The sequence below is a fragment of the Nuphar pumila genome, chromosome 16 (assembly GCF_984573655.1).
Source record: "Nuphar pumila chromosome 16, dmNupPumi1.hap1.1, whole genome shotgun sequence".
In the NCBI taxonomy this organism is placed as follows: Eukaryota; Viridiplantae; Streptophyta; class Magnoliopsida; order Nymphaeales; family Nymphaeaceae; genus Nuphar; species Nuphar pumila.
The window spans coordinates 36,192,633-36,264,721 of NC_143264.1; the positions used below are offsets into that span (position 1 = coordinate 36,192,633).

The following is a 72,089-nucleotide window of genomic DNA, read 5'->3' on the forward strand; positions in this document are numbered from 1 at the left end:
GATTTCGGTTTGTTTTACCCAAAATCATCTTCCTTTGATTTAGTTTCATATAGTGATGCAGATTTTGCAGGAAGTAAATCTGATCGCAAGAGTACTAGTGGAACTTGTCATTTCTTGGGAAATTCCTTAGTCTCTTGGTTTAGTAAAAAGCAAAATTCAGTATCACTCTCAACAACTGAAGCTGAATATATAGCGGCTAGTTTAGCATGTTCACAAGTACTTTGGATGAAACAGACATTAAAAGATTTTGGTTTAAACTACTCCACAACAACTATTTATTGTGATAACACTAGTGCTATAAATCTTTCGAAAAATCCTATTCAGCACTCAAGAACTAAGCATATTGAAGTTAGACATCATTTTTTAAGAGATCATGTGTTAAAAGGAGATATTTCGTTAAATTTTATTTTCACTAAAGAACAACATGTCGATATCTTCACTAAACCTCTTAAAAATGAAGATTTTATGAGAATTAGGAGAGAACTAGGTATTTGCTCATTTTTGGATTTATAAAAATGTTGTTTTTTGAACAAAATCTCAAAATCGCACTATATTAGTCGACCGATAAAATTCTAGTCGACTGGTGTTTTTATATTTTGGAATGTATCGCATCATATTAGTCGACCGATATAGTTCTAGTCGACTGATGATATTTTTTAAATAAGTCACACTTTTTTAAGTCGACCGATAAAGCTTTAGTCGACTAAATTTTTTTTTTAAAAATTTAAGTGAAGGGACTCGACACCCCTTGGATTTGTTTTTTAAAACCCGTTTTTTTTTAAAAGAGGCATCGTTTCACTTCGTATTTTTTCATTTTTCTTAAAAACGAAACCCTTTAAACCAAAAACCCCTCTTTCTCTTTTGCCTCTCTCTCTCTCTCTCTCTCTCTCTCTCTCTCTCTCTCTCTCTCTCTCTCTCTCTCTCTTCCGAAAAACCCTCGGAGTACCGTTCGACTCCATCATCGTCGGGATTTTCTTACCGTAACAGGGAGACGCCGGAAACTTGTGGCCGTAATCTTCAAACGCCAGAATCCTCTTGTAGTGACTGGCGCATCTTCAAAAACACGCTGGAACTCTCTTGTCGTGACAGTGCTTTGCCGGAATCCCCTTTTGGCCGACCTCTCCTCGCCGTCAGCCACCGCATCGTCCTTTGTTTTTGAACGCCGGAAAGCTTTTTCCCCTTGCCGGACGTTATTTGGAAGCCGACATTTTGGTAACCATGCCTCGCACGAAGTCTGCATCTGCAAAAGGTTTAGGTTCTCCTCCTCCTACACCTACTTCAAGACATGGTTTTTCACTAAGATTACTTTGCAACCCTCTTCTCTATGACACCTTTGGATCAATTTCTGCACTACCTATTTTACCAGGCCGAACTGTTCTATTTCACTTGTTTTCTCATTACAAAATAAGAGAATTATTTCTTGGTATTTCACATCTTTTTGATGCTTGTGCAGATACCCTTCACTATCCTTTTCTTATTCACTTGTTTTACACAAATTTACAAATGAATCATGAAACTGGAGTTTTGTCTTCTCTTGTTCGTGATGTTGAAATCGAGTTTGATTCGAAATTGCTTGGAGAAATTCTTGAAATTCCACCTTCAGACACTCTTTTCAACACTATTGAATTGAATGATGAAAGAGTTTTTGAACAAATTCTTCTTCCAGAAGCATTTCACTGCCCTCCTTTCAAAAATACTAATCTTCAAACTCGTGCACGCATTGCTGGACGAATCCTTGCCCACAATGTTCTACCCAAAACTGGTTCTTTTGATTATTATTCCACAGATCTATCTACGGCTCTTTATGTTTTATTTGGGAATATTTCTGTCAACTGGGCCAATGTGTATTTTACAAACTTGTGGAAACAAAAACCATTTCTTCCTTATGGTTGTCTTTTAACCCGTATTTTTAGACATTTTAAAGTTCCTTTAACAAATGAAAAGTACATTAAGCAAAAAGAGTTCTTTGATCAAACAATTTTTAAAAGAATGAAAATTAAATATCTGCCTCCCATAAATGTTGATCAAACTGAACCATCTGATCCTAATGAACCATCTATTTCTGAACCTTCACCTTCTGCGATACCTTCATCTCATGCAAAAAGAAAAAAAAAATCGACAAATCAAGACCATGATGAAGTTATGCAGAGACTGGAAGCTTTGGAGCTGCATCAACACACCTTTCATGAAGATGTGACTCAACAACTTGCTTCAATTCAGAAGGATGTAACTGCCATTAAGGATTTGCTAAACTCTCTTTTATGGTCTTTGATCTTTGAAAAACTTACTTTATGGGTTGTAATATTTTAAACTTATCTCTATTTCTGCTTATGCTATTTGTGCCCTTACTCTTTTTTATTCTGACAAAGGGGGAGAAAAAGATAAAGATAGCATTACTTCGAAATTGCAAGGAGATCTTGAGAAAAAGATGATAGCAATTACATTACAGAAGATCTTGCATGAGAAATGCAAAATTAAGAGAAAAAAGAAAGCTTTGAATGAATGTATTTCTAAATACATGAATACATGATGAATGGAAATGCAAACCAATCAATATGTGATATATGTGCTTTAAATGTGCTAACTTTTAATGTTTTGCAGCATATTGATAGGGGGAGTAAAATCTCCATCTATGCATCTAAATGCTTCATCTTTGATTAAGTTTGTCATCATCAAAAAGAGGGAGATTGTTACGACAATGAAGCCATACATGATACTTCAAGTACAAGGTTTTGATGATGAGCAAGTGGAATCAACTGCATTTCAGCTAAGGCTATGAAGAAATTGAAGAATTCAGTGAAGAATCCTTGAAGACTAGTGTGCAAATGTTTAATTCATTAAAAGTCTTAGATTCTTGTAAGAGCCTTACTTAGAGTGCATATTTAGGTTGCATTTCACCTTAAAAGTCTTTAGAAAAACTTTTCTAAAAGAAACTCTTTTGAAAATCTTTTTAGAAAACTCTTTTCTTAAATTTTCATGTTTATTAGTCGACCAATAGACTTATCAGTCGACTAATCCTTTCGCGCCATATTTTCTAAAAAGTCATTCTTGTCAAATTAGTCGACCGAAGGTTTTATCAGTCGACTGGACAGAATGTCTGTTTTCTGGAAAATTAGCAGCAGTCAACTAATGGTTTTTCAGTCGACTGAACAGAACGTGTATTCTGAAAAATTTAGCAGCAGTCGACTAATGCTTTTTATCAGTCGACCGAACAGAATGTTTGTTTTTCAAAAGTTTTTAGCAGCAGTCGACTAAAAGGTTTTTCAGTCTACTGATGATATTATCAGTCGACTAACTTTTCTCCAGTCGACTAAGTTTCAAAAGTTCAGATTTTCAAATGGCTCGATTAACAGATCAGTCGACCGACGATAACTGTCAGTCTACTAATAACTAACTATTAGTCGACTAACTGATGTTTCAGTCGACTAATTTTGTCGTTTTCCTGAAACTTCAAAAAGGCGTGTCTTTTCATTTTTCAAACATTTTGATCGTTCGAAATGGACCGTTTTGATACCCTTTCATACTCTCAACGTATGGAATCTTTTAACTATAAATATGAGTGCATTTTACACTCAAAAACAACAATTCAATCAATTTGAATCTTGCTTTTCACTCTTATTCAGTCAAGTATTGATTTTCTCACTCATGTGATATTTTCACTTCAGTTTTTCACTCAAATCACTTTAAGAGATAGTGAATTCGTGAGTAGAGTGTTTCAACAACCTCAAAAGCCAATTGCATCTCATTTGTATTCAAAAGGAAGGCTCATAGGTTGTATTGTAAGTTGTTATTTCTTTTGTGTAAAAAGAAGGACTCCTTGATGTAAATGAGTTGTTTGCTTTCAGTGGGATTGTTACTGAAAGTGGGACCGGTTATGGTCTGTGTGATCTTGTAGTTTACAAGGTTGATAGTGGAAAATCTCAAGCGGGTTTTGCTTGGGGACTAGATGTAGATCGGGTTTGACCGAACCAGGATAAAATCTTGTGTTCTTTGTGTGTTTGCTTTGAGATTTGCAAAATCCTTCAATATTCCGCAGAAAGTTTTAAAAGCACTATTCACCCCCCCTCTAGTGCTCGTTGCCTTGATCCTAGTGCACTTTCAAAACCCACATTAAAACAGATCATACACAAGAATGGGGTCAGCAGCTCTTTCCAAGATCGGATATCAGGGAGGGACTTTCCCTTGCAACAAATCATGGCATATCACCTTTTCGGTTACCTTCAGAGAACTCCCCCAGGGAAACATCAGAACCTAAAGGTTGAGAAAAGGGTCGCATGACTCTAAACCTCAAAAAGCACTTGAATAGGATTTCGATTGTGGTCCATTTGAGAAGCTGGAGCAGCAAGGATACCTAGCTGACTCCATTTCCTCGTTTATAACCCACTCCCTAGAAACAGAATCTGATTCCCTATGACAAGTAGTCATTCCAATTGATAGACGAGTATATCTCAACAGATCAGTGAATGGTTTACCCTCTCAGATATCAACAATACGCTCCCTCTTTCCTTTCTGACCAGCCTCTCAAACAACTTGTAGAAGAGATTGATCTTATGGAATCATAATCCTGCAATTATCTTTAACTCTTGTAAATTCTTGGACGTCTGAAGGGTTTTTCCCCTTTAGCTCAGCTCTGTTTATACATGATTATCCCAGATTAACCATACAAAAAGACTTTTGAACAGAAATTCAATGCTATCAGGTATTGGAGATCTCGCAAATTTTCTAGAATGATTCCAGAGGGCCTGTTGGTGCCAAAGACCAAATACATCCGGCAATTTGATTGCCAAGAAATGCAGGTAAGGGGGGGGAGGATGCAAATTGACATCTTAATTATATAATGCAGAGAATACCATCTGATGCAAAAACGCTCCAACAAACTTAACAATATTGAATCTAATATCGATATGCAAGGATACCATGGATTTATAACGAAAAATTGGATGCAGAGTTATGATACTTCTAATAGTAAATATGGTGTTGTAACAAGGGAAAGGATGAACTGGACGCAGTACAATAGGATAAAAGAAAACACAGGAGAAGCATAATGGATCGATAAAACATGACAATGAAACAACAGAGAATTCAAGTCACAATGACAATTAGTAAATCAAAAGGATATCAGATTCCGTGAAATTTCAATAAAACTAAACACAGTAAAATGATTGAAATATCATAAAATGTTATCAGAAGAGTGATTAAAATTGAGAACATGGAATAAAGGGGAATGTCGTGAATGAGTTCCAAGATGCACTCACCTGACACCACTGATTATAAAAAAATGAGGGATCCGATGTGAATCAGGAACGAAAACACATTATGACAATCAAAATCAGCAGGCCATCAAAGTGAAAACAGAAATCTAAAAATCAACAGACAATCAAAATAAAATAGGAATTCGTCATGAATTGGAAATCAAAATAAACATGAGAGATCTAGAAGCGTAAATAAGAAATCAGATAATGAAAAGGAAAATAAGAAAATAGAGTATAAACAGATATTTGAACGAAAAAACAAAGAAAATTTAATAAACGTAAAAGGAAAATGTCAGAACGAATGTTCCGTTGTTGTTGCACATGGGTGGGTTGATGTTGCACAGGCAACTCAACACCACCAGAAGTGCGTTAATGGGGGCCAAAACAGGAAAAACTAAAAGAAAATTAAAGGAAAACACATGAGAGAAATGCTTACCAAATTGTTGATTGAAACAGGAGAGGACTTCAGCTACTGTGATGGAAGCTTCCTCAATCGGCCAAAAAGGGGAGAAGGGAGAAGGCAAATAGGAAGGAGAAGGGATCAAAGAGGGAGAAGCATCGAGAAGAGCACATGGAGGGGTGAGAAATGGATGCGAAAAATGGATGGATGAGAGGAGGCCTGCGGCTTATGTTTTATAACAGAAGGCCATTATGCCTTCTTCAAAATTTGTCCTTCTCATTTTAAAATTTTATAAAAAGGGGGCTCTTTAACAAGATTTTTTCAGAAAGGTTTTTTTTTAAATGCGAAAATGTTTTCAAAAAGAGCTTTTCTAAGCTATTTTTTTCCAAATTTTATTTTCTTTTCTATTTTTTTGTTCTTTTTTTTGTGTTTTCTATATCTTTTTGTGTTTTTGAAATAAAAACTCTAAAACCAAGGGATTTTTAATCTATTTTTGTAAAATTTAAAAATATTTACAAAAGATGGGTTTTTTGAGAATTCAGGGTTATTCTTTGAAAATTTCTTCAGAAAATGGGTTTGGATCCAAGGTTTTGAGGAAATAATCAAGTTTTGGACCTCGAATTTATAAATACAGAGCAGCGAATCCAAACGGATACCGGATGGACTGTCTGAGCCTTTCAGAAACTATTTATGGTATTTTTATCATTTCAATTTGAAAATTGGATAACAAGGCTCGAATTTGGATTTTGATACTGGATTCAGATCTGAAATTGAGTCAAATATAAAAAATGTATTTGATTCCAATAAAATCTGAGGAATAAATTGGAATTTTGATTAAAACTGACTCAATTATTCAGAAAATGGGGGCCAGGGGCAAAAAGGAAAATTTTTACAAATTTTGAAAAATTTGGAGTGTTCACACCTACCTAATGACATTAAATAAAACTAAATATCAGTAAATGAAACTAACTACGTTAAACATTAGATTAAACCTCATGAAAATAAAACTAAACTATCACACACAACTAATGCTAAAATAGGACCAAACTATTTGCTCACTTAAAACACCGCAACACAATCCTAATATTACCTAAATTATTTTACTACAATCAAGAACTGAGTATGATAACTTTGCTACATGCTTGAATGACATTGCCCTAGTGGCATGCAGAGATATAAGATTGCAATGTAGATGCACACTAAAAACAATAATATAGATGTGGGAGAAAGGATAGATATAACCTGATATGCCCGAGCCTCTGAAGTTGATGATTGACTTGACTTCGCACCACCACTATGCATATAATTTCTGCTGATCTGGCCAATGGTCTGCTCTTAAAGGCATGCTCTATGTCTGGTAACTTAGACTCATGCATTGAAGCATCATATGGTACAGTGTTCATGCATGACAACAATGAAATCCAAAACAAAATTCAAAACCAAACACAAAACAAATAACAATTTTATTTCTAATATCCATATGATACACCCTGAATAACAATTAACAAAATAAAAACACTAACACATAAAGCAACTAAACTATGTCAGAATTACTCTATGCAATTAAAATAACAAACATAAATCTATATCTAAATCAGGAAATTCAGCCAATACAGATAATCACAAGCTATGTTCTCTAAACTTACCTGTCTAATCGCTCATTGAATCATGAAATTCAGTGAATCCTAAGAAAAACAACATGTGAATCCTATATTTGCTAACTATGTTAAATCCTACTGACTAAAACAAATAAAAACAACTAACTAAACACATATTAATAAACTGAAATCTCAGAAATAACAAAATATAATCATCGTTCCCCGGCAACGGCGCCAAAATTTGGTTGAACTTTTACAGTATTAGTTTTAAAACATTATTTTCAATGAAATCTTTTGAAAAATCGTCAACCAAAAATAATGAAAATTGACTTTCCACGAATATGGCGAGTACGGGTTGAATCCTTAGAGAACTGGATACATTCAAATTGAATCTAAAACTTCAATTTAGTAATAACAAAGATGTTTACAACTAAGTTAACAGTACAATTCTAATTGAATTACAAGCTAAAAATGAAAATGAACTGAAATAGATTTCCAAGTCTTCTCTGGATCGCCAGGGGTAATTTCATTTTTTTGCCACACGTGCATTTGCACTCGCATTTTAAATACACTTGTTGATTTGTTTCTAACTTATCAACCTAACACAACAAAAATAAGTAGTCAATATGTAATCAACAATTACTTCTAAATTACATCTGCAACCACCTCTAAACTAATTACTGAATTAAACTATAATTAAAAACAAAGATAATTAAAACTATAATTTCTAACTAAGCTAACTAATTAAATAAACTCTAACTAGTCTAACTATTGTTAGTACATTAACTACATGCTAAAAAACATAAAAAACTACTAAAAAACAACTAAGTAAGTAAATGACTGTTTTACCCTTGTTGTAGTGCAAAACAGATTTTTGAGAGGTTTTCGCAAACAGGGAGTTTAAAGAAGCAGATGAAATCCAATTTTGAAGATTTTTCTTTTGTTCTATTTTTGACAAATTCAAGAGTCTATCAAACTTTACATAATTGAAAAACTCATCCCAAAACTCTGAATATAAGTGTTTCAAGTTCATAGAATATTTGGAAATCTTTTGTCCCGAAATTTTAAATTGTGAAAAAACTGATTTTGGAAAATACATAACAGGCAAATCAAATCCACTCAAAACTTGCTAAATTTTGGTTTGCAAACAGTTAACACACTAATGAATAGAACATAACAAAGATTTTGGAGAAACTCAAAAAATTATCACTTAGTATATCGAACGTAAGTCAATGTAAAATTTTTTGTTTTAAAGTCAATACACTATTCATTTGAACGAATGCAATGTTTGCACTTGTCTGATTAACACATATGAAAAAATAGACTTTTACCTACCTAATGACATTAAATAAAACTAAATATCAGTAAATGAAACTAACTATGTTAAACATTGCATTAAACCTCATGAAAATAAAACTAAACTATCACACACAACTAATGTTAAAACAGGACCAAACTAATTGCTCACTTAAAACACCGCAACACAATCCTAATATCACCTAAATTATTTTACTACAATCAAGAACTGAGTTTGATAACTATGCTAAAACAAAGATTAAAAAGAACTTAGCAAATTATATATTAATTTGAACTTACCTAAATCGAGTAAAGGGAACACACTTATAAAATCATGCTAAGCCTAACAGTATACTACCTTGTAATCCAGACGCAGCTAGGCATCAAAATAACGCAGAATTAATTATACTTTAACTAAGTTCAATGCTAAACACAGGGAATTCACAATTACATCTACTTACATTAATTGGCCTAAATCGGGTAGATGAAATCTATTCGATTTTCACTAATTGCATACATCTAAAGCATAATCAATGAATAACAAATTTTCTGCAGGATTAAACTAATTAGACACACTCAAAGCATCACTAATCAATATTATTTTATTGTACTAAAATTCACAACAATTAGCTTCAACCGGCTAGAGTTAATCTAGTCGGTTCAGGCGCTAGATGGAAAAACAGTTCAACGAAGAGTAAAAATGCTAAATCCAACGAGAACGGCTCTTACCCAAACACCTAAACAGTCTACAATGTTGGTTTAAGCACTAATGTATTAAGCTAAGGTTGTCAAACACACAGAAAACAGAGAGCACATAGGCGATAAAACAGAAAACAGGAAATCACATGCAAATAGGGGTTTTACACTAAAAGAGAGGAGATCGAAGACTTACCGTTTACTAATCCGGAGGTCCGACGATTGAAGGGGTCGAGGAAGAGGTGGACCCTGCTCAAGAGGTGCGTCTACAACCCTCAGTGATGCTGGCTAACCTTGCTTTGTTGCCAGTTGCTGAAAATCGCAGGTGGTGATGCTCTGAAGGTGGCGTGAAGAACCAATGGTGTGGATGATGCAGAGAGTCGGCGAGGGAAGGGCCAACTAGCCATGGAGAGGCAGACAACACCCCGTCCATGGCTGGCGCACTCCATGGCTGCTACTACCTGCAAATGACAACATGAAGGATTAGTTTCAGCAAGGGGTAAAGAAAGGGAGGTATGGAAGACAAAATGGAAGAACAAGAGGTGGCGACTCCATGGAGTTGCTTGAAGCTCCTTGCAAAACCAAGGAAGAAGGAGAGATGGGTCTAGGAGCGGTTGAGGAATAAGATGTTGGAGGAAGAATCGGGCTGAGTGGCGCAGTTTCCCAAGCAAGAGACACCCTCTTAGGGTTTCTCTATGCGTTTTATGCAAAAATCCCTTGTTTTGGGTATTTCTAAAACAAGGATTAAAAACAAAGTTTTGACTATGCGCCTATTTTGAGGGGGTATTTAGCAAATATTTTCAAAAATCAAGTTTGGGGTTTGAGTGGGTTGGATTGTGGTATTTTGGCCTCGATTCATAGCCAAAATGGGCCATTTGGATCTAAAATGTCTAAGTTTGCCCCGAGGTCTGACTCGCTATTCTGTAAATGTGATATCTCTCTCGTTTTAAGTTCGATTTGAACGAAATTTGAATTGTAACTTAATGACATCTAAATGCATCTAAGTGTGGGTTCTAAACCTATAAAGGATGCATTTATGCAATAAAAATATATTATATTTATGAATAATTAATGCATCATCAATGTGCATGAATGACAAGCATAACAGTTATATATCAAAGTTTAAACTATATGCAATGCAAACCCTAATTTTAAGCAGAAATTAAAATTCTTATTCCAAATTTATTTATAATTTACATCATTAATTAAATTTAAATAAAAGAAAATAAAGGAGAATGCAGCCTTAAACATTGCTACAAAACTAAAAAACTTTTTAGTGAAGATATGTTGGCTTTTCCAGATTTATCCAGTAATATCTGGAAATTACTGGATTTATCTAGATATAAGCCTTTTTTTATGTTTTCTCTGATATAAACATAATAAAGAATAATATATAATTGAAGAAAGAATAAAGATAAATAACTTTGAAATTTGGAATTTGGGAAAATTTGATAAAAATACCCCTGAAAACAAAACTATGGCCTTCAAATCAGGGTTTTCAAAAAATATTTTGGTAAAACTTTGGATTTAAGGTTTTAAAAAGACTCAAATCAAAGCCAAATCGAATATGCAATGTCCTAGCTTGATTCTAAGTATGAACAAACCCTAAAAACATGAAATTTTATGAAGAAAATAAAAAATATCATGAAAAACCTGATTTTGCCAGTGTTTCGGGATCCTACGGGCACCCTGTTTCGCAATATAATCGATTTAAGCATCAAATGAATTCCAAAATTAATAACAATCAACAAATGCACTTTTGATAACTCTAAAATTAAATTGGAATCATTAAAATCTATTTTGACATTATTTCAATATGAGAATTACATAAAAACCCTAAAATATACTATTTTTACCTACAAGCACGTACTTGTCCCAGTGTCAGACTCAAATCAGGGGTCAAATCACCATGGAAATCCTTAAAATTTTACATAAAACTAATAGACATAAAAATAGAGATTATCCTATTTGCAGATCAGAAAAATCATCTCCGGTTAGGGAGATATTGTTCAGGAATCTGTACTTGAATTTAACAAATATAAAATCTATCAAAATAGATACTTCCGGTTTCAAATATAGGGAAAAATAACAAACCACATCAGAAAATTCTAAAATTTTAGCAGTAAATAGAAGATATACATATTAAGAGTTTTCCTTTTTACAGATTATTGATCGGATCTCCGGTTAGGGAGATACGATCAACAAAATCCAGCTTAAGGTTTAAATAAAACATAATGAGTTCTGAGAAGTTGATCCTACTTTATGACAGAGGGAAAATAGCAGATTGTGACAGAAAAATATAAAAAAAAATTACAAAAAATACTAGGCATTAACATGAAGCTACTGCAATTTATGGATCATAAATCAGATCTTGAATGACAAAAATATCACATCTGCAACTTATACCTAAATATCAATAGTGATTTTAAATAACAGGAATCACAATTCGACTTTATATTTTTCTGACAGAGTTCCCAAACCTCAAAACCTCTAATTTTTTTACATGGATTTACTGACAAATCCATAGACTAAACATAAAAAAATCAGAATTTTCCATCAAATATTTAAACACAAAATAACATGATTTATATAGACCTAGAATCAAAACATACAAAAATCTAATAAAACACTAAAAAAATTGATTTAAACATGAAAACTAATAAAAAATACATGAACAGCCTAACAAAACTTAATTTAATGCAGAGATATATGAAATAAATACTAATATAATAAGAAAATTAAAAAATACAGAGAATCCATGGATGGAATTGATTTACCCTTTGAAAATATGGATTTAGCCCATTTAACGGGTAAATCTCATATTTCATTGGTTAAGAATATAAAAAACAGCAATCTAAACGATTCTAATGGATTAAAATTCTAAAAAATAGCATAAAACAGAGTTAGATCATCTTTTTAGACCAAACTTGAGGTTCTTGGATGAGATCCATGGTTAAAAATCATGAACAAAGGGGGCGCCCATGGTGAAATAAATTGAAAAATCATAAAAAAATAATAAAAAGCATGAAATAAAGTATAGAAAATTACCTTGGGGGCTGCAACTGCAATGGAGGAAGGAGGAGGTGCTGAAGAGGAGAGAGAAGCTCCAAGATTTCAAGAGAGAGAGGAATAGGGGTTGACTCCCCTCCTTGTTTCTATATATAGAAATAAATTAGGTTTTGGTTAAAGAGTTTGGAAAATAACTCTTTCTTAATTGGACTCCTTATAAGGGGCGATTTTCATGAAAGATTACTATCCTACCCTTAGCCCTAACTACCTAATTAACACCTAACTAAACCTCTAATTGACCTAAACGACTTTCAAATGTGGCGCCACCTAGTGTGGGCCCACATTGGTTTTTTAAAACTTTAATTTAAAACTTTTAAAAACCACTAGTTAAAAACCTAAAAGAAATAGATTTTTTAAATTGGTTTGGACTCTTCTAAACCTCTAATCTAACTTGGACATCGACTAACCCTAGTCTAACCCTAACTTCTTCAAATGTGGCGCCACCTCGAGTGGGCCCCACTTGAATTTTCAGAAATGATTTTAAAACTTGAAAATGAGGGCTTTTTCAAAAGAGGTTTAAAAGTGTACTTGAAATTGAGATGTTTGAAATGACACAGAGTCCGGACTAGGTCAGAACTCCTCCAGATATAGTGCCAATTGAGTGGGTCTCACATTGAAGTTTTGAAAAAGTCAAAATAAAGATTGAAAATGGCTTTGAAAATGGGTTAAAATCAACAGATGGAATTCAAAGGTTTTGAAAATAGAGTTCCAAGTGAACTGAAACTCTAGACCAGAGTCCTAAACCAATTAGGACTCTGAGATTTTAGATTTTTGAAAGCCAAATGAAGAAGTTTTTGAAAGATTTTATCATAACTGGTAAAATAAGTTAGAAAATACAGTCGGGGTTAAAATCCTAACTCAATCAGAACTCTGAAATAGAGTCCTGGATCAACTAGAACTTCGCAAAATGACCTAATTCTTTTAAAAAACAAGTTAAGAAGGTGAAGATGGAGGCAAAACAAGATTCAGAATAGAATTCTGATCAGATTAGGACTATGAGACATAGTCTTGATCGGACTGAAACTCTAGATTTTGAGTCTTTTCTGAAAAACAGATGAAAGATTTTGCAAAACCAATTAAAATAGCAACAAACAGTGAAATCAAGATAGAGTCCCAATCCAACTGAGACTCTGGGGATAGAGTCCTAATTTTCCTAGGACTCTTAGAATTTTGGATTTTCTGAGAAAACAGATGGGAGGATTTTAGAAAATAGGTGAAAATGAGGTAAATATTGAAGTAAGGTTAGAGTCCTGGTTCGATCAGGACTCTAATAAAGAGTCCTAATTTGATTAGAACTCTGAGAATTTTGGTTTTCTGCAAAGCAAATGATGAGATTTTAAAAAGGACTTTTGAAAACCAGTGAAAATGAAGTGAGAAAATGAACTCAAGATAGAGTCACGATTCGATCAGGACCCTGGGATAGAGTCCTGATTCGATCAGGACTCTGAAATAAAATCCCAGAATTTTGGAACCCTATGATAGAAGTGCAATAATTTTGAAATTTGAAAAGATAAACGAAGAGATTTTGGAAAGATTCTCTCAAAATTGAAATCAGGGTCAGAGTCCTGATCCAACTGGGACTCTTTGAACAGAGTCCTGGTTCAACTAAAACTCTGAGTTTTTAACTTCTCTTTGAAAGATTTGGTTAAAAACAAGCAGAATAGCGATGAAAGATAGAGTTCTAATCCAACTGAAACTCTAAAAAAAGAGTCTTGATCCAGTTAGAACTCTAGAATTTTGGCTAAAATGGACGATTTTGAAAATCAGATGAGAAGGTTTTGAAAATAAGTGAAGAACAGGAGTAAAGGGTGAAATCGGGATAGAGTCCTGATTCAATTAAGATTATAGAAAAGACTCCTAATTCGATTGAGACTCTAGGATTTTGGCCAAAACAAAAGATTTTGAAAGGTTTTCTCAAAAACAGGTAAAATGGTAGTAAAAGGTAGAGTTCTGATCCAATTGGGACTCTGAAAAAAGAGTCCTGATCTAACTGAGACTCTGAGATTTTGGCCAAAAATGAAGGAAATGGACAAGGGATATGACTATATCTGGTTTAAAATCAAAATGGAGTCTTGCAAAAGTTTAAAAAGATAAAAAGACAGAATCATGATCTAACTAGGACTCTGAAATTTTTGAAAAATTTTGATAAATGAAGGAATCCAGAAGCAACACTACCTAAATGGGTCTCATCTGAGGATTGAAATCAGTTGAAATTAAGTTTAAAATGAATCCATATTGTTTTTCTGAAAAAAATATCTTTGAAATAAGAAATACAAAGCCTTGGGGGTTGGCAAATGGTAGAATGTTGAATCAAAACCCATGTTTTTGAAATTAATTCTAAAAGAAAAGTTTAAAAACTCGAATCTGGATTAAAAGATTTTGAAAACAGGAGTGTTGGATCTCGAAAATGAGATACAATGACATGCAATGCTATGCAATGCAGTGAGGTGATATGTCAAATGCATGCAATGATATGCAATGACATATGAAATATAAACACTGGATGAAGGTGGAAATTTGGGGTGTTTACATGGATTTTTCTTATCTGGTTTTGCTTGTTTATTTTGATTTAGTTAATTGTAGATTGCCCAATAAGTAATAGAATTACAGTGTTTGAGGAACTTGTATAATGTTAGTAATCTTCGTTGTAGATTTTACGGATGCTCGCAGTTTAGGAGTCATTTGTTCCATTGAAATGGTCACATCTGAGATGATTCAATTGTAGGTATGGTGGTCAGTTCAAGCTTTATTTCTATTTTCTTTTTCATGAATGTTCTGCAACTAATAAACCATTTCTATTTCCAAAGCCATTACATTTTGCTACAAGTGTGTGTGGATGCATGTGACTGACAACATGGGCTGAAGTTTAAACTTTGAACATCCTTGTCTTTTATTTTTCTAGGACTCATAACTTCTATGATATCCCTTGTTCTTCTATTGTAAATTGTAATACATGTGCTTTTTCGTGTCTTTTTTGTTTTTAGAATGTTTTAAATTGAAAGTTTTATACACTATGCCAATATGTTGTGATCGACCTTTCAGCATGCCCTTGCACATATGGAAAGATAGAAACTGAAGAAGGAAGTGTTAATTATAAGACAATTCCTAGGTTACGAAATTTGATTTTTCCAAGGGATCAACTTGTGAGTGTTAGTTCTACTCAAGATGTCTTTGTTGGACAGTTGTCTGCTCTGGTTTCAACCACCATTGAGCATGTTATGGCACCAGATGTTCGGTATTTTTCTTTGGGCTTTCTTTTTCTGCAGCTGTCTTCATACTGTAGCTTTTGTAGACGTTATTTTAGTTTATAGATTCCTCTTAAGCACTATTCTTTGGGTGGTTTAATCTATCAAAGGATGATCATCCTTGATAATGCACTACTTCCAAATGCATGTACATAATATACATGCAGTATTCTATATTGGTTTCTTGTTAGTTTTCCTTAGTTTGAAGTATGGTAGTTTAGCTGACAAAGTTCCAATATACATTCTGCACAACACAGGGAATGTATATTATAGCTTGTTTTCATCTTGTCTTCAATTTTTATGTTATAGCTTGTTTCATTAATACTAACACTCTTATTATCAAAATATTTCACCACCATTCACCACATTCGAAGAGTATCCTGAGTTCCGAAATGCTCCACCTACCATTAAAGTGGAAAAAATGTTTGATCAGATAAAATCAAAACTACCTGGACCTCCACAGTTCCTTCTTTGTGTTTTATCTGAGAGGAAAAACTCGTATGTCTATGGTATCATTTCTTAATGCAATTCTTGAGAATCTTATCCTTGCCAATTTTATAAATATGTACCTGTCGATAAGTGTGGATATTTTCTTTGATTTAGGGCCGTGGAAGAGGAAAAATCTCTCTAAATTGGGTATTGTGACCCAGTGTATGGCACCTTCCCATAAAATCAATGATCAGTATTTCACTAATATATTACTAAAGATCAATTCTAAGGTACTTTAGTGTTTGCAATTTTTTTGTTTTATTATTTGATTATCTCTAGCATTTTGCTAAAATGCCTTTTGAATTTTGTGTGCTTCAAAATCAACTTGGTGGGATTAATTCCTTGCTTGCTATCGAGAAATCACCATTTGTTACAATAATCTCTTCAACACCGACCATATAATGTTGCAAATTTTTCCCAAAGTGTGCAGCCAAATGGCTGCCAATACTTTATGTCTTGGTTATGTTGCTTGGAGGTTACTATCGTGTATTCCTGAATTCAGTTTCATTGCTTGTTTGTTTGCTGAGAATTGTTGATTGACTTCTATCAGAGTGCCAAGCAAAGGAAGCCTCAGAAGATGATTATTTTTCGGTGCAGTTGTGCTACTTTTTTAATCATTAGGCAAAATGTAATGGTTAATAGTTATACTTCTAACTTCATTCCATTTCATTTTGTTGACAATCAGGGAATGTGTGAGTGAATCTCAGTTCAATGAAGTCCTGAATATTGAATTGGAGCAGATAATCAAGGTCAGTTTTATGTGTTTTTTTATTGTTGTAAAAGTTGTACATGAGATTGGCCCATCTATGGCGCCAAGTTGTTTCAAGAGTGATGCTCTCACTGAAAAAACTTTGAAGCTGTGACTTTCGACTTTACAAAAAACATTATTGATCAATGCATATACCTTAAGAAAAGTGAGAGTAAGTTCATTATATTGATGGTGTATGTGAATGACATTTTGCTGACAACCAATGATATAAAGTTATTTTAAGAGAAAACAGTTTCTTGCATTACATTTTGATATGAAAGATATGGGTGAGGCTGCTTATGTACTTGACATTGAGATCCGTCGAGACAGAGCAAAAAGTTTTCTAGGCCTCTCCCAAAGATCCTACATAAATAAGGTATTAAAGAGATATGGGACGAAGAATTATTTTCCTGGTACAACACCCATATCAAAAGGTGACAAATTGAGCCTAAAGGATTGTCCACTGAACGAAATTAACAAAACACATATGAATGCTTATCCATATGCATCAATTGTTGGCAGCTTGCAATACGCCCAGACTTGTTCACGTCCAAATATTTTCTTCGCAGTAGGGATGCTTGGTAGATTTCAGTCTAACCCAGGCATATCCCATTGGAAGGCTGCTAAGAAAGTCTTACGGTATTTGCAAGAGATAAAAGACTATATATTGACGTATCATAAAGTTGATCACCTCAAGGTCACTGGCTACTTAGATGTAGAGGTGGCAAAACCTGACCTGACCCGCCAACCCGCCTCTTAGGCGGGTTCAGGTTGGGCTTAAACTAACCCGTTTAATAAACGGGTCGACCCGCCTAACCCGTTTATTAAACGGGTTGGGTTCGTGTTAGGGGTATGCCAACCCGCCAACCCGCCAACCCGCCTGACCCGTTTAATAAATGGGTTAGGCGGGTGGGTCAACCCGCCAACCCACCTATCAACCCGTTTACTCGACCCAACCCGTTTATAAACGGGTTGGCGGGTCGTGTCGGGTTACCTGTTTAATAAACGGGTAGGGTTCGTGTTTGCCACAACGGACCCGTTTAATAAACAGGTCGGGTTCGGGTTGAGGTATGCTGACCCGCCAATCTACCGAGTCGACCCGCCAACCCAACCCGATTGCCACCCCTACTTAGATGTGGACTTAAGAGGATGCCTTGATAGTAGAAAGTCTATTGCTGGGTATGTCTTCTTACTTGCTGGGGGCACGATCTCTTGAAGAATTGGGAAGCAGACGACCATTGTTGCTTACACCATGGAGGCAGAATTCATAGCATTGTACGAAACTACTTCACATGCCATATGGTTGAAGAACTTCATATCACAGTTAAAAGTGGTCGATTCCATCGAGAAACCACTAAAGGTCTACTGTGATAATAAAGCTGTGGTGTCTTTTTCGAATAACAATAAAAGTACTACATCATGTAAGCATATGAAGCTAAAGTACTTTGTTGTTAAAGAAATGATAGAGAATCACGTAGTGCATATTGTTAATATTGGTACCAAATAGATGATTGTTGATTCTTTTACTAGAGGGCTAGCCCCAAGTTTATATTTCGAACATGTATTGAGGATGAGTTTGTTAAACTCTTTTTGACATATGCATATGAATAAAGTGATCACATTCAGCTTATTGATTATCTTTATGGTTGTTTGTCGTTAATCTCATAAGGATTAGAGATTCAACCAAGGATCTGTAGAATAGATTTGTAAAGGTCAATCTATTCATCAAGTCATTCTCATAAAGTTTTATGGTTAAGGGTTTATCGTCAGAACAAGTAGGAGAATGTTGGGATAAGCCACGATATGTGGCAGTTACCCACTTTTTTTGGTAATTTTTTCTTTTAGTGTTTCTTTCGATAAACATATAGGGATAAAATGATTACGCTAACCGTTTCTCTGCTGCAGCTATAAAGAGGGTATTCATGAGCGACCCTGCATAAGCGAGCATGCAGAGAAAAACATAGAAAAGGGTTAAGGGAGCAATTTACCTTTTCTGAGTTTTTCGACTAAAGAGAGAAGATGAATCCTACTCACTGATTACTGAAGGAGCTTGTGCTCATTGGAGGGTTGCAGTCCGACAAAAGAGTGAAGCTCATCCCGTTTCAGCCACCCGCGCCGATCATCAGTCGTCATCCGGTTCTTCGATGGCTGCTTCATGTATGCCTTCTCTGTTTTATTGTGCATTGGTGAAGATCCTCAAAACATCTTCTACCCAAGTGGATGAATCTTTTTCTATAAAGAAAAGGCCTTTTTTAAAAAAACTCTATGAGGGAATTTTTCTGAAAAACTGTACCCACTTTCAGAAAAGCGCAATCTTACGACATAAAGCATGAAAAAGGATCGTGATGTATAAAAAAATATCATGATTTTATGATTTTAAAAACGTTTTCGGTTTGCTCAACGCTTTTTCACAACATTATATAAATGAGGCCCTCTCTGTTTTTCCTCTTCACAGGCTCTTCAGCAAGGGAGTCTTACCGATCACTCTTGCTCGCTTGCTCCTGAAGAAGGAAAACAAGTTTTATTATTTGCATGGCTCACTCACTCGCTGCTTCAGAGACTCACCGTCTTCTGAAATCATCCTTTCTACCTCCCCTTCTTGCGAAACCCTCGCTGTTAGCCACCAGAGCGAACCTTCGGATGTCCACGCGTTCCACTCTCGTCCTTAACTCCTCCAATCGCAAAGAAGACATTCTGGGGGCCGTTCGCCTCTCCTTATCCAACACCCTCTCTGAAACCCACCTTCATGAAGCCATCCCTTCTCTCAGATCCAAGTCGAAAGGGAAGGTATGCCAATGTTTACCTGGTCCCAGCTTCTCTCTGTTCGAATAAAGAATTGGGTGTTACTTTATTTTGCAGGTTAGAGATGTCTATGATTGTGGGGATTATCTTGTTATCGTCACCACCGACAGGTTGAGTGCTTTCGATAGAGTCCTTGCTTCAGTTCCCTTCAAAGGCCAGGTTTTTTTTCTTCCCACTTTTTCATAGTTTTATCGCTTTTCTTTTTCTTTTCAGGTTTAGCATTCTATTTGTAACTAATGAAGGAACCATGGTGTTGTGGTTGATGCTATCGTAGTTCTATTATGATGGTTTTTGTTCTTTTTATTTGTGTTGGGTCTGCACATTTAATATGTGATTTTCTGAGGCTTGTTCTTCCTGCGTGCCTTCTGCTTTAGAAGCTATCTGTTGTTTGCTGTGTCTGTTAAACTTACTATTGTAAGTCTTGCCTTCAATCAAACTCCTTTTCCGTGTGTTTTTTTTAGGTTCTAAACGAGACAAGCTTATGGTGGTTTGATCAGACGCAGCACATTACTGAAAATGCTGTGATTTCTTCACCAGATAAAAATGTGACAATTGCAAAGAAATGTTCAGTTTTCCCAGTTGAGTTTGTCGGTGAGGAATGCCTATTCTGGTTTTGCTCTTCATTTCTTTTCCTTTCAGCTATTATTGCGTGAGTGGGTGTTACTATCATTGCATGAAAAATTGTGACTAACGTGAACCTACTACAGAAGATCTTTCTTAGGAGCCATTTGTAGATTTTATTTCTTTCACTTTGCTCTTTTTCTTTTTCCTTTATTTTAGTTCTTCAAATTGCTTTTTTTTTTTTCATCTTCAGTATCCCATGAAGCCTCATTTTATGAGGAAGTGATTCACAACTGTAGCTACATCCACAATTTGTTAGCAAGATGTAACGGTGAGGAAATCTTATTTAAAAGCCCTTTTAGCAAACCATAGTATAAGTCCACAGCGAAGTTAGTTCAAGTACCAGACACAACATTGTGGAATAAAACAGGAATTAACTTGGCCTGTAAATGTCCTAATTCCCTTTTACAAGCAAATCCTATTTACTCTGTGGCTAGGTATACTCCTCTGTAGTTACATATTTCTCTTTTACCGAAATGTCTAGCAAGATGTCCTCTCATCAGGAACACTTGCCAGTACAAAATCTAGTTAAAGAGTCAATAAAGATCTCCTGAAGTAGGCTTAAATGGTAATTTCCTAGTTTGTTCCATGAGAATTAGCAGCAAAGGGCACTCAGAATAAGATATTGGTATAACTTCAAAGCTGTAACATGTATACATGTGGTGCTTGGTGACTCCTCCGTATGAATCAGTTATTTGGTTCCTCATGGTCTAATTCAAGATCTTAACCCTTTCTTTGGCAATGCATTCAGTTTCTGCTAGCCTGACTGTGTTAAAAGGTTATGTCATAAATTGGTAAATTGAGTAAACTTCACTTGGATTCCTGGGTGACCGCAAGCCTGCAGTTCACCAGTTCTGATGTGGCTGTGTTATCATATGGGAGATGAAAATGTAGCATTGATTCTCCATATCTCTTTTTCAGTTGGAGCAATACTTGCACTGTATTTCCCCTTTGAACTGTGTTGTGAAAATTGTTAAGAATAATGTATCACTTTGTTATATAAGTATATATACAATAATATATTATATATATTATAATAATATATATAATATATATGTTGGGGGTCAAGTCAAACTAGTTTTGACTTGCTCCCAGCTCTCTCATTCTTTAATGAGCGATGGCTTCCTCTCTCTCAGTCACTTCTTCTCTCCTCTTCTCCTTTTGTTTTGCACTATTTTTTCTCTCTTTTTCTATAAATTGGTGTGTGTGTAAGGGTTGAGAGAGTGATGGGTAGTATTAGACTTGTGTGTTGAGTGTATTTGTAGTGAGATTTAAATGTAATTTTCTTTTTTTATTTTTAGTGTCCAGTATGAATAGAGTTATTCATTCACCAATGTATTTTTCCTTTTTGTATTTCTTAATGTCCATTATGAATAGAGTTATTCATTCACATTTTCATGTGTGTCCTTTTAGCTCTTAAGTTTGTGTTCAAATGTATAATGTTTTGATTCTTGAAATTCATCATGGAGTGCATTGGAATCTGAACCATTTCGTGACATGGTATCAGAGCCAAGCATCGGGGTCTTGGAAAAGATTTGTATTAATGAGTGAAAAAGATTCAAGGATTTTACATTCCGTTTTGTATCTATGGCTTCTTGTTTTTCATATGTATGATAAGTTTTAAAATGAATTATGTTAAAAAGAATAATAAATATTTTTTTGAAGTATATAAAAATTGTTGTGTTTTGATATATATATATATATATATATATATTGGATTATGGATATGTGTAGTGAAAATCTATATTTTGCAAAGATATATATGCTTTTGCACACTCACTTCATTTGAATAAAAATATATTTTTATATTGTGCCTTGTTGTGTATCCCCTTTGTGAGATTTGTAATTGTGTTTTTTTAGAACACCTCTTTTTGGTTTCCGTTGTGGGTATTGTGAGTGTGTTCCTTAGAGAACACCTTTGTAGTTATCCACTCAAGTTGAATATGTGGATTCTTAAAATATTATGTGTTTTGCAATGTACTAAAAATTCACATTTCTTAACGTATGTATGAACTATCTTTGTGAGATTTGTAATTGTGTTTTTTTAGACCACCTCTTTTTGGTTTCCGTTGTGGGTATTGTGAGTGTGTTCCTTAGAGAACACCTTTGTAGTTATCCACTCAAGTTGAATATGTGGATTCTTAAAATATTATGTGTTTTGCAAAGTACTAAAAATTCACATTTCTTAACGTATGTATGAACTATCTTTGGAATATTATGATGTGATCAAGCATGAACTTTTATCATGATCGATTTCTAATGAGGCCTTTTTGAATATGTTATTTCATATATATTTGTGCAATATTGCTCTATTAAGTAAACTTATTTTCAAATGACACGTGTTGAATTAAGATTTTCTTTTTGGCATATGCCTTAAAATGGCATAAGCATGACTTGTTATTATATAATAAATGTGTTTATATTTTGTGATTTCTCTCTTACGTATTGATATTCTATATCATGCTTATTGAAGAATGTTACATTATGAGAAAAGTCTCGTTTCTCTTTGTGAAGATTGTATATAGCCCTTAGTTGACTCTTTGTATCTCGCCCACTAGTGACTTTATATCTTAGTGGTTGTGCACTAGTGCACTTATGTTTTTTTATAACCCTTTGGGATTTTTCATATGATTGTCTTTAATTGCCTCATAGTAGACTTATGATTTAGCTCTAACCACTTATCATATGTGTTCTTGTCTCTTTAACGAGACTTATTGATCTTATGTATGTGATAATGCACTTGTTTCTTGTTGGTGGATTTATGATCTTTTAAAGGATTCTCAGACCTCATAATCCCATCACCTTTATGTAAGAGTGTTTATATTGGGTATGACTCATTATTTTCTTATTCAAGTTTGAGAAAATTGTTATAAGGCATCATGCATTGCATATAATTGCATCAATTGATATATTGTTGTGCATATGATTGCACTAATTTTATGCTAAGCCTTTTACCTAACTTTATTGTATTTGATTTGAAACTTATTTTTTCAAATAAGATATTTGATATGAACTCACTTATTTAAAAATTGAATTATGTAACTATGTATTGCCTTTTTATGATATTTGGATTGTCCATCACAGAATTTTATATGATGCATCATTCCTCTTGACCTTATTATTTTGAATTAGAGATGTTTGTTGGGGTGAGTTGTGTGCACCTCTTTTTATGTCATTTTAGATTGCCAACTTATAGTTTGACTCTAACTGATGGTTGGTTGATCTTGGGATTTATAAGTGTATTGTATCACTCATTTGTTGTTTGGCCATTGTTATTATTATGAATACTTATAACTCTGCTTATCGGTGACGACAATCTATTGTTTTGTACTATGGTGTTTCGAAAGATTGTTAAAATTGATATTTTTTTGGTGACATTAGTGTGTTTCTATTACAAGCTTTCTTACTTCGAGTATCTTATTCTTTTTATGCCTCTTATGTGAGTGTCATTATATGTAGACAAGAGATGTTTATATAGACCTTCTTGTGTGTTTTTGGCCCTTTAGTGGTGTAGAAGAAAGCAACCACCTGTGTAGAGAGAGAGAGAGAGTCGGCTGCACAGAAACTAATTTTCGTTTTCTTAGAGTAGGGCTTCTCTCTATATTAAATAGAGAGAGGCTAAAAGGAAAAATTACAACTAAGTCCTTATGAAAACAAAAATTCAAAACACCTCTAATATAAAAGAACTTTAACCTAAAAACCACCTATTCTCAACACTCCCCCTCAAGCTGGAGCATAGATATCAATCATGCTCAGCTTGTCACAACATTTTGAGAAATTTGGCCTAGCAAGAGGCTTTGTAAACATATCTGCAACTTGGTCTTCCGACTTTAGGTATTTGGTAGTGATATGACCAGCTTGAATCATATCTCTTACATAGTGGCAATCAACCTCAATGTGCTTTGTTCTCTCATGAAAGACAAGATTGTTTGCTATATATGTCGCCGCTTTGTTATCGCACATCATGGACATTGGAGAGGAAAACTTCACCTGGAGATCATGAAGAACAGTGCAAACCCACATCAATTCAGCAGCTGTTTGGGTCATAGCCCGATATTCTGATTCTGCACTCGACCTGGAAACCACATTTTGTTTTTTACTTCTCCACGAAATCAAGTTGTCTCCCAAAAACACACAGAATCCTGTGGTAGATTTTCTATCTACTACAGATCCAGCATAGTCAGCATCAGAATAGGCTACTATCTCCAGAGTTCCACCTTTCCTGAACAATAACCCCTTTCCAGGAGAGGATTTTAGATATCTAAAAATCATTATGGCTGCATTCCAGTGTACTTCAGTTGGTTTGTCCAAAAACTGACTAACTTTGCTTACTGCTAAAGCAATATCTGGCCTGGTCACACTTACATATAATAGCTTCCCTACTAGGGAGCGATAGCTTTTGCTATCAACTGGTTTTGACCCTTCTTCAAACAACTGAACTTTATGATCCATGGGGATATTTGCTGGTTTAGCTCCCAACATGTCCGTTTCCTTTAATAAGTCAAGAACATACTTCCGTTGAGACAAAACCATCCCTTCACAGCTCCTAGCAACTTCTATACCCAGAAAATACCTGAGTGAACCAAGGTCTTTTGTAACAACGTGTTTTTGAAGATGAGCCTTTGTGGCTTCAATAACTTTCACATCATCTCCTGTAAGAATGATATCATCCACATATACCACCATAACAACTATGCCAGAGTTAGTTTTCTTTATAAATAGTGTATGATCTGCTGCTGATCTATTAAAGCCAAAGCTTGACATCACTTCAAACAACTTTTGAAACCATGCACGCGGACTTTGTTTCAAGCCATAAATCGCCTTTCTCAATCTACACACTTTCTGACACTCCCCCTCAAGCTCGAATCCTGGAGGTTGTTGCATGTAAACGGTTTCAGATAGATCACCATATAGAAATGCATTTTTCACATCTAATTGGCACAGACTCCAACCATGCTGAACAACAACTGAGAGAACAAGACGGATGGTACCCATCCGTGCAACCGGAGAAAAAGTTTCAAAGAAGTCAATACCATATGTCTGAGTATATCCTTTCGCTACTAATCTGACCTTGTACCTTTCAATAGAACCATCAGATTTGTACTTTATTGTATACACCCATTTACATCCAAAAATGTCAGCATTTGCTGGGGAATCAACCAGATCCCATGTATGCTGAGATACTAAAGCATTTATTTCTTCTTGCATAGCCAACTTCCAGCGATTATCAAGTTCTGCCTGTTGATAGAGGAATGGTTTCAGCAGATAAGGCTGAAATAAAAGACTTCATCTGATTTCCAATTCTGGCATCGGAGACAAAATGAGATATGGGATATACGGTACATTGTCGTGTCCCCTTTCGTAGAGCAATAGGCCTGTTATCATCATCCTGAAGATCACTATTGTCAGTAGAACTTACCTCAGGAGAAGAAGAAGATGAAGGCTCTTGCGTAAGTGGAGCTCTACGCACATATACCAATGGAGGATTATTAAATCTGGAAGAGGATGAAGTTTGGTTCGGTAATGAGGGCACAAATTTCAAAGGAAAAGGAGGTATAGGTAATGGAAAAGACTCAGCTGGATCAACCTGCAGCGGGGAACCGGAAATAGAGTAATATGGAGAGGATTCCAAGAAAGATACATCCGCACTGATATACTCTCGGCGAGAAATATGATCATAACATCGATAGCCCTTTTGATTTTTTGGATAACCTATAAATATGCATTTTGTAGCTTGAACGGTTAATTTATCACGGTCAGGGCCAAGTTTGTGTACAAAACAAACACATCCAAATATTTTTGGTGAGAAAGAAAAAAGTGAGGCATTAGGTTTTAGAATTGTAATGGAATTTGATCACCCACAAAAGATGAAGGCATGCGGTTGATCAGATAGCAAGCAGTGGTAATCGCATCACCCCAGTATAACGCAGGAACATTGGATTGAATTATAATGGTTCTGGCAACATCAAGCAGCTGCCGATGTTTTCGCTCAGCCACCTCATTTTGTTGAGATGAATAGGCACATGAAGTTTGGGGTTGGATGCCATGATCTTGGTAAAATTGTAACAAACCTTTTGATTTAAACTCGAGAGCATTATCAGTGCGAACAATCTTGACAATAGATTCAAACTGAGTTTTTATTTCAAGAATTAAGGATTTGATAATACTTGGAACTTCAGATCGTTCCTTTATTAAAAATACCCATGACAACTTAGAGAAATCATCAACAATAACAAGATAATAACGACACTGAGTCCTAGTAGGAATCTTACTAGGACCCTATACATCTACATGAAGAAGTTCAAAAACTTTATTACTAGACTGACTCTGACTCGAAGGGAACGAACTTCGGTGATGTTTGCCCAATTGACATGCTTCACACTGAAATGATGTGGTGGAAGGAATCTGAGGAAAGACCGACCGAAACTTTGACAATGAAGGATGACCAAGACGACGATGCCACTGAACAAGACTGAATGAATGTTCCACTGCAGCATGAACAGTACCCATTGGATGATGTAGGTAGTAAATTCCATTTTCTTCATAGCCTCCACCAATCTTCTTCCCCGTTAGCAAATCCTGAAAATGACAACCCATTGGATCAAATATTACTCTACAGTTTTGTTCTTTTATAAGGCAACTAACAGAGAGTAAACTTTGAGGAAAGTTTGGAGCATGAAGAGCATTTTTCAACTGTATTGAGGAGGATATAAAAATATTTCCCTGACCAACAACCGGGGAGGAGCTCCCATCGGCTAATAAGACTCCAAGTTGAGCCTTAATATCCTTTAGATCTGAAAAAACACGTGAATTTCCACACAAATGTCTGGATGCATCAGAGTCAATAACCCACTTACTATTAGTCGAATGAAGATGATTTCCGGTTGAATAGGCAACACCAACTACTGGAGGGGTGGAACTCAAAGGTCGAAGAGCTATCAGCTCATCATATTCCGCACGACTAAGGGTGATACTACTTTCATTTGTAGAGATATTCTCTTGTACATTTGTTGCCTCGATAGTAGTAACATTTGCTTTAGGAGTATATGACTTTGATGAAGAAGAGGTTGGCCGACCATGCTTATCCTAGCAACGATCTTCTAAATGTCCAGATTTTCCACAGAATGTACATTGAAGCTTTCCTCTGCCTCCCATACCACGTCCACGTCCACGTCCTCGTCCTCTGATATTTTGAATATTTTCACGCCCATAACCAGATGAGACAACAAGAGCAGATGACTGAGTCACAGGCTGAGATTGTGGCAGAGAGATCGCAAGTCTACTCAGATGATTGTAGGCATCAGCAAGAGTGAGAACATCTGATCCAGTCAACATTTGAACTTTTGCAATAGAAAAATCTGAAAAAAGACCTGTAAGAAAACGAGCAACCATGGTTTGTTCTTGATGAACCTTTTGCTTCGAGCAACAAAGAGGCCTGTGAGCATTAAGTCTTTCAAACGCAGCTTTGACAGAGGCATAGTACTGAGCCAAGGTCTGATCTCCCTGTTGCAAATTATATATTTCTTGTTCGACTTGCAGGATACGACTCACATTCGTTTCTTGTGAGTATGTATCACGAAGATTGTCCCACATCAGTTTGGCAGTATTATAGTAGATCAATCCATCTGCAATATGGGGTTCGACACTATTCATGATCCATGACATAACTATGTCATTATCTTCATCCCAAGTAACATATTTTTCCAATTTCTCAGTGGGTTCGCCTTCCAACAAAATATGTTTTCGACGATGTCCAGATACCGACATCATAAAAGTTCTGGACCATCTGGCATAGTTGGTTTTATTCAACCATACGGAAGAGCCATACGAGAATGGGTTGGCAAAAGCCTTATACTCCCCAATATGTTCCATTTTAGAATCACATTTTGAATTTTCAGCCATACTGCTCACTTGAACAACAAGTATTCAAGTGGAACTTTTTCAACACTGTAAGAAATCAGTTCTGCTGTTAAAAAACAGCCCACAACCAGCAGGGAATCACTCCAGCTGCTTTCACGACAGAGGGATAGCTTGAACTAACACAACACGAAACAAAACTCGACACAGCAGGGAGTCACGACCAGTGCTGTACCCAAACACACCACGATAATATTCAATTGCAACACAGATGATCACGCCAACTGCTGTTCCCAAACCATATAAGGCATAACAGCCAATAAGACTTCAGAGGACAATTAAAGAGATCAAACATATCTCGATCACACGCAACAAGTATAGGAAATAAATTTCAGAATCACGGCAGGCACTCAATCAACACAAAAAAACATGAAAAATCACGGCTAGCACGCAACAACACATAGACTTGCTGCGTGACCCAAACATCCAACAACACAAACAACACAGCAGGAACAACCAACAGCATAAACAACACAGCAGTCACGGCAGACACTCAACAACAGGAACGCAACTCGTCAATGTCCAGGAAATCACGACAGGAGATCACGAAGAAAAAAAACTCCAGATTCCAAAATAAAAGAGGTTACGGCTCCAGGAAATCCTCGCTGGGAGCTCCATCCTTAGATCTGACGACAGATCTGGGTAACATCCCAGATCTGTTATCAGATCTTCCACAATCGCTGAACAACAAACCTGATTTCACGCAGTCGGGGTTTTTCTTTCTTCGTTGGTGATGATGAGCCTCTCGTGGGTGATGATGAGCCTCTCGTGATCACGCTCTCGAGATCGAGTGCTCTGATACCATGTAGAAGAAAGCAGCCACCTGTAGAGAGAGAGAGAGAGAGAGAGAGAGAGAGAGAGAGAGAGAGAGAGAGAGAGTCGGCTGCACAGAAACTAATTTTCGTTTTCTTAGAGTAGGGCTTCTCTCTATATTAAATAGAGAGAGGCTAAAAGGAAAAATTACAACTAAGTCCTTATGAAAACAAAAATTCAAAACACCTCTAATATAAAAGAACTTTAACCTAAAAACCACCTATTCTCAACAAGTGGCATTATGTCTATCCTCTTGTTCTAGTCGCTGATACACTTGATTTTTGAGGATTGGAGGTCTAGTAAGGTGATTGCTTTTGATGGTCAAACTAGTGTTTTGATTTGCAAAATTCATTCATTTTGATATATGAGATTTTTTAAATCTCTTCGTATTTTTCTAAACCCATTTGCTATTGCATGAGAAATGGTTATTAAAAATATTTTCATGCACCTTGCATTATAAATGCTTTAATTGCATGATTTATTCTGTCTTGGATATTCTGCATAAGTTTATTTTTTTGTTTTCTATAGCATATAAGTGGACTTTGTGCTTTTATTCTTGTCAGCCCGTAATAGGCACTTTCTTGTTCATATTCTTGTTTTTGTGACTAATGCTTCTCTAAACATTTCATTGGTAGAATTACATATTGTGTTGGGTGTGCCCATAGTGGCTATTATGTGCATTATGCTCTTGAGATTGTTGACACTTTGTATTATCGTTTGGTGAATTAATGCTTTTTAGCACTCAATATAGTGTTATTGATGCTTGGATTCTCTTGTATTTATGTTGATCCTCGTTACAATCATTTTTGTATTTTCGTTTATATTGTTTTCTAAACATCTGAAGGATATATTAGCTTACCTTGCAAATTGTTTGTGTGGTCCATAAGTGATCCCTTTTAGGTAATATTACTTCTAAAATGAAATTGAACTATGTATTTGACATTTCTCAAATCTTCGTAATTAAAATGATTTCTTGTCTTCCTCTGTGTAAAAAATGTTTTGTGATTTAAACTCTTTTGTGAGTTATTTCTTTAGTGATCACTTGTTTTATTCATTAATGTGAAAAATATGTGTATTGACTTTAAATGATGCATGCTTTCATGAATGTTTAAAGTGATTAATGATTTATAAACCTATCTTTTAGATATTTTATTCATGCATCTCTCATTTTGATATTATGCCCTTATGTTTTCTTATTACGACCTATGATTTCTCAAAATTAATGAGTTTTTAAATAACTTTTGAAAAATGCTAATTTGTCTTAGTAAATATTTTCTATATATTGTACTTTTGGTGTGTTTGTCCATCCTCTCTCCATAATATATAATTAATAATTTTTTCGAAATCTTTTTTTGATACATGTACATGTATAGTTGAGATATTTTGTGAGCTCTATTTCCAGGTTCTCAAGCTTTGATGATATTGGGAATCCTAGAGACCGGTTTAGAGCTGAAGATCAAGAGTACCCTTTAAGGAAGCAATGAATGAAAGTACTTGTTGAAGTCAAATCTAATGGGTTCTTTGCTTGTATTTGCAAACTTACTATGAGTCATTGTAAGTTTGAGGGGTGTGTTAAGATTAATGTATCATTTCCTTATATAAGTATATATACCTATACATATATATATTGTTTAATATATATATTGTTTTATATATATATATATATATATATATATGTTGGGGGTCAAGTCAAACTAGCTTTGACTTGCTCCCAACTGCTAGAATTCTAGCTGTTGGGATCTCTCTCATTCTTTAATGAGATGAGTTCCTCTCTCTCATTAACTTCTTCTTTCTTTCTCTCCTCTTCTCATTTTGTTTTGCACTATTCTTTCTCTTCTATAAATTGGGGTGTGTGTACGTGTAAGGGTTGAGAGACTGATAGGTAGTATTAGACTTGTGTGTTGAGTGTATTTATAGTGAGATTTAAATGTAATTTTCTTTTTCTATTTTTAATGTCCATTATGAATAGAGTTTTTCATTCACCAATGTAATTTTACTTTTTGTATTTCTTAATGTTCATTATGAATAGAATTATTCTTTCACATTTTCATGTGTATCTTTTTAGCTCTTAAGTGTGTCTAAATGTATAATGTTTTGATTCTTAGAGTTCATCATGGAGTGCATTGGAATTCGTACAATTTCATGACAGAAATAAGGCTTTTACACTTTTTTTCCTTATGAGTTTGGGTAGTTTTCTCAATGGCATTAGCCTTTCTTTCATATTTAATCTAAAACTTTCAAGTTTCCTCATGAATGTGTAGGTATTCTATTCTGTAATATCTCGTAAATTTTTTCGATATTTTAAAGTTCGAAAATACAGTTTTTAGTTAGATAATTATATTTAATATGTCAAAAAAATTGAAAATGATAAATATGGGCTGATGTCAACATGGGCCTGGACATGGTCTAGGGCCTGTCCAGGGCCCATTGAAGAGATCCATGTATGATATAACACCTGTGAATTTTATTCATTTTTAACTTTTAAATTCAAGCAAAATTCAGGTTAAAATATGGTGAAATTCAAGAGTTAAATGGACCTAGGACCCTAGTTAGATCCGTTATGAAACGTAGATCTCGTAGGAGATCTGATTTGACGATTTTGGATATGGGTTGGTCAAGAAAATGCGTTTTTCAAATTAGACCAGCCTTTATTTTGGGTCTTTTTCATTTGGATCGGAGTCGGCCAACCTATATACATTTGGGTTGATGTCAATATGGATTTGGACCTAGTCCAAGATCTATATTGACTAGTGCCATGCATGGGTGGAAATTCAAATGGATATGGATTTGGATCATGGGTCCAACCCAGACTCATAATCTTTTCATAACAAAAAAAAAAGTTAAAACTTGAAACACACACACACACAAAATAGAGTAGAGTACCCCAAACAATAACTTACTAGAAGTGGTTATGGTAGGACTTAAGCCTATCTAGAGTGGGTGTCACCCTGTAGAAGGTACATTTAATATACAGTGAGAGACAAAGCCCCTCTCTCTCTAAAAAGTGAACTAGAGAGAGAAACAGAGGGTGGAAAAGAGGAAAAAGAAGAGAGAGAGAAAGAGAGAGATCTTCAATGTCTCCTTTAAGTTTTTTTTTTTTTTCTGATTTGAAAGCAAGGTATGTGATTCTTTCTCCATCAATCAAAGAGATTAGCATGGGTCGAACGATGCATGGGTTTAAGAAAACTTGTTTATGAAATCCAAACTAGTATTAACAGGGATGGGTTTCTGCAGGCTGGGGAAAAATCGCAGCCTGCATAACTGCGTCTGAAATAAATTTTCTTTCTATGATCAGTCCAACCCCAACGAGAGTTGGGTTTGGACAGATCTGGGGTTTGATTCATACCTAACAGGGAAACATACTGTTAGTTTTAGGGTGCTGTTATTTTTTTTTAATTTCTGCAGATTTCTGTCATTTTTGCTGTGATTTAGTCACCTCAGGTTTGAATGGGTACCTTTAATGGTAACCCCAGTTTATATATATATATATATATATATATATACCCACTTTGTTTATGACTGATTTCTACTGGGTTTGTAAGTGAAGACTTAAAAATCTGTCCAATAATCGCATGCATGTTGGGGTTCATGGATTGAGATCCATTAGAATGCAACATGGGGCTCAAGTTTTATTTAGGACCAGATTAATGTGATTCGAAACCCTTGTTTTCTTTTCCTTATGTATTCAGAAAACTCTATTTAGCATATGTCATGTTCATATGCACAGTTTGATCACTTTCAGGTTTAGCTTATTTTTGAAATCTGTTTTCTTTTATCAATTTAATCCTTAAAAGAAGATTAAACATTATGCAGATTTTTACCATTCCTTGAGGCTGTGATTTAGTCAGCTTCTTTTGATTTCTTTGTGTGTTTCGTTATGCCCGATGCATGGGTGTTGGATATGGTAAGAATCGGCATCCTGTTTGTGTTAACAGACAATTTTATGCAAAAAAAAAAGAAACATTAGAATGTGTCAGTCGCAAGCAGTTCCGATTCCGATCTGAACCCAAAACAGGTTCAGATCGTTCTCAGTCTCAGACTGAAGGTGTATCTTATGCTGTTAGTTCTTTACTGTTTATGCTATGCCTTTAGTTCTTTACTGTGCATGTTAAGTTGTTCGCTACTGTATATGTTTAGAACCCGTCAGGTTTCGGGTTCACGATTTTTCTTGATCTTTTAATCTGAATGGAATCAATGAATCTGATATATATATATATATATATATATATATATATATATATATATAGAGAGAGAGAGAGAGAGAGAGAGAGAGAGAGAGAGAGAGAGAGAGAGAGAGAGAGAGAGAGAGAGAGACATATGTGTATATATATACTAAATCATTTTTCGAAAGAAGTTTTGAAAATACTGAAAGTTGTTCATGCTGTCCCAAATGTTCAACTTCTTTTGGAACCACAAAATTTACCGGTCTTGGATAATTAACTATATATGAACCGAATGATTGTTGCCATTTGGTTTGTTGTGGATATTTAATTAAATTTGATTCTAAAAGAAAGTTTGGCATGTTATAAAAATTTGATTTCTGGCATGTCATAAAATCTGATTTCATGCATGTAAAAGGAATCTAGTTAGAAATCAAATTGGAATCTGATTATTTTTAGTTGCCTAAAACTTTGATATGCTTGGCTCGATGTGCATTCATTTATTTGTTCTGAATATGCATTGATGTTGCATTGTGAACACCAGCTTGGATATCTTTGTGTGATTTATGTTCACTGAAATTTTGCAATGTCACTTAAATTGTTATTTATTTGTATAGTGATTATGTGCGAACCACTGATGGGCCTTTGGAGGGCAGGAGCATGTGTTGCTCATGAGATATTTAACTGTAAATGCATTGCAAAACGATTTTGAAAATTTGTTTTTGAAATAGTTATACTGATGATTTGATAGGACAAGGGCGTTGCTCATGTTGATTTGCATAACTGTTCTTGTGTAAAGAACTTTTAATTAATTAAGAGGTTAAAAGAGACCAAACAATGTAATAATTTTCTTTTTTGGTTCTCCTTTAAAAGGGTGAGAACCTTTGATGGCGATCATGGGGACCGTGAGGATACTAAACACCGTGTGTATTTGTTGTTCTTAAGAACCCGATGAGTGGTTCATGTTCCAGACCACGGTTGTAGGAAATTTTCAATTACTTTGCCTAGGGATGGTGTTGTTGACTTAGTTGTAATTATTGGTATACCAAGAAAGTGACATCAATGGATTCCGATTGATGGTGATGATTCTTGATATCGGTTGGAGAACAAATATAAAACTCAGTAATTAAAATACAAATTATGTGTCAAGTTACGGCTGAGAACTGCTTTGAACCTCGAAAACTTTGCCCGTTTTGAGTATCCGCGAGTTTATATGAAAGTGAAAATTGAATTTGTGTGCATTAAACATAGACATGCATGCAGAAACAATTCTGATAATTTAACTTAAAAAATTATTCATGCATCTCTAAATGTTTAGCATTAATTTTATGCATCTCTAAATATTTAATTTAGTATTAAATTGTTGAATGCTTGCTTGAACTGCTTAAATGATAAGTTTGTTCTGATGATATGTTACCTGTGATTCCTTTTAAACTTGTGTATGATTTGATTTATGCCAATTTCCTTACTATTGGCTTGTGATTCCTCTTAAACTTGTGTATGATTTGATTTATGCCAATTTCCTTACTATTGGCTCGTACGAGAACTTCGGTTCTTACTCGTTTTCTAAAAATGTTTTCAGGTAATGAGGCTCCGTGATGATGGAACTGAGACTCGAGGTTTATGGTCTGGTGGCCCGGGTTCTGACGTACACTGGACGAGTTGGATTTCATTTGAACATTTATTTGGAACCTTATTGACATTAATTGATTTATTAAATGAAATTTCAGTTCGTGGTTTAAGTTGATTCTATGTTTGAAATGGTTGATTAGTTGAGGATATTAAATATGTAATGTGCCCTTGATCTTTGGGAGGTTTTAAAAAATTGTTTAAAAAAAAGAAAATTTTTGCATTTTTCGACGGTCAGTTTTGGGTCGTTACATGTTCTTTGCTATCAAGGGTCAAATTATCATTTTCCTGAACATGTGACAATCATTCACTTGGACTACATACTGTGAAAATCTCTATAAAAAGAGATTTTGTGTATAAATACAATGCTAGAAATACGAAGTGTGCACAAAGGCACAAAGGAGAACTCTCACAAGTGCACAAAGGCATGGATACAAATGCACACAAGCATAAAAAATATCAACTTCAATATATTGGGTCCCAAGAAGGGCTTTACAAAAGCATAGCCAAAACTAGAGGGGGATCACCCCTATATATACACCACAAAGGGGAGCCACCTTGGGAGCTCCCAAAGGAGTCGCGGTCACATTTGTGACAGTTGGGGGCTCTCCAACGACTCTTTTGGGGACCCTTCCAAGGTGGCACGAAAACCACAAAAAAAGAATAAAAGAAAAATAAAAAATAAAAAATAAAAAATAAAAAGAATACAATCATATTCCTAAGTGGAATATGCATAACATGGGAAAATACAAAAATACCCTTTTCGGGTATTATGATCAAAATAAATAAATATATATGTATATATGTATAGAGATATGTATACATATATATATATATAATATATGTATACATATCTTTATATATATACTAATATATATACGTACATAAGAATTACATTTTAACATCCCCCCTCAAAATTACGGTGCGATAACCGCAAGTTTGCCCAAAAGAAAATGAAACCGAGGGGAGCAAAGCGCCTTAGTGAAGAAGTCCGCTAGTTGATACTCCGATGTCATATATGGAAGGTCGATGGTTTTTTTCAAATATTCTTTTCGAACATAATGGCAGTCCATCTCTATGTGCTTCGTGCGTTCATAAAAGGTATGATTTTTTGCAATGTATATCGCACTCTTATTGTCACAGCATAACTTTGTCGGTTCTAGAATATGAACTCCCATATCTTCTAGCAGACGCCGAATCTATACTATTTCCATGGTTCTATACTCAACTTCGGTGGAGGACAAAGAGACCTTCTGTTGCTTCTGACACCTCCAAGAGACCAACGATTGACCAACGATTCACCTAAAAAGATACAGAAACCAGTGGTGGAGTGACAATTATTATGGTCACCTCCCCAATCAGAGTTCGTATATGCAATTAAATTTAATTTAGAGGATGAAGAAAGAAATACTCCCTTATTTGCTATTCCCTTTATATATCTGATGATTCGAAGTACTGCACTCATGTGAACCGATGCCGGAGCATGTTGGAATTGACTTGCAATGTGAATTACATGAGATATGTCAGGCCTAGTGATGCTAAGATACATCAATGACCCAACCAACTGTCTGTAAGGTATAGGATTATCCAAAATAATCCCATCATCGATCCTCATCTTGGATCCAACAACTTCGGGTGTTTCACAAATTTTGTCATCAATAATGCCTGACCTGTCAATAATCTCACAAGCAAGCTTAGTTTGGGATAAAAAATATCCTTTATGAGAGAAATCAACTTTAATGCCCAAAAAGTATGTTAGAAAACCTAAGTCTGACATGTCAAAATTTTCAGTTAGCGCAAACTTAATTTTTTTAATTCCTTTGATATCATTGTAATGAAATATGCGGAAAAGAAATGTATATCCTACAATGGACATTCACACATAGAAATCAAAGAACAAGTCCAAAAGAGGACATACACAAAAGCCAATAATGGCTAGAAAGCATAAAATCTTATAAATGCACTAAAGGGCTTGAAGAAGCCACACATTACAAAGGGGGAGACCCCACTTATTTATAGGCAAGAGAGGAGTGAGGGAGAGTTAGAGAAAAGCAAGAGAGAGGGACCATTGGGAGTCCCAACAAGGAGTCGTTGGGCTCCCAACGGTCACAATTGTGACCGTTGGGGGCCCAACGACTCTTTGTTGGGGCCCTCAATGGCTATGCATTAAATGCACAAAAGAAACAAAAAAAAAACAAAAAAAGAAATAAGAAAAAATAGAAAAAGAAAAAGAAAAAGGAAAAAGGAAGAAAAGGAAAAAGTCTAAAATGCCCCTATTGGGCGAGATTACAAAACTACCCCTTATCGGGTAGTGACTGTTAAATATATATATATATATATATATATATATATATATATATATATATATATATATATATATAAATATATGTATTACATATATTTTAACACCCTCCCTCAAGCTTTACGGGGATACAACGGAAAGTTTGTTGAGAAGAAACATGAAACGAGGAGCAACAAGAGCTTTGGTGAAGAAGTCCGCCAACTGGTATTCGGATGTGACGTACGACAGTGCTATGGTTCCTTTTAGGTATTCATCTCGAACATAATGGCAATCCATCTCAATGTGTTTAGTACGCTCATGGAAGGTGTGGTTGCTTGCAATATAGATAGCACTCTTGTTATCGCAACACATCTTCGAAGGAATTGAGATGACGATGCCCATATCACAGAGGAGACTTCTAAGCCACACAAGCTCCATGGTTATAGTGGCCATTGCACGATATTCCGCTTCAGTTGAGGACAATGATACTTTATGCTGCTTCTTGCATCTCCAAGAAATCATAGAGTCACCTAAGAAAACACAACCAGTGGTTGAGAAGAGGAGGAAAGAAAAACTCTCTTAGTTATGGTGTTTTTAATGTATCTGACAATCCTTAAGACTGCACTCATGTGCACAGTTTTAGGTGCATGTTGAAACTGACTGACGGAGTGAACTGCATGAGCTATGTCTGGCCGAGTGATGGATAAGTATGTCAAAGACCCAATGAGTTGACGGTAGGGAGTAGGATTCTCAAGAAGTGTCCCATCTTCCAGCCTTAGCTTTGCATTGATAACCTCAGGGGTTTCTGTCTTCTTATCATCCGAAATTCCAGACTTGGAACAAATGTCAGCAGCAAGTTTCATCTGAGAGAGAATATACCCTCGGGGTGAATATGCAACTTCAATACCTAAAAAATATCTTAAGAAACCAAGGTCAGACATGTCAATTTTTTTTTTTAAATTTTCTTAATATCATGGATTCCTTGCTCATCACTTCCAGTGATGATCATATCATCAACATATAGTAGTAGAATAACTACAGAGGACCCTGCACTTTTCACAAATAACGCAGTGTCAATATAACATGAACGAAAATTTAGGCTAGTCATTACATTGCTAAATCTATCATGCCAAGCCTTTGAAGCTTGTTTTAACCCATAAAGTGTCTTTTTTAGTTTAAGAATTTTGTTTTCACCAATAGATACTCATGGTGGAGGATCCATATAAACCTCTTCACTTAGTTCACCATTAAGAAATGCGTTCTTAACATCCAATTGATAGATAGGCGATTTTTTAACAGATGCAACCGCAATAAGAGTCCTAACACTAGGCATTCTAGCTACGGGAGCGAAGGTTTCTTCATAGTCTATTCCGTACTTTTGAGCATATCCTTTGGCTACCAACCTAGCTTTATAACGTTCTAATGACCCATCACTTTTAGTTTTAATTTGAAGACCCATCTACATCCAATAGACTTCTTTCCCGTGGGTAATGAAGTTATTTCTCAAGTTTTAGCCTTTTCAAGGGCACTAAGTTCTAATTTCATGGCTTCAACCCATTGAGGAATGTTTTTGGCTTCATTATAGTGTGATGGTTCATGATAAGAGTGTAATACAATTAGGCATGCCCTATATTTAGGTGTTAGGGACTCATAGGAAACAAACCTATTAGGAGGATTGGAGATTCGGCTAGATCTCCTTAAAGAAGTTTCTTCTATGTTGGAACTTTGAGAATATTTTTCTAAAGCGCTTATGGGAGTTTCTTGACCGCGCCTAGCATAGGTTTGAATTGACCTATTTTCAAAATCATTACTTCCATTTTCAACATTACTAAGAGGAGTATCCTCTAAATCATTAGGAACATCCTCTACGTGAGGAGTCAATCTTCTTGAGAAAGAAGATCAAATAATAAAGCATATTCGCTTTCATCAATATCTTTATTTTTCTCAAAGCCGTTCTCATTTTCTAAAAAGGTAACATCTTTGGATACATATAGTTTGTTACTTTTGGGATCGAAGCACGTAAAACCTTTTTGATTTTCTCCGTATCCTAAGAACACGCATTCGATAGCTTTGGGAGATAACTTATCTCTTTTATGTGTAAGGACAAAACACTTACACCAAAAAATTCTTAATCTATTAAAATCAGGTGTTCTTTCAAAAAGTTTTTCATATGGAGATATACTTTGTAGGGATGAAGATATCATTCTATTTATCAAATAAGTGGAGGTTAAGGCGGTTTCGGCCCAATAACATTTTGGAATTTCTTTGGAAATGAGAAGAGTCCTAGTGGTTTCCAAGATGTGTCTATGCTTTCTCTCGGCTAGACCGTTTTGTTGGGGAGTCCTAGGAAATGACCTTTGATGACAAATTCCATTGGTTTCCAAATATTCTTGAAATTCATTTGACATATATTCTCCACCGGAATCGGATCGAAGAATGAAGATATTAGTTGAAAATTGATTTTTGACAATCATATGAAATTTTTTAAAGAAATTAAAAACTTCGGATTTTAGATTGAGAAAATAGATCCAAACATATCGAGTGAAATCAATAAAAGTAACATAATATGAGTATCCTCCTTTTGATATGACCGGAGAAGGACCCCAAACATCCGAATGAACTAAGGTCTTTTGGACACAAATGTTCTCTTTGGAAAGGGGAATGAATTTCATTTTTCCAAAAATACAACTCTTGCAAACAAAATGTTTCTCATTACAAATTTTTTTTCCAAAAGGAAAGGAGTACATTTTTGAGAAGCTTGGATGTCCAAGTCTTTGATGCCAAGTTTCTATATTTTTATCTTGGACATGATTACAAAATGATTTAATGAAAAGTTTCAAATTGTTCATGTAGTAGAGATCTCCCCTCCTATGGCCTTGCCCAATCCGCTTCCCGGACTGGAGATCCTGTATAGAGCAATCCTTGGTTGAGAAGGAGATTTCACATCCATGATCACATATTTGAGAGACAGATAAAAGATTTAAATTAAGTTGAGGTACTACTCTTACATTTGACACAAAAAAATCTTATGAAAAGTCTAAGGTTCCAAAACTTTTAACTTGTAAAGAGGTACCATCGGCGGTGGAAACAAAATAATTTTTGGAGTTGCTACATACATTGGATAGTCCATTTTCAATAGGGGTCATATGAAAAGATGCTCCAGAATCAAGAATCCAAGAAGGCGTACCTGGAGGAGAAGAAGAGGCAATGGCGGCTCCCGAAGTTGACGACGATTTGAGTAGAATTTGAAGTGCTTCGGATAGTTGAGCAAGGGAAAAGGACTTTTTCCCTTTCATTGGCTCCTCCTTCTTTTGTGAGGTTTCTTCAATAATAGCAACTTTACCTTTTGGAGGTTCATTTATCTTTGGACAATTAGGTCTTATATGACTCGGTTCTTGACAATGATGGCAAATGGCTTTCCTATAATTGCCATTATAGTTATTTTGCCTCCTAAAGTGTGGAGGCTTATATGCTTTCATATGATTGCCGGGTTTAGACACAGCAAAAACTTCATCTCCTCCTTTAATCATGCCAAAACGCGTTTTTTCTTGACATATTTCGGCTATGGCATCTTCCAATGGAAGCGGTTTTGATCTATGAAAAAGGGAGGACCTAACTTGTTCATATTCGGGCCTAAGCCCATGTAAAAATTGGAAAAAGTGTTCTTTCTCCATTTGTTCTCTTCTCATTTCCACATCTTCACTTGATACCCATTTGGGTTCAAGAAGGGATAGCTCATCCCATAAAGGTCCAAGAGTGCTATAGTAATCTCTTACACTCATTTCACCTTGCTTAATGGTACATATTTTTTCTTGGATAAAAAATTGACGAGCAAGGTCTTTTTGGGTGTACATACCTTTCATAAAGAACCATGCTTCATTTGCTAGGCGGAATTTAGCAATGTTGGCGCAAATCTTTAGCTCCACGTTGTTCATGAACCATGCACGAATTTTTGCATGCTTACTTTCCCAATCTTCTACCTTGGATTGGTGATCTTCAATAGCCTTCATGCGAGCATTTCCTTCTAGAGCTTTTTCTTGATCACCATCAATTTTTGTAAGTTGAAGTTGAGGTTCCTTAATGGTGCCCATAACATATCCTCAAAGCTTTTTACCTTTGAGGTTGTTCTCCATGGCGGCGGCCCACATCATGTAGTTAGTACCATTAAGCTTGAAGGAGAGATCAATCTTTTGTTCTCCTTCCATTATATAATCAAGAATGGAGGACAAACAAAGAGAGAGATAAAACAAGACAACTAGCTATATGAATCAAGAGCACAACCAAGGCTCTGATACCATGTAATGAAATATGCGGAAAAGAAATGTATGTCCTACAATGGACATTCACACATAGAAATCAAAGAACAAGTCCAAAAGAGGACATACACAAAAGCCAATAATGGCTAGAAAGCATAAAATCTTATAAATGCACTAAAAGGCTTGAAGAAGCCACACATTACAAAGGGGGAGACCCCACTTATTTATAGGCAAGAGAGGAGTGAGGGAGAGTTAGAGAAAAGCAAGAGAGAGGGACCATTCAGAGTCCCAACAAGGAGTCGTTGGGGGCCCAACGACTCTTTGTTGGGGCCCCCAATGGCTGTGCATTAAATGCATAAAAGAAAAAAACAAAACAAAAAAGAAATAAGAAAAAATAGAAAAAGAAAAAGAAAAAGGAAAAAGGAAGAAAAGGAAAAAGTCTAAAATGCCCCTATTGGGCGAGATTACAAAACTACCCCTTATCGGGTAGTGACTGTTAAATATATATATATATATATATATATTACATATATTTTAACAATCATCACCTGTAATTAACATGTCATCAACATATAGCAGAAAGATTACAATTCCTGCATCAGATTTCTTTACAAATAAAGCAGTGTCGGGGCATAACATGAGACAAATCTATTTTCTATCATTAAACTGTTAAATCGGTCATACCAAGCTTCGGGAGCTTGCTTTAGACCATAAAGAGCTTTTCGTAAACGGAGAACTTTATCATTAGGGCAATCCATTCCAGGAGGAGCAGTCATATAAACTTCTTCATTTAAATCTCCATTTAAGAAAGTATTTTTAACGTCCATTTGATAAATGTTCTATTTTTTAATTGATGCGATGGTAATAAGGCATCTAACTGTAACCATACGAGCAATGAGGGCAAACATTTTATCATAGTCTACCCCATATTCTTGCCCATATCCCTTAGCAACTAGACACGCCTTATATCTCTCAAGAGTTCCATCACTCTTGGTTTTAACTTTAAAAACTCACATACATCCTATACTTATACTTTTCTTTGCTTTAGGAAGATCCTGAAACTCCCATGTTCTAGCTTTCCTAAGAGCCCTTAGTTCATTTTCCATGGCTTTTACCCATTCATTCATCTTTTTGGCTTCTTAAAAAATTTTGGGCTCAACGTATGAGTGTATGGCACTAAGACACACTCTATGTTTGGGAGAAAATGAGTCATAAAATATAAATCTAGAAGGAGGTCTCCTATTCAGTTCTTTGAGAACTTTCACTCAAAGTGATTGTTTCACTAGGCTCACTATATTTTTCTATAGCACTTTTAAAACTGCTTTGGTCTCTATGTCTGTAAACAACAGGTTCCCTAGAAGATTTATCATCAGCCTCATGATAGATAAAAGGCTGAGGAGGATTGCTATTATCTTCTACTTCATTTTCACTTGGTGTGAATTCCTCGTCACTGATGTCATCATCTCTTGACAATAGATCAAATAAGAAGGAATAATCCATATTCTCTTCATGAGATTCATATTTTTCAAACCCACTAATATTTTCTAGAAATCTTACGTTTCTAGACACATAATTTATCATTCTTGATTTGGAGAAGGCATACGATAGAGTACCTAGGGATGTTCTCTGTTGGACAATGACGAAGAAAGGTGTTTCTCTCAAGTACATTAGTATAATTAAAGATATGTACGAAGGAGTAGTAACCAATGTCCGCACTTGTGGAGGGGTGGCAACCAATTTTCCTATAACGGTTGGGTTACATCAAGGATCTGCGTTAAGCCCTTTCCTATTTGCTATAGTGATGGATGAGCTTACGAGATCAATTCAAGAAAATGTGTCGTGGTGTATGTTGTTTGCTGATGATATTGTTTTGATTGATGAGTGTAGAGCTCGAGTTAATGCTAAGTTAGAATTATGGAGACAGACATTGGAAGCAAAAGGTTTTAAGTTGAGTAAGAGTAAGACAAAATATATGGAATGTCGGTTCAGTAAGCAACAAAGTAGTGATGGGAGTGTAGTGAAGCTTGGTGAGCAAGAAATACCGGTGGATGATTGTTTCAAATATTTGGGATCTATCATTCAAAAGTATGGAGAAATTGATGGAGATGTAAATCATAGGATAAAGGTTGGGTGGATGAAATGGAAAAGTGCAACTGGAGTGTTGTGCGATCGTAGAATGCCATTGCGATTGAAGGGAAAGTTTTATAGGACGATTATTAGGCCCGCTCTACTATATGGTACAGAATGTTGGGCTGCCAAGAGACATCATATTAAAAAAATGAGTGTAGCTGAGATGCGTATGCTGAGATGGATGTGTGGAAATACAATAAAAGATAAGATTCAGAACGAGGAGATACGTAAGAAGGTAGGCGTTGCACCCATTGAAAATAAGATGAGAGAGAGTCGTTTACGGTGGTTTGGACATATTTGGCGAAGGCCTAATGATGCTCCAGTTAGAAGGATGGAGAAATGGAAAAATATATTAGTTAAAAGAGGTCGGGGTAGGCCTAGGAAGACATGGATGGAGATGATAGGAAAGGATATGAATGCTTTGAACCTCACCGAGGACATGACATTGGATAGAAATGATTGGAGGAGAAGGATTCATGTGAAAGACCCAAAATGATTTTCTTTTTTGGTTCATATCGCCGACCCCAATTGTTTTGGGATGAAGGCGTAGTTGTTGTTGTTGATATCGTAACACCGAAATCCTTTTTGAGTCTCGAAATACCCAATGAAGGCACATGGAATGGCTTTAGGAAATAGTTTATCATTTTTATCTATCAAAATGAAACATTTGCACAAAAAAACCCTTAACCTACTATAATCAGGATCTCTTTTATACAAAATTTCAAATGGTGAAATTTTATCCAAATTTTTAGATGGAAGACGGATGATAAGATAGACAGATGCAAGGGCAACTTCGGCCCAAAATCTTTTAGGGATATTTTGGGAAATGAGCAAGGTTCTAGTTGTCTCAATAATATGCCTATGTTTTCTTTCGGCCAAACCATTTTGTTGGGGTGTTTTGGGACAAGATTTTTGATGAACTATCCCATATTTCTCAAGATAACTTTTAAAATCATTTGAAAGATATTTTCCTTCATAATTAGTTCTAAGAATCTTTAAATTTTCGTTAAATTGATTATTAATCATCATATGATAAGATTTAAATGCCAAAACCTCGTGTTTATATTTGAGGAAATATATCCAAGTAAATCTAGAGAAATCATTCATAAATATCACATAATAAGAGAGCCTTCCTTTTGAAATAATGGGTGTCGGTCCCCAAACATCGGAGTGAACAAGTTTAAAAGGTTTTGTAGTAAACATGGATCTTTGATAATATGACAAACTTCTCATTTTTCCAAGTGTGCAATCATTACAAACAAAATTTTCTTTACATAAGTGTTTGACAAACAGAAGATACAAAGTTTTTGTGACATTGGAGTGACCAAGTCTTTTGTGCCATACATTAATGTCTTTGTGATGCAACACATTACAAAAAGAATCTTTTGGAATTTGAAACATAGTAAAGATCTCCTTTTCTAAAGCCTTCTTCAATTAATTTCTCGGACCGACGAGAATTTTATATCACATCCATGGTCCGAGAGTTGAGAGACAAAAAGCAAGTTTAAATTTAGTTTTGGAATAAATCTAATTTTAGGAATAAAAAAAAAGTTTTCTTTAAAATTTTCAATTCCTTTAATTTCAAGAGAAGTGCCATCGGCAGTTGAAACAAAAGATGGTGATGAATTCTTTAAAAAATCGGATAAAGAACATATGTTGGGGGACATATGAAAAGAGGCACCCGAATCTAAGAACGAAGAAGTCTTACCAGGAGAAGAGCATGTAGATGTAGCTGCTCCAGAAACAACTCCATTAAGAAGAGGTTGAAGCGCTTCCACGATCTGATGTAGAGAAAGAGCTCTATTTGAAGGAGTCACATTTTCTTCCTTTTGAGATGTGGAGGCCATGACAAGCAACTTCTTCTATTTAGTGCAAACAGGTTTGATGTGCCCTGGTTCCTTACAAAAATGACACACAATTTTGCTGTAGTCCTTTCTTCCTCCTTGACTACTTGATCTTTGATTTTGATTTTGATTTTTGAAGTGAGGAGGCTTATAAGTTTGAACATTGTTCTCCGGTCTTGAAACGACATTAATGACATCACTTTCTTCATTAGTTGAAGTTGCAAGAACACTCAGATTGTTTTTGCTAGTATTCATACGCATTTCCTTCCCACTTAGCTTTGTAATGACATCTTCAAGCGAGGGGAAACAAAAGAGGAGAGAAGAGCGAACCGAATTTGCTCGAACTCGGGTCTAAGCTCATTCAAAAAATTGAAAAAATGGCTTTCTTCCAATTGTTTGTATCTAAGCTCAATGGCTTCTCCACTCCATTTAGGCTCAAGCATAGAGAGTTCATCCCATATGGATGATAATTCAACAAAATATTCCCTTATAGACATTTCATTTTGTTGAAGGGTCAAAGCCCTTTTTTGGAGATAGTACTTGTGAGACAAGTCTCTTGACGTGTACATTTTCTCAAGATAATGCCAAGCTTCCGATGCTTTCTTGAATTTAATAATATTGGCATTGATCTTAGTTTCAACCGATGAAAAAATTCAAAGAATCTTGAAAATTTTCATTTCCCATTCCTCATGTCTCTTGGAATATTTTTCAAGAGCACTATTTCTTTCTTCTCCTTCGAGGATTGTAATTTCACCTTTCTCTACCAAAGTAATCTTTGGTTCGGGTTCTGGTATAGAACCAAGAACGTATCCCCAAAGACCTTTACCTTTTATGTGAGCTTCCATGTTTCTGGCCCAAACATGATAGTTTGAGCCATTCAACTTGAAGCCAAGAGAGAAATGGGAGTTTTTTTCGCCCATTAAAGAGGAGAAAAAAGAAAAAATCACGTACTACAATAAGATTTTGGATCTTACTTGTTGTAGGAAACTTCTAAAATATTGGATGAAGATAAGTCTCCACGTCAATCACAAAAAACTTGAAGGCATGCTTTTCGAGACACTCAACCACACGTCCTTCCTTCTTCAAACCTTGCTCTGATACCATGTGAAAATCTCTATAAAAAGAGATTTTGTGTATAAACACAATGTTAGAAACACGAAGTGTGCACAAAGGCACAAAGGAGAACTCTCACAAGTGCACAAAGGCACGGATACAAATGCACAAGAGCATACAAAATATCAACTTCAATATATTGGGTCCCAAGAGGGGCTTTACAAAAGCATAGCTAAAACTAGAGGGGGATCACCCCTATACATACACCACAAAGGGGAGCCACCTTGGGGGCTCTCAAAGGAGTCGTTGGGAGACCCCAACGGTCACATTTGTGACCGTTGGGGGCTCCCCAACGACTCTTTTGGGGAGCCTTCCAAGGTGGCACGAAAACCACAAAAAAAGAATAAAAGAAAAAGAAAAAAGAAAAAAGAAAAAAGAAAAAAGAAAAAAGGAAAAAGGAAAAAGAGGAAAAATAAAAAATAAAAAGAATACAATCATATTCTTAAGTGGAATATGCATAAAATGGGAAAATATAGAAATACCCTTTTTGGGTATTATGATCAAAATAAATAAATAAATAAATAAATATATATATATATATATATATATATATATATATTAGTATATATGTATAGAGATATGTATACATGTATATATATATAATATGTATACGTATCTTTATATATATATACTAATATATATACATACATAAGAATTACATTTTTAACACATACTACATTGCCCTACACATTTTCTATAGAAAATTTTTAGTCATACACTAGTTAGATAGATTGAGTCGTAGCTATTACCTTCACTCTGCATGTTATTGAATTATTTGGGCTATCAAAATGCCCTGATTATTTTGTCATAAATAGGCATATACCAACATGTTCCTTGAAGACTATTTTCATATAGTTACATAGTCCAATAGACAACTGGTGTTATTCTTTTCTTTTTCTCAGTAACATTGTGGTATCTGTCTGTATGTTTGTATGAACTATGAAGTAATTTTGGCAATGATGTATTTTGCTTAGAAGCGCTTTTAAATTTGATAATAGTCTATCAAGCTTCATGCTTTATTTGACAATCAACACTTCTATAAATTTCTTCATTCCATGAAACAATGTTAATATTGCTTTTATGGATATGGATCAATAACCTTTATGTTTCTACTAATGAGATCGGCATATTTCACTCATTTGCAGTTCGAGGTTACGTCACTGGCAGTACTGATACTTCATTATGGACAGTTTATAACAAAGGCATAAGAAACTATTGTGGCAACCCTCTGCTAGATGGTATTTTTCTAAAGTAGCCTATTTCGTGATGAAATTCTATGCAACTTGTACATTTGTAATGTAACTAATGTTAGACCTATGCTATGAAGGTTTGGTAAAGAACCAGCAGCTCCCAAAAAATATTCTCACACCAACAACTAAAGCTATTGACCATGATGTGCCTGTGACTCCAGATCAGGTCTGTTTTTCTTGATTCTTTTGTGATTCTATGCATTTGAAGGGTAAATAATTAGGGTTGTTGCTATCTAGACTTCACGATCTAGGTATACATAAAAACATTGTCTTGGCTAAGCTTAGTTGTCAAAGGCGCTAGGCACAGCCTAGGCGGTGAGCCCCTAAAAAGACTAGGTGGGACTAGTCGGTACCCCAATTAAAAAAATACCAAAAATATGTAAACAAACTGCTAAAATTAATAACAAACATGTATACAACATAAAAACAATCAACAATAAGCAATAGACAAAACACATGTTGTCGAACACTATAAAGCAATTATATTAAATGACCTTCTCAAAACAATTAAGAACAATTGAACAAACAAACCATACAACTAACAATGTGAATGAACAATATACAAAGGCTCCTTGTTTCCCTAACATTTTGTGTTATTTATCATGCACTGACTGCATTACGTTTATTGTGTAGATTAGATTGTAAGTTTCATATGCTGCTTTATCTGTGTAGCAGATAATCGGTCAAGGCCTAATGACCAAAGATGAGTTTGATGAAGCACATGCTAAAGCACTGGCTTTGTTTGACTATGGACAGGTGATCCTGCTAATTTTGCTCTCTTATCATCGTGCTATTCTATTATTGACTTTTCACTAAATATCATCCATGTTTCTTTTCATATGATAAGTTCAGGTAGGCTTCTTATTTTCTGTTGTTGACATGTCCTACATTTGCTTTTTCTCTTCCCTTGTTCCATGGTCTAGTACTAGACTTGAATTCAGATGGAAATTGGGCAAATGCTTCAACTATTGATGTACCTATCAAAAGGACATTTTTAAGCTGTTAAAGAGAACCAATTGTTTTAAAATTGTGAAAAGCATTTCCTTCAGTTATAGAAGACATGAAGGTCAGAAAACTTTGTGTCTGTATTTTTAGGTGCAGTTTGTGATGCGTGCCTTTCTAATAGCAAGCATGAAAAGCCAATAGCTTTGGAATTTAAATTCATGCATATTAAGTAGCCAATTGCTATGATATGAATTTTGTATTGGCTAAGACTTCTGAGTGATTCTCACTTCTGATATTTCTAATACCGGCTTTATTGGCATAATCTGCAATGCATGCCTTTCCAGTAGCATGCATGAACACTAACAGCCGATATTGGAATTTGCTTTATTTTAAGTAGCCATTTGCTGTGATATGACTTGCTTATTAGCTAACATTTCTGAGTGTTTTTCACTTCTGATATTTCTATTACATGTTACTCTTGGCACAATTCATGATGCATTCCTTTACAATAGCATGCATGGACAGCCAGTAGTTTTGGTAGTTAAATGCAAGCATATTAAGTAGCCATTTTCTGTGATATGAATTTTGTATTAGTTAAGATTCCTTAGTGATTCTTAATTTTGATATTTCTAATACATGTTCATTTGTTTTTCATCCCATGTGGATGACAGCGTGTAGCTTTGAGTCATGGCCTGTTGTTGGTGGACACAAAGTATGAATTCGGAAAGGGATCTGATGGTAGCATTGTCTTAATCGATGAGGTCAGGCATCAATTCCTTGAAAGCAGAATAATACTTGTCTATATTATCTTTGATGTATATACAGCATGAAAGAAATCATTTCCCCCTTTTCTTACAGCATATGATAAGCAAAATAGTGAATGACCAGCTGCAGTCCACTAATAGGGACCATTGTCTGAAATAAATAGTACATAGTCAGCTACCCAACCAACCTATATCTCCTTTTAGCCTTACAGATAGTAGGTTGGACATGGATGTATATACTGTATTTGTCTAGATATTTGACTGGATATGGAAATAGATAACTCATACAAATACTAGTGAAATACAACCAGACTGGCTGAACCCTATGTACCCTAGGTCGGTCTAGCAATTTAAACTGTATGTGCAGCTCTACTATAGTGACTGATGTCAAGGGAACTTGAATCTTGTCCTGCCAATTCCATGGATTGAATGAATCAATTCAAGTGAGAACTATGCCAGGATGGCAATAGAAGATTGTTGCTTTTGTTGAAGGCTTAAATCCTTTGTCACATGGATGATTCATTTTACCCAATATTATATCTCCCATTCTAAGCTTAAAGGCCATCTTCTTTGCAAAAGTAGCTCATATCCTTGTATCTTATTCTTGTGTCTTTATGACAGCCTTGAATCCATCAAGAAAACAGAGACTGAGTTTTGATAAAACGTGGACTTGCCCCTTTGTTTGTTGGTTAGCGCCAGAACCAGAAAATAATAGTAGAAGTAAATTACCAAGGAGAAAGCACCAACTTCCACAGAGTGTCGTGGAAGATGTACAGGCTTGACTGAGACCTGTTTGTTCTAAGCTGATGCTGTCAACCTTTTCCATGTCGTGGTCATGAATTCTTGGTCTTAGCTCTCAAGTGGCGGTTAACAATTGAATATATTTGCATCCCATATGCCCTATTCTTTTGTTATTTGGACAGTGATGGAACAGATTTCATTTCCTACATTTCTCCTATTTGAAGTGCTGTGGACATAAGGCAAAATACATCAGCAGAGGTGTACTGACTTATGGTTACTGTTTAAATTTTTTCAGGTGCATACGCCCGATTCAAGCAGATACTGGGTTGCTCGGTCATATCAGGAGTGTTTTAATAGAGGTCTTGAACCGGAAAATGTTGATAAGGTGGGTTCACCATGCATGTATGTTGTATTTTGCTATGACATCTGGTTCTCTCTATATTCTGGTGCATATGATACATTGACTTTGCAGCACACATTAGTTGCTCTGTTTAATGATTATTTGCGTCGTATATATTCTAAAGTTTTATAGGCATCGGCTGACTCTTTGGGTTAATGAATTGTATTAGGAATTCTTGAGATTATGGTTCAAAGATCACTGCAACCCATATGAAGATGAGGTTAGTTGCTATCGTTCAGCTTTCATAGTTATTTGCTTAACCTGCACAAAACTGCTGGCTTACTTGAGAATCATGCGCAGATCCTTCCAGCTGCACCGCAGGATCTTGTTTGTGAGCTTGCTTGGCGGTATTTGTCATTTTTATGTGAACTTTGAACTGATTATACAAGTGGTTCGATGATACTAGTTTCTCACTCGTGATCCTTTTGTACAGTTATATATTCTTGTACGAGACAATAACAAACACAAAATTCGAGTTACCAAGGACAGATGTAAAAGCTCTTACCACCTGCATGCAGTCAAGGACCTTTGTTGTTGATTGGCCTAATTCTTCTTATTATTATGCAGGAACCCGTACATGATCGTATATCCCGAAATGTTTCTGAAGCACTTAAGCACCTTGTTTAACACACCGACTACAATTAAAGAGCTCTCTTCTATTGGAAGGTAAAAAGAACACTTGATCATGATTCTAGAAAAAAAAAACACAAACTCGTCTTTGTAGTTGTGAGTGTTGAGATGCTGCCACTTTTATCTGGATTTATGTGTACTCGTGTTGTCTAAGATATTACCCATTTTATATGGGTCAAATATTTACACAAAAAATGTTTCCCTTAAATGTTTAAGATGATGCTATATGTATATAGGGAAACTGGAATATGTTTACCAACCAAATATGTTTGCTGGTATGAATCAAGATTTTTATAGTTTTTTTTGCAAATCTAACTCTGAAGATGCATTTGGCATGGTCCATTTGTTAGGAATCAACTGTTGGATCATTGTAATCGGATCAAGAAATGTGATTTTTTATGCTTGAGTATTTATGAAAATTCTAAGCCATTGATTTTCAACCCTTAAAAGATCATCTTATACATCATAATTGGATGATCCAAGAGTCTTTTCTATAAAACCAAGCATCTAGATCACATCTCTATGGTAAATTTTTTGAAAAAAGAAAAAAAAATCTATGAAAATCTTGGTTCATTTAGTTGAACATATTTCAGTTACCTTCACTAGAATATGAGAACTGAAAATATGGGCATTTCCAACACTTTTTTTGCAAATCCAACCATGTGAATGTGCTTTGCATGATGAATTTGCTAGGAATGAACCATTGGATTGTGTATTTTTGATGAAAAAATATAATTTTTTAATGCTTGAATATTTATGAAGAATATGGGCTATTGATTTTAAAGACTTAAAAAATGCTCATTTATGCATTAAAATCTAATGATCAAGTGTAAAGAATAAAAAATTCATGAAAATTGTGGTTCACACATTAGTTTTCATATTCTAGTTACTCTCTCTCTCTCTCTCTCTCTATATATATGTGTGTGTATAAATATTGGCTACTAAAGAAGGTACAAAACTAATGAGCTGAAAATCATTGGTGCAAGTTGTATATGGTGCAAGTTGTATCGACTCAATCTAACCACAGATGTGTGCAACATGGTTTGTTTGCTAAGGATAAGCCTTGGATCATGCATTTCTGATGTAAAAATGTGATCTTTTGAGGTATGAAATTTTGACACATTGTGGGCGGTTGATTTTTTGACCCCTTTAGAAACCTAATTATTTGTCATAATCACATCATTTTTTGAAAGGCAAGCTAGGGTTAGGCTGGCCCTTACCAGAACAGTGGTGGCCTTCAGCTTGACATAGGACCCTGCTTACCACATGGGATACCACCTTGGCGGTGATTCAAATTTCTACTAAACAAATCATATAGATCACATTCACAAAAAAATAATCAGAATTTTTTGAAGAAAAAAGTTTTTTTTTTTTGAAAATGATTACTTTCTCTTTGCCTTTCCAGATCCCGGTGAGCAGATCTTAGCCTGATGTCATTCAGTTTTTACACTGAAACTACTTCAGCCGGTTGCATTAAATGTAAGGAGGGCTTGATGGCGACATGGTAACGTGCAATACAGAAAAAAAATAGTGATAGTAGTCTTCTGCAATCTATAAAACCCTCGTAAACGGTTTAAAAAAGCCTACGTGGATAGTGTCTGATAGTGTGCGTCTAAATGTATTCCATACAAATTTTTTGATATTTTATATAATTTATTTAGTAAAAAACATGCTTTAGATGAAGTCATTTTCATGTTTGGAAGTGTTTTTACAGCTATCAAAGATCAATTCGTCTCCCACTAAAACTTGATGAAAACAATCAATTTTTTTTAGTTAAATTGTTCAATTCAAAGCATGATTTTTATCGTAAATATACATATTTCGACCAAGTAAAATAATATTTGTGGCTATGTTTTCTGTTCTTTTTTTTTAAGTAATTAAATTGTTTAAGAGAGAATTGTTGAGCTACTAATTTTTCTATAGACGTATATGCACCTGGGAAAGGGTTTTCTGTATTTGAACCAATTCTTTTCGAATCACCTAACAAATGGTAGAGGTAGGCGGGCCTTTCATACCAACAAACAACCAGGTCCTCATGGGCTGCAGATTTTCACGGGAAAATGATTCCCCTAGAGGTGGGGATGAAAATGAGTTGGATCCAGGATGGAGGTTTTACAATTTTTTGGCTGTTCCAGGTCTGATTCCGACCTGAATCCTCATGTATTTAGCTGTTCTGAATCCCAACCTTTTGCATCCCTACCTATATGAAAGGATTTTTACATGAAAACCTTTCTTCCCACGGGAAAGCATCAGCCCCATAGCCGGCCACGTGGGACCTTCCATTATCCCATAGAAGTATTTGTTTGCCTACTGTGAAAAAATGGCCCATTTTCGCACCCCATGAAACAAGCAGGTCCTGATACACGTTTGGAGGTGGGACGGTGCTTCCACATGAAAAGCAACCCCTGGCAGGAAAGTGCTTCCACAATGGGGGGTGCAACACGGTTTTCATATGGAATCAATTATTTCATGTAAGAACCAGTGCTTTCCCACGAGGCACTCATTCCAGCCCCCGTGGGAAAGCTGCCCATTTCATATGAAAATGGGCCCCTTATTTTGGGCTAAATCAAACACCCCCCAAGAGTCTGATTTCAATGCCATTTTCTGTGCTTTAAGACAGGACCGAAAAAATGGCCTAACCTAAAGCCGCAACATCTGACAGCCACAACAGCCGAGAGCTTAAAAATGTTTCACAGTTGAGGTTACTGGTTGTTGCCTCTGCCTTTTGCTACACAGAAAGGATACGGACATACATCCTCAACGAGAGAGAGAGAGAGAGAGAGAGAGAGAGAGAGAGAGAGAGAGAGAGAGAGAGAGAGAGGTCCATTTATACGAGTAGCAGACAAGGGGAAAGAAGAAAACGAAGACGAGACATTCTAAGAGCATAACAAACTTTTGCTCCAACAAAATGTGATACCAAACAGCCATCAGACTTTATCAATTCAAATGGAACAAATGAACGAAAACTAACTGCCAAACGTTCAAGAAGCCAAGCAAGATCCAACATACTACACCCAGACAAACACTTGCCTAGCTCCCAAACAAAGCCTTAGAATAGCTAGACAAACAAGTATTCAGCTGGGTCCATAAAGTTCCCATTTAGGAAAAGTCTCAGATAGATTCCATTCCCCAAACGGATTAGGCCAAGTGTTCCATGAAAAAAAAAGCCAAAATTGCACTATCAGATAAATTGTAAAACTATTCACTGATGCAGTCTTTTTTCGAAAGGCAAGTGATACATAGACTTATCTTGACAAAAATTCACCATCCTGCTCAATATTCTGAAATAGAAATAAAATTCCATTAGAGGGGGGTGAATAGTGAAATTCATTGAAGATCGATAATATAAAAAATAAGATAATTAGACACAACACAATAAACACATGATTTATACTGGTTCGGCCGAGTTATTAACCTACATTCAGTCTCCAAGTAAAACATTTAAGCCTTTCACTATAAAATCCGTGTTACAGGATAAATAGTACAACACCCTCTTCCTCAGAGGTCTACTTCTCTCAATAGAGAAGGAAAAACACCATCTTCCTCAGTTGTCTACTTCTCTCAACAGAGAAGGAAAAACAACAGAAAGCAGAAAGTTATAACACTTTCCTATAGAACCTTCAAAATGATATGCATAGTATGAATGCACGTATGAAGATTCTCTCAGAATGTTCTCTCTTTTGAAAATAGGCAGAATAATCTTTCAGGAGAAAAAAATGTTCTTTTTCTCTTTTTCTTCAGACACACACACTTGATTATTTTGTCAGAGAACTTTTCTTGTCTTTTTCTTTTTCTTTTTCTAAGCGCTTTTTCAGTGTGTCGAGTAAGAATATTTCTCTTTGAAAGCTCACATGTATATGTGTTTCTTTGAAATATTATTTTGTCTGTATATATAGATCTTAAAAATAGTCGTTGCTTTTTGAAATGCTTTGAAATAATTGTCCTTTTGTGATGTGAGATGTCAGGTTATCTAAAAAACAACTTTTATAAGAAAAAGGTGTGAAATAATGCATGTACTATATATTGTTTTTTCAAAAATTGTCATTTTATAAATTTAAATAATTGTTAAGTAATAAATGTTTGGTGTATTTAAATAATGATAGTTTCTTCAAGTCATCATTTCTAAATTAAATATTTTGAGGTACAGTATACGTTGGTGTAATTAAAAATGAGATTTAATTTGTAATGTGTCTTTTCTCAAATAAATGTTTTATAGTATATTGATCGTTGAAGTATTTAGAAATATAATTTATATTGTAATTTGTCTTTACTCAAATAAATGATTTATAGTACATCAATTGTTTGAATTTATTTTTATTACAAATCGTCACTTCTTTGTTTAAATACATAAAAGTATAATTAATGCTTGTTTAGTACTTTATTTTACAAATGGTCATTTCTTGAGTAGATGCTTTTAAGGTACCATTTAATGCTTACTAAAAGAATGACGACTTCAAATATAAGTCGTCACTTTTTGAGTTAGTGTTTTTGAAATTATATTTTATACTTAAAGAAATAAATGGTCATTTCATAAATTAATAAAATAATATTTATTTTCTCAAATCATCAATTCTAAAATGAATGATTTGAAGTTCAATAAATGCTTGAGTAATACTTATATTATAAATAGTTATTTCTCAAATAAATGATTGTATATTATGAACCAATACATCTTTTCACAATTTGTCTTTTCTTATATAAATGTTTATGTATTATGAACCAAAATTTCTTACGTAAATGTTTGCGTATTATGAACCAATGTATTTTGTCTTTTCTTACATAAATGCTTTTGAAATCATGAGCTTTTATATCTTGTCAAATTATCTTTTTCGTAAATGTTTGTAAGAAGTACAATTAATGCTTTTGAAATCATAAGCTATTATATCTTGTCAATTTGTCTTTAACATAAATGCTTTTAGGAAGTATAATGATTTGTTTCAAAAAGTTTTTTTTGAAATACTACAATATGCATAACGTATCTTTTTATGAAAGCTTGACTTTTTATAAATGAATGACTTGTATGATTTCAAAGCATATAGTATAATATGAAATATGCATGCTTCTGAAGGTTCTGTTACATATGACTCTAAAGAAGAAAAAGTCTTCATCTTGAAGTAGCCAATCTTCTTGGATAATCTTTAATGCATCTCTTTGGCTCATCAAGCTTTTTCTTCAAAGTAGTATGATTGCATCAAATTGTTGCACTTGATCAAGTTGTCTTCACTCTTCTTAAGTGAAATAACCTTGCATCAAATGCATATTAAATACACAGCACATCATATCCAGTCATAAAATAACATATCCAGTTTCAAATATGAAAGCATGAAAGCATATCATATATTCATCATGTATCATATATATGCATCATGAAATCATATAATATTTATCATGTATCATCAAAACATAGTTTCTCAACATTCTCCTCCTTTTTGATGATGACAATATATGCTCCCTTTATCAATAAGTCACACACATATATATATATATATATATATATATATATATATATATATATATATATATATATATAATGTTTTAAATATGATATCAAAACACAAAAAATGTATTTTATGAAAAAAAAATAGCAGTCATAAATAAAAGAAAACACAATAATAAACAATGTGTGTATCATTTTTCTCCTACATAGGAGAGGTGGTAGAGTTTCTCTCCCCCTTTGTCATTGACAAAAAGGAGGGATCAGAGTAGGTAAGTTTAATATTACAAACCAATGAATAATAAAAAATCATTCAGAAGAGGACGAAGAACGTAGTTGCTTGAGGATGACTTTTTGTTTGGTCTTAAAGGATTGAAAGGGGGCCTGTAATGATGTTTGATTTTCCAAAAGAAGATCCTGTGTTGTTTGAACATATGTGAGAGCATAGAAGATATCAGTTTGGGATGTCTGAGTAGGATCAACATCATCATATCCTTTATCTTGAGTTTGTTGCGGCTATGATTTTTCTTGCAAAAAAACAATCTCGTTAAAGACAATGGTAGAATAGTATATGACTTCGTTTTAGAGTGACACATTAAAGTGTTGAAAAATTGAGGTGATAAAACAATCAAAAGGAAAGAGACAAAAGACTCGAAAGTTTATCATGTTTTGTAAGATAATGGATGACCAGTTGATGGGAAAGGATGAAAAAATTGCATATAGTAGGAGGGATATCTCATTTGGTACGAATCCTTTAGAAGGTTGCTTGGGAAAGACATTATGAGATAAGATTTGAGAGAGAAGTTTGGCATGCAGTTTTAGATTACAGGTGTGCCATGGGAAGTGGGTAGATCTTGTTGAGTGAAGGATTTTCTTAAACACAGTACGATCAATGGGTACTATATTGTGTAGGTCAATGCCATAGGAAGGGAGATTCAAAATGCGTTCTAATGAGTGAGTATCAAAGGAGATGATTTTTCCACGAACCATGGTGGTGATAGTTGTTTGGTCATGATCCACAAACATATTGGTATAAAATAGTTTAATGAGAGCGGGATAATATGAAACATTGTTTGAAGATTCTGAAGTATGAACAAAGTCTTGTAGAGAGGTTTCAAGATCAAAGGAGAAAAAATCTTCAAAAGAGATTAACCTTCTGGGTTGAATTTGGAGAGAACTTACAAAGTTGTAATGTTGGATGAGATCCGGATATCGTAGTTCAGAAGAATCAATGATATCGAAATCATTGAGGTATGGTTTTGATGAAGAAGAGGCCATTCGGAAATTGAAGAAGTGGATAACGAAGAACAAGCGTGATACCAAGAGATAGAAATTGGTGAAGGTATGATGAATTTTTCAAGTGATAGAGGTACGAATGCAAGAGTTCATTAAATAGAGAAAGTTGGGTTATTTCTTTAATGAAAAGAAATAAAACCAGCGAATGTATGACCAGATCAAGTTTTAGAAGGTAGTTTAATGTGATATTGAGTATATGTAGGGTGATTCACAAGATAGAGGCAAACAAGAAGACACAAGAGTGGTTTGAATTCTCGTGTGATAATATAATGTAAAAAAAACATAGTTTCAAACATAAAAAAAATTGATATGGGAGAGTCCATTGTTTTTAGAGAAAAAATAAAGAGAAAGACATGGTTTTGAGAGAAAGTGGCAACAATAATACATTTTACGTGTGAGAATAAGGTCCAATTTAGGACAAGCTTTTTATGAGTGATTGATAAATATAGACAAAACATAAAGGAAGGATGAATAAAAAATGTATAACACGATATTACAAAACAATGAACCACGGATTTTTAAAGAATCCGGTCATAGAAGTGATGAGACATTATAATTTTTGAAAAGAGGAAGAAAAAAAAAATGGCGTGAAAAGGTGTTTTGAAATAAAGTATTATTTGAATGTATGAATGATATAGAGTGAGTGACATGGGTGATATGATAGTGTGAATAAAAAAAATATTCAATAATGGCCTAATAAAAATAAATAACAAGTAGGTATTTTAAAATACAAGACATGGGTCAATATATTTGATTTGAGGTAGCATAAAGGAGATATGCTCAATTTTCGTAAGAGAGGTTTTGAGAAAAAGACAAAAGTAATTGAAGAGGGTTATGAGCTGAATGACATGAAGGAATGTCATGATAGTTTATTTAATGTAAATAGTTTTTATGGATAGGCGTGAAAGGAGATAGCACATGGGGTAATCATGTGATGTGTACTTGAAATATGTCATGTTTGAAAGATATGAATGACATAAAGAATTTGTCATGATTAATGTGTTTTAATATTTATATATTTCATGAACATACGTGAATATGAGAAGGACATATTTTGACTTTGAATAGTGTTAAGAGAGAGATAAAAAAGGCGTGTAAATATGCTGAGATATAAAAGAGAAAGAGTAAAAAAAAACATATTTAAGAGATTATAAAAATGGTAAGAAAAGATAAAGTAATCTTTGGTAAGTAGTTTTGAAAAAATGTAATATGCATGAATGATAAACTATACAATAGTACAAAAAAAAATAAATCATATGATATTACAAAGTTTTATCTGAGTACAAATACAATTAAGTGTGATAAGTTAATTATATGTCAGTTTACAAATTTTTAATTCTCTTCTAATTCGTATAAAGTCTTCATGTTTTAAAGGTTTAGTAAAAATGTTTGCTAATTGTTGATTAGTGGGTATAAATTCAAGTTTAATTATGTTGTTTAAAACTTGTTCTCTTAAAAAGTGGTGTCGAATTTGTATGTGCTTTATACGTGAGTGAAGAATAGGATTTTTAGATAAATTAATTGCACTTATATTATCACATAAAATAGTTGTATTTTCGAATTTTAAACCAAAATCATTTAAGGTTTGTTTCATCCAGATGACTTGTGTACATGCCAGGTTTGCAGTAATATATTCAGCTTCAGTAGTTGATAATGATACACAATTTTGTTTCTTACTGAACCATGAAACTAGTGAGTACCCTAGCATATGACATGTTCCACTTGTGCCTTTTCTATCAGATTTACTACCAGCAAAATTAACATCACTGTATGAGATTAAATCAAATATAGATGATTTTGAATAAAATAACCCAAAATCAACAGTTCCTTTTAGATATCTCATTATTCTTTTTATAGCTTTAAGATGTGATTCTTTTGGATTTGATTGAAATCTAGCACACAAGCAAACACTGAACATAATATCTGGACGGCTAGCAGTTAAATATAATAGTGATCCTATCATACCTCTGAATAATTTTGTATCAATAGTCTTACCATCTTTATCTTTGTCCAATGCAGTGGTTGTGCTCATACGTGTATTCTTTGAAGCAGTTGAGTTCATGTTGAACCTCTTTAGAAGTTCATGAGCATATTTTGACTGATTGATAAAGACTTCATCCTTGGTTTGCTAGATATACAGTTCAAGAAAGTAGGTGAGTTCTCCCATCATACTCATTTCAAATTCTTTCTGCATAGACTTAGAAAAATCTTGACAAAGACCATTGTTAGTAGATCCAAAGATGATATCATCCACATATATTTGAACGATTAAGGTATGGGCATCCACTATTTTTATAAATAATGTTGAGTCTACTTTGCCTACAGAAAATCTATTTTTTAATATAAAAGTTTTAAGTCTATCGTACCAAGCACGAGGTGCTTGTTTTAATCTATATAAAGCACATTTTAGTTTGAAAACATGATAAGGAAATTGTTCATTTTCAAAACCTGGAGGTTGTTTTACATACACTACAAGAAAACACGTTGTTAGTGACGGACGATAGCGACAGAAATATTTCCGTCACTAGTTAGCGACGAAAATATTTCCGTCGCTAGTTAGCGACGGATTAACGAGCGACAAACATCCGTCACTATAATCCATGAAGCATACGAAACAAACGACGGAATATAGTCTGTCGCTATTTAGCGACGGATTTTGCGACATACTATTTTGTCATTACGACCGCACGATTTACCGACGACTCTTGCGACAAACTCTAGTCCATCACTACTTAGCGACTGACTTGGTGACGAAGGATAGTCCGTCGCTGGTTTCATAAATTTGATTTACGTGGGCTTAGCGACGGATCAAATCCGTCGCTAAGTTTCGAATAACCCTAATCCTAGACAGCTTTTCCTTTTCTTCTTTCGCTGCTTCCGCCGTTCGCCGGTCCCACTCCCGCCGTTCGCCGGTCCCATCGTCAGCTGGTCCCACCGTCCGCAGGCTTCGCCACCCGGAGAAAGGTAAAGGACCCCCCCACCCCACGTTTTTTCGGTAAGGGGTCGACCCCCTGCCGGAAAGGCAGGGGGTTAACCCCCTGCCCGAAAACGTGGGGGTTAACCCCCTGTTGTTCTGGCAGGGGGTTAACCCCCTACGTTTTCCGGCAGGGCCCCCTTGCCCCCTGCCCCCTGCCCCCTGCTGGAACCGCAGGGGGTTAACCCCCTGCCCGAAAACACGGGGGTTAACCCCCTGTTGTTCTGGCAGGGGGGTTAACCCCCTGCGTTTTCCGGTAGGGGCCCTTTGCCCCCTGCCCCCTGCCTTTTCGGCAGGGGTTAAACCCTCTGCCGGAACAACAGAGGGTTAACCCATTGCCTTTCCGGCAGGGGGTCGACCCGGGCAGGGGGTCGACCCCGGCAGGGGGTTAACCCCCTGCCTTTCCGGGAGGGGGTTTAACCACCTGCCGGAACAGGCAGGGGGTCAACCCTCTGCCTGCTCAGGCAGGGAGCGACCCCCTGCTGTTCTGGCAGGGGGTCAACTCACTGCCGGAAAGGCTGAAGGTTGACCCCCTGCCCGAACAGGGGGTCAATTAACTCCCTATGTTCCGTAAGGGGGTTAACCCCCTATGTTCCGTAAGGGGGTCGACCCCCTGCCGGAACAGCAGGGGAGTCGACCCCTTGCCAGAACAGTTTTTTTTTCGTGGTGACTTCATTTTAAAACAATGTTTTTTTGTGCAAATTTTCCAACGGAACCAGCTCGTGCTCAGCCACCTGTGGTAAGTGTCAAAAACAATGCAAATCGGGTAAATATCCGTGGTGAGTAAATGATGCAAGCGTATCACATGTTATTTAATTTATTAGATGTAACACTTTATTGTTCACACACTCACTTAATTGTTGATATTTAGGGTTGCTTTGGTGGAGTTCGGAGATCATGCTGAGCATGATTTTAATGTATGAATATTAAAGTGTTCTTATTTTTGGAGTACGGAGTCCATGCTAGGCATGGTAGTAGTTAGTGAGATATTGAAGTGTGTTTGCTGCAGGTACATGTTTGCCATTTGTTTGATATGAATGATTACTATGTATTGCAATGTTTGATGTAATTATATCCATGCTTGCATGTAGTTACTTTTAATTTGATTATGACTTCCATGTGAAATTGTATAATGAAAGTATGTTTTAAATGATTGTATCGTGTCATTAATAATTTGCATATGAAAATATTAAGTTATTAATGCATGCATCAAAATTCTTGTTATTGTATGACATCATATATTGCATGATAAATTTGATATGTTCTTCATCGTAGCATTCTGATTGTTCTCTTTTAATTCGTTAGGCTATTATTCGTAACATCATAAGAAAATGACTACAAACCGTGAATGAATGTATCGTAGGATAGTAGACAATGAGTTATCGCATGAATATATGGATGGCGTTGACAGTTTTATTGAATTTGCAACGGCAAGTGTCAGTACAGTGGATCCTATAGGTCAGATTAGGTGTCCCTGCAAGATTTGTAAGAATAATCGATTTGTAGAACCTCATAGCGTTAAACATCACCTATACATGAAGGGTTTTGTGAGTGATTATCAGAACTAGACGTTTCATGGAGAAGAATTTAGAAACGATTTTGATGCATGGGTGAATGTGGTGCACGATAATCCATATACGGATTTGATATTTGATGCCGCAGGAACAAAACTGGGTTCTGCTATGAGTTATAGTGATGTAAGAACTGCCGTAGATGAAGAATCATCAAACGATGCAGCTAGTAGATTTTATGATTTACTTAGAGATGCTGATGAGCCACTTTGGAACGGTTGTGAGAGTCACACTATCTTGTCTGCAGTTCTTCAACTAATGAATTTGAAGTCCAAGTATAATTTGAGTCAATCATGTTTTGACCGTTTGTGCATGATTGTGAAGAGTATGTTGCCTAAAGATGAGAAATTGCCATAAAATTTCTATCGTGCGAAAGTTATGGTCAACGCTCTAGGTATGGGTTACAAAAAGATTGATGCTTGTCCAAATCACTGCATGTTGTATTACAAGGAGCAGAAAAACAACATATCATGCCCGTCATGTGGGCATCCTTGGTTCAAGCCAAAGACAAGAGGCAATGGTAGCATGAGAGCAAAGGAAGTTTCATACAAGTCGTTCCGCTACTTTCCTATCACTCCTAGATTGCAGCGATTGTATATGTCTCCAAAGACAGCTAAATACATGAGATGACATGCAAATAAAGTTCGACACGATGAAAACAAGATCACGCATCCTGTTGACGCTGAAGCTTGAAAGCACTTTGATCGTACTCATCAGAACTTCGCAATGGAAGTGCGAAATGTTAGACTCGGTCTATGTACAGATGAATTTAATCCATCTGGGGGTAGATCAACTCCATACTCATGCTGACCAGTATTTGTAACTCCATACAACCTTCCACCAAGCTTGTGTATGAAACGTCTAAATCTTTTCTTGTCTCTGTTGATCCCTGGTCCGACCTCACCTGACCAAAATCTTGATGTATATTTAAGGCCATTGATTGATGAACTAAAAGTATCATGGGATGACGGTGTTACCACGTATGATGCCCACAAAAAACAAAATTTCAACATGAAGGCCGCTGTTCTATGGACAACCAGTGACTTCCCTGCATATGGTATGCTATCTAGTTGGAGCACACATGGGAGGTTGGCTTGTTCGTACTGCATGGAGGATTCCAAAGCTTTTAGATTGAGGCATGGAAGAAAGCCTTGCTGGTTTGAGTGCCATCGTCGATTTCTACCCAGCGACCATCCATTCCGACGACAAAATAATGCGTTTAAAGCAGGCACAACTGAAACAAAAGGTTCATCCTCAAGATTGTCTGGCATAGAGATTCTAAGAAGATTGTGATACTTTCCAGATGTATTAACAGATACCCGCAGTCCTACACCCTTCCATGGATTTGGGAAGGATCACAATTAGATGAAGAAATCTATTTTTTGGGAACTACTGTATTGGCCAACCCTATTGATACAACATAATTTGGATGTGATGCATGTGGAGAAAAATGTGTTTGATAATGTATTCAATATAGTAATGAATGTTAAAAGAAAAAGAAGGATAATCCGAAGGCCCGTATGAATTTAAAATTAATATGTAAAAGACCAGAATTGAAACTCAAAGAGTATAATGGCAAAGTACTGAAACCAAAGGCAAAGTACATGGTTGGACCTGATCAAATAAAACATGTATGTCAATGGTTGGGACAACTAGATTTCCAGATGGATATGTCTCTAACATTGCTCGGGCTGTGAAGATTGACGATGGACAGTTATATGGGTTGAAGAGCCATGATTGTCATATTTTTATGCAACGATTGATACCCCTAGCATTCCATGATATGTTACACAAACCTATATGTTGGGTATTGTCTGAGTTGAGCGGATTTTTCAGAACATTGTGCGCATCGGAGGTCGTAGTATCATATGTAAAGAATCTCGAGGACTCTGTCATCACCACTGTTTGCCTGCTAGAAATGATATTTCCGCCAATATTTTTCGATGTTATAGAACATTTGATCATACATCTGCCATATGAACTAAGGGTTGGTGACCTTGTGCAATATCGATGGATGTACCCATTTGAAAGGTATATGTTTTTTTATATTTGTCTCTTTAATGACAAATATTTAAAATTTGAAATGTATATTCTAGTCAGATGTATGTTCGACCTAAAAAAAAAGGTTCGTAATAAAGCAAGAGTAGAAGGCTCTATTTGTGAGGCGTATACTTTAGAAGAGATTTCAAATTTCTCATCTATGTACTTCGAACCTCATATTCCAACACGTTACACATGCCCGCCCCGTAACAATGATGAACAAGTAACTGTAGCTGACAAGCTGTCGATATTTCAACCACTTGGGCATGCATTTGGTAGTTGTCGATCAAGGCTATTGACAGATCGAGAGCAAGACGCAACACACATCTATATTCTTTTTAATTGCTCAGCGATCGACCCATACATCGAGTAAGTATATGTATATGCAACATAATTATAAATCCTTCTATGTTCTATATGTGGATACATGGCTCGGTAATATAAGTATTTGTGGTTTGCAGATGATTTGATCTGGAGTTGCAAAGAGAAGTTTCACATCTCACTGATGCAGAAGTACAAAAAGAACGTGAAACTAAGTTTGTGGAGTGGTTGAAACAGTTGGTAAAGAAGCTAACATAAATTTTGTACTTATAAACAACACTAAGTTACTTAATTGATCGTGATCACAATCATTGTTTATGTCTGTGCATAGGTCCACCATGGTGATGTTAAAGATCAAGGAATATGTGATTTAGAAAATGATCCAACCAAAGTTGTGCAATGCTACAATGGGTACATCGTAAATGGTTATCGATTCCATACAAAAGATTATGGTATAAATAAATCAACGATAAATAGTGGCGTGTGTGTCAAGGGAAGCAGCTACGGTGAAAATGAACATGATTACTACGATGTTATAGAGGAAATAATGGAGTTGACTTAGGCATAAATAACAGGGTAACTTTATTCAAGTGTCATTGGTTTGATCTAACTGCAACAAGACTCGACAAAGCTTCAGGCATTGTGGAGGTGAATCATAAATCCAGGTTTGGAACATATGAACCATTCATATTAGCCTCGCAAGCTCAACAAGTTTATTGTACTTCATATCTGAGTATAAAAAAGTCAGATAGAAATGAATGGTGGGCAGTTTGCAAGGTGAAGTCCAAACTATACCCTGAGTATGATCAGTTACAGGAAGATGAGTTAGCTGAAGACAACGATTACTATCAATCAGATGATGTCTATGACTTCGCTTATGGTCACGATGTTGCGCATGATATGCATGTCATATCTCCATTGGCCGATGAAACATTCATAGAGAAATGTGATCCAAATGATGTACCAAGTGGATGGGCAAACAATGAAGAAGAAGAAGAATAAGAAGAAGAAGAAGAAGAAGAAGAAGAATTCTCAAGCTAGTGAGCAAAATCTTGTACTACAAACCTCTATTTAAATGCATTGCAGTACTTGATGTGAATAATTTGAATTATTTGAATGTATTATAATACTTGATGCGAATACATGAGTTGTATTGCAACACTTGATGTGAATGATTTAAAATTTTATTTGAATGTATTGTAATACTTGATACGAATTATTTGAATGCATTGTAATACTTGATGTGAATGATTTAAATTATTTGAATGTATTGTAATACTTGATATGAATGATTCGAATGCATTGCAATACTTGATGTGAATAATTTAAATTATTTGAATATATTGTGATTTATGCAACGAATGATTTGAATTATTGCAATACTTGATGTGAATGATTTGAATTATTTGAATGCATTGTAATACTTAATGCGAATGATTTGAATGCATTGCAATGCTTGATGTGAATGACTTGAATGCATTGCAGTACCTGATATGAATGATTTGAATTATTGTAATACTTGATGCAAATGACTTGAATGTATTGTAATACTTGATGTGAATTATTTGAATGTATTGTATGACATATGTTATTTGTTAGAATATGGTTCGTGGAGGTTACAGTGGTCGCTCATCCAGTAGTAGCCAGGCCCAACCTTCATCTTCACGGGATCCTGTGATAGGTATATCATTTAACTAATTGGATGCTTGATTAGTTCAAATACGCATTCTGAGAATTTTTAACGTATTTTTTTACAGATGATGTTTCGCCTATACACGACCCACCTACACCAGTTGATCACACAAGTCAGGAGCCAACACAGAAAACAGGGTCTTCTCAGTCTGGCACAAGAAGACTCATTCGAATAATGTATATCGATAATCGACTGTAAGTATTTTGTTTTCAATTATTGCATATCTTATAAATATTTTATATTGATATTTACTGTGTAACAATTCATGTGCAACACGAGGTTTGAGCCACAAGAAGTAGTACGAGAGATTAGGAATTCACTTCTTCAACATCTACCAGGACCGGTTGCTCAATGGAAAGAGTACCCAAAGGAGGTGTTAGACAAATTATTGTCCTCATTCACGGTATACAGTTGTTCCTCATAGTTAATGTGTTTCATATTTAATTTTTTTAAGTAATGTCTACTAACTTTCTGAAAATATTTGTAGGCTTCGAATCGCTTCGCAACTACGGTGGAAGAAAATGATGCAAGAAAGGTGTGACAGAAGGTGGCTGCCAATCGATTTGCACACATGCTGCACACTATAAAGACTGCAACAAAAAAAGCATCTGGCGTAGTAGATGATCCACTACAGTGGAGGGGCCATGGCCTTATTACTATCAGGAGAGATTACTGGGATGAAATGTGCGATAAATGGGCGGGAGATGCATTTCGAAATCGCTCTGCAAAGGCTGCACAAAATCGAGCGAAAATGCCCGAAGCCCATCTACACACAGGTAGATCTAAGACATTTGGGAGCCACCTGAAGAAAATGGTAACTCATCAATAAATAATATTAATTTTATAAGTATTGTTGCAAATTTGTGTACTAAATCTTTTGTCCTTTAACTTCGCAGGAAGCAGAAAAAGGAGACATTGTACCATATAAGGATGTGTTTGTTGAAACACATAAACGGAAGACCACAGGAGTCTTCGTATCAGAGAAGGTGAGAACGACAACGGTATGTATTTATTCTATTAATAATCATTGCAATATGCAAGTTATCATAATGTTATCATTAATTATTAATGCATACTTTAAACATTATTTTGTAGGAGGCATATGAGCAACAAATGGTAGAGCGATATGGCGATGACGCTACTCATCATCCATCATTTGATCCTGCAGCATGGGTGACTGCAGCAGGTGAACCCAAAAAAGGTTGTGTGTTCGGGTTTGGGAGTAATCTGAACACTTCACCAGTTATTGCTTCTTCCAGTTATGGCTCACATGCTACTTTCACCGACACAAGCTCTAAGCAGCAGCCTATTCCTTTCGGTGATGATGTACGCTAGATCATTAAGGACACAATGCATGACTACTTCCATGACACCGTCGCCCCCTTTCTCCGAGATGAGATCACCAGTATTGTGCTGAATAGAGGATCTTCGATTGTAGGTCCCTCTCAGGTATAATCACATATTCAATTTTTTGACTGCCTTAGCACACATATGAGCATGATAGAATCACATATATAACTTTTTGCCTGCCTTAGAGCATATATGAGCATGATAGAATCACATATAAAGTTTTTTTATTGCCTTAGAGCACATATGAGCATGCTATAATCACATATAGAGTTTTTTTATTGCCTTAGAGCACATATGAGCATGCTATAATCACATATAAAGTTTTTTGTCTGCCTTAGAGCACATATGAGCATGATAGAATCACATATAAAGTTTTTTTGACTGCCTTAGAACACATATGAGCATGCTATAATCACATATTCAGTTTTTTGACAGGTTAAGAACACATATGAGCATGTTATAATCACATATTCAATTTTTTGACTACCTTAAAACACATATGAGCATGCCAAAATCACATATAGAGTTTTTTTACTGCCTTAGAACATATATCATTCATGATAGAATCACATATAAATTTTTTTGCTTTGCCTGCCTTAGAGCACATATGAGCATGCTATAATCACATATTCATTTTTTTGACTGCCTTAGCACACATACGAGCATGATCGAATCACATATATAGCTTTTTGCCTGCCTTAAAGCACATCTGAGCATGGTAGAATCACATATAGAATTTTTCTAGCTGCCTTAGAACACATATAAGCATGCTATAATCACATATTCAATTTTTTGACTGCCTTAGCACACATATGAGCATGATAGAATCACATATATAACTTTTTGCCTGCCTTAGAGCACATATGAGCATGATAGAATCACATATAGAGTTTTTTTATTGCCTTAGAACACACATAAGCACATGATAGAATCACATATAGTGTGTAATTTATTTCATTATATTTTGTTTATCAATACTGACTGTTCTTTTCTTGTGTAGGCTGCTAGCGATAATCAGCGTAGCGGAGCTGAAGGGACAGATAAAGGCAATGAACAAGAAGACGCACAAAATCTTGGCGATGATTAGAGAACTGTGTTGAAGAAGTTCTATTTTTTTATGTTTCCTAATTGTAATTGTTGAATTGTAAATAATTAAACTTGTTAATTTTAAGGTGGAATGATTAATTGTTGTAGATTCCTTTTATATAGAATTTTTTAGTGTAGTTTATTTTTTATTTACAGGAAATATAAATTATACCGTTCTCGGTATTTAATTTTCAAATAATTTTTTTTTTTATTTTTTTTCGTGTTTGCGACGGATTAGCGACGGAAACATCCATCGGTATGTATATAAATCTAGCGATGTCTTAGCGACGGACGTAAATCCGTCGCCAAGCCGAGGTCGTCGTTTAGTATCGACGGATTGGCGACGGAATACAGCGCTCGTTAGTCCGTCACAATTAGCGACGGACCTGGCGACAAATTTATTCCGTCACCAGTTAGCGTCGAAAAATTCGCGACGTAAGCATACCGTCGCCTCGTCGTCGCTAATCCGTCGCTACGCCTGTTAGCGACAGAATAACGACGGAATGTGGTCGTCGCTAATCTACTGCTTTGTTGTGGTGATATACTTTTCATTTATAAAACCATTTAGGAAAGCACTTTTAACATTCATTTGATATAGCTTGCATATGCCAAAAATATTCTTATGGATTCAAGTCTAGCAACAAGAGTAAATGTTTTATCAAAGTCAATACCTTCCTCCTGATTGTATCCTTGAGCCACTAGCCTTGCCTTGTTTCTTACAACATTACCTGATTCATCCAGCTTGTTTCTGAAGATCCATCTTGTCCCAATGATTTGATGATCTTTTGGTTTTGCTACAAGATCCCACACATCATTTCTTTGAAACTGATTAAGTTATTCAGTCATTTCTAGCATCCAAAACTCATCTATGATGACTTCATCAATCTTTTTAGGTTCAAGTTGAGAAATGAAAGCTATATTTGCAATACATTCCAACTGAGGTCTTGTTTGAACCCCCTTGGTCAGGTCTCCCAAAATCTGCTTTTGAGGATGATCTCTGATTTCAGCAAATGTTCTTTGATGATCATCTTCATTAGATTCAGCTGTGTTATCTAAAAGAAAATCTGTACTTTCAAGATCATCTTCATTAGTTTTATTATGAACAGATTGACCAATAGATTCATTAAAACTAACATGCATAGATTCTTCAATAGTATTAGTACTCTTATTGAAAACTCTATATGATTTACTATGACTTGAATATCCTAGGAATATGCCTTCAACAAATTTAGCATCAAATTTACCAAGGCTACCTTTTGTGTTCAGGATAAAGCATTTACACCCAAAGACTTTAAAATAGTCTATTCTTGGAGTTCTGTCATAGAATAATTCATAAGGAGTTTTATTGAACAAAGGTCAAATAAGTACTCTATTTAAAATATAGCATGCAATATTAACAACTTCTGCCCAAAATTATTTAGCAAGATTGTTATTGTAAAACCCATGAATTTTAAAGAATTTTCAATAAAATAAAAATGTGTGTTTACGTGAGATAATATGGTTTATGAGATATTCAATGTGATTTTGAGGCTTGCGGGCCAGTTGAGCGAACCCAATAACGAATACTGAAAAGGGTACTTGGATCCGGACTTCGACGAGATCTGATGATTCGACCCGGTTCACGAGTCCAAGTAAGGAAACCCGATGGTTTCGGGATGATAGCGTGAGATCCGAAGCACATTTAAAGTAAGAGAGTGCAAGTTTAAAACCAACGGGTGAAAAATCCACTTGAAAATGGAAGAAATCCATCAAAAAGGAAAAACGTCCCAATATGACATAAAAAAAATATTTTCGCAAAAGTAAACACCAAGTGATGGTGTGGTGTTGTGGTAGGACACACGGTGTGTGATACCACAACCCAAGTTTCAAAACCCCATGTGCACAGTTTTTCTTTTTACACACACAAGTTAGAATTTTTACTTGAAAAAAAATATATATAAAAAGGAAAATCGTGAATGGGAATTAAAACCCTACTCTCTAGACCCTCTCCCACAATAAACGTGTGGGAGTTGGCCTTTGTGTTTCCCCTTTTCCAAGAAATATGGAAAATCCCCCCAAATGTGGTGGGGGTACCCATAAAGCAACCTTGGAAAAACACTTTGCTAATGGGGAAAGGGGGGCAATATAGGAAGTTTCTAAACAAAACACACAAAACGCGGGGCTGAAGGTTTGATCTTTTTGGAAATAAAAAATTTCCCTAAATAGGGAAGAAAATTAAATTGGATGAAAAGGAGGAGACGGCTACTCTCTCTCTCTCTCACGGTGGTGGTCGACCTCCATAGTTGGTGGTGGAGTTTTCTATTGCTGCACGACTGGACTTCCATTGGCAAACATAGTGTGCTACTCCAACGAAGGAAGAAGCGTTGCTTCGTTCGCTTGACGCTCCAACAAGAGGTAAGGAGCATTGCTATTTGTATGTAAGTGGTCGATGCCTTGTTGCACATTTATGTTGCAATATCATGGAGTTTACGCGACAAGCACCACCTATATGTAGGTATATTTAGGGCCTCGAGACCCAGGTGGCATGAGTTGAAACACCTACTCGCCAATAGGTTAATATGTAGTGGTTCAGCCAATGGTTCTCACCCTTGGCCAACGTTGGGGCACTGTGGTGTTCTTTGTAAGGGCATTATGTTCCTATGTGTATGCCTGGTGATATGTAGTACTCATATCAAAACCTACAGTTCGAATCTATGTAGGAAAATGCATATATTTTTGGTATGGGTGTTAGCCATGACGGATTCAAGATCGAAACAAAAATAAAGTAGGCAAATAATGTGGAGCCTTAAGTACCTCGAATTATTAATGATGAAATTATTGTTTGGTTGTATTTTCTTGTTCAATACACCTTTCGTACTTTGTAGATTGAATGGTTTTAATCAAGTCTGAAGTGATGTATATGTGATTGCTATTTCACATCATGGTAAAATAAAGATATATCATTCATATTGGGTAATTTGATTGGATTCGATGTTTTTCAGTGTGGAATGCACTCATATTTATAGTTGAAAGATTCTATACATTGAGGATGAAAGGGGTGGCAAAACAGTTCATTTAGAATGATCAAAGTGTTTGAAAAATAAAAAGATACATCCTTTTAAAAGTTACAGAAAAACGACAAAATTAGTCAACTGAGACAATAGTTAGTCGACTGATAATATGTTCAGTCGACTGATAAAAACCTTCAGTCGAGTGCTGTAAAAAAATTCCAGGAAACAGACATTCTGTTCAGTCG

The 72,089-nt window shown here is 35.3% G+C and overlaps 1 protein-coding gene across 2 annotated transcripts; it reads left to right on the forward strand.

Moving 5' to 3' along the window:
- Positions 1-19,250: 19,250 nt before the first annotated feature.
- LOC149813173 (phosphoribosylaminoimidazole-succinocarboxamide synthase, chloroplastic-like) lies at positions 19,251-52,772 on the forward strand. Of its 2 annotated transcripts, XM_089991390.1 has the most exons (13): positions 19,251-19,580; positions 19,653-19,754; positions 20,057-20,186; positions 47,505-47,597; positions 47,687-47,775; positions 48,285-48,365; positions 49,226-49,315; positions 50,355-50,444; positions 50,629-50,679; positions 50,760-50,806; positions 50,893-50,950; positions 51,027-51,125; positions 52,495-52,772. In XM_089991390.1, exons 1-12 carry the CDS (start codon positions 19,326-19,328, stop codon positions 51,084-51,086), a joined length of 1,146 nt encoding a protein of 381 aa, XP_089847516.1. In that variant the 5' UTR covers positions 19,251-19,325; the 3' UTR covers positions 51,087-51,125; positions 52,495-52,772. The 2 variants fall into 2 exon arrangements, with proteins under 2 accessions (XP_089847516.1, XP_089847517.1); XM_089991391.1 differs by lacking the exon at positions 52,495-52,772 and having other exon boundaries at positions 50,760-50,790; positions 51,027-51,167.
- The last annotated feature ends 19,317 nt before the right edge of the window (positions 52,773-72,089 follow it).

What these genes read in the sequence shown, in the direction of transcription:
- LOC149813173 (XM_089991390.1), top strand. Translation starts at nt 19,326, where the DNA reads ATGGCTCACTCACTCGCTGCTTCAGAGACTCACCGTCTTCTGAAATCA. An exon ending in CAGTTCCCTTCAAAGGCCAG is followed by an intron (nt 19,755 to 20,056) that starts GTTTTTTTTCTT and finishes TGTTTTTTTTAG; the next exon opens with GTTCTAAACGAGACAAGCTT. An exon ending in GTTTGTGAGCTTGCTTGGCG is followed by an intron (nt 50,807 to 50,892) that starts GTATTTGTCATT and finishes CCTTTTGTACAG; the next exon opens with TTATATATTCTTGTACGAGA.